Source organism: Acipenser ruthenus, chromosome 7, assembly GCF_902713425.1.
Source record: "Acipenser ruthenus chromosome 7, fAciRut3.2 maternal haplotype, whole genome shotgun sequence".
Lineage (NCBI taxonomy): Eukaryota > Metazoa > Chordata > Actinopteri > Acipenseriformes > Acipenseridae > Acipenser > Acipenser ruthenus.
Window position 1 is genome coordinate 27900681 of NC_081195.1, and position 72089 is coordinate 27972769.

At 41.2% G+C, this 72089-nt stretch overlaps 2 protein-coding genes and 1 long non-coding RNA gene across 8 annotated transcripts; 1 reads left to right on the forward strand and 2 right to left on the reverse strand.

Moving 5' to 3' along the window:
* Window positions 1–1625: 1625 nt before the first annotated feature.
* On the reverse strand, window positions 1626–17799 carry LOC117972545 (hypoxia-inducible factor 1-alpha-like). 6 transcript variants are annotated; one of them, XR_009329116.1, is made up of 4 exons: window positions 4364–5417; window positions 3435–3618; window positions 2810–2918; window positions 1626–2160 (listed from the first exon to the last, which is right to left on the reverse strand). XR_009329116.1 is itself a non-coding variant. In XM_034921849.2 (4 exons), the coding sequence occupies exons 1-4, from the start codon at window positions 17695–17697 to the stop codon at window positions 2127–2129; spliced, it is 441 nt and encodes a 146-aa protein (XP_034777740.1). In that variant the 5' UTR covers window positions 17698–17799; the 3' UTR covers window positions 1626–2126. The 6 variants fall into 6 exon arrangements, 5 of the variants coding, with proteins under 5 accessions (XP_034777740.1, XP_058882730.1, XP_058882729.1 ...); XM_034921849.2 differs by lacking the exon at window positions 2810–2918 and adding an exon at window positions 17666–17799 and having other exon boundaries at window positions 4364–4554; XM_059026747.1 differs by lacking the exon at window positions 2810–2918 and having other exon boundaries at window positions 3435–3615.
* A 927-nt stretch (window positions 17800–18726) lies between these two features.
* Window positions 18727–27566, reverse strand: LOC131737475 (uncharacterized). Its single transcript, XR_009329117.1, has 2 exons — window positions 27175–27566; window positions 18727–19115 (listed from the first exon to the last, which is right to left on the reverse strand). It is a non-coding gene; the product is annotated as an uncharacterized LOC131737475 (long non-coding RNA).
* Window positions 27567–50445: 22879 nt separating this feature from the next.
* Window positions 50446–60004, forward strand: LOC131737578 (uncharacterized). The gene is made up of 3 exons (XM_059027832.1): window positions 50446–50466; window positions 57721–57799; window positions 58720–60004. The coding sequence occupies exons 1-3, from the start codon at window positions 50446–50448 to the stop codon at window positions 59301–59303; spliced, it is 684 nt and encodes a 227-aa protein (XP_058883815.1). The 3' UTR covers window positions 59304–60004.
* The last annotated feature ends 12085 nt before the right edge of the window (window positions 60005–72089 follow it).

The following is a 72089-nucleotide window of genomic DNA, read 5'->3' on the forward strand; positions in this document are numbered from 1 at the left end:
ATGTGGGATTTTGACAATTTATGTGTGGGAAAATTAAACACGTTCAGTCCAAATGTTTATTAATCGGAGAACATGTGGATGTCAATAAATGCATTATTACAAATATTAACCATCCATCCATCATCAATAACCACTTCATCCAATACAGGGTCATGGTGAGCTGGAGCTTAACCCGGCAGACACGGTGCAAGGCAGGACTACACCCAGGATGGGACACCAGTCCATCACTGGCCAACTCTCACACTCACACAAACATGCACACAGAGGGCAATTTAGAGTGACCAATCAACCTGACCAGTATGTTTTTGGATGAGGGGAGGAAACTGGTGTGCCTGGTGAAAACCAACACGAACACGGGGAGAACATGCAAACTCCCCTGAAATGGGAATCAAACCTGGGACCCTGGAGCTGTGAGGCAGCAGCGCTAACCACCACACCAACATGCCACAAACTATAACCTAATATACATGATGAATCATAAGAGCAAAGATTGTAATCAAGTTCTTCATTAAAACCTCCAGTGGTTACAGAACTCGTTATTATTATTATTTCTTTCTTAGCAGACACCCTTAGCCAGGGCGACTTACAATTGTTACAAGATATCACATTGTATGTAAAAAATAATTACCCATTTATACAGTTGGGTTTTTACTGGAGCAATCTAGGTAAAGTACCTTGCTCAAGGGTACAGCAGCAGTGTCCCCCACCCAGGATTGAACCCACAACCCTCCGGTCAGGAGTCCAGAGCCCTAACCACTACTCTACACTGCTACCCTATGTGTATGTAATCAAATAAATCTTCCAATTTTGATAGGAACAGATAAAATCCACCCTTTCTACTAATTCATTTCTATACCAACAAACATCACAGATGTGTTCAATGATTATAATCTTTAATACGAGGCTGTAGTTGGATTTTTATTAGCATCACAGCTTGTTATTTAGGGTTTGGGGTTAGGGTTGGTTTGTCTTTAATTCCACTTTTCGCCACCAACTGTACCTATAGGCAACCACTTTCACTTCAATACAACTGCACCTTGCTAAAAGAGACCCATTTAATCACCACCTCTATGTGATTTTTTTAGCTGATGCTTTTATTTAAAGTGACTTGTATGTGTGCTCATTTATAGAGCTGGGTATTTACTGGAGCAATCTGTGAAGTACCTGCTTGCTCAAGGTACCTGCTTGCTCAGCAGCAGTGCCTCACCTGGGTTTGAACCCTCAACCCTCCGGTAAAGAGTCCAGAGCCCTAAACACGAATCCACATGCTGGTATATCTATGTGAACATGTCCAGAGGTGAATATACCCTACATCTAATTCACTTTGTGCATGCTGCAAACTAACAACCATCCATCCAGCCATTATCATTAACCACGTACTCCTTTACAGGGTCGCAGTGAGCCGGAGCCTAACCCGGCATACACAGGGCGCAAGGCGAGGACTACATGCAAACTCCACACAGACTGCAAATTAACAGTTATAGAATATATATATATATATATATATATATATATATATATATATATATATATATATATATATATATATATATTTGTTCTGTATTTTAATGTGGTAGCCAACTGGCAGCATGAGAGGTGACACCGAGGCATTTGGTGAGGTTGAAGTTAAGGCAGTTTTTATTATTTCCTTAAACAAAGTTCAAAGACTCAACAGAACATTTTTGAAAATAAACAAAACAAAAGAAAACCTGCCCACTAATCTCACTTCTTCAACCCTCTCTATTGTTTGCACGAGCTGTCCTCGTTGCAAGGAAAAATGTATTGCTTTAGCAAACAGAGACCAGTCCAAGTTCCATCCAGTCGCTGCTGGTAACAGTAAATCTGCTCTCGGAACAGAAAGTCTCGCCAGGTAAGTGTCACTTGTTCACTTTCTTTATAATCCACAAGGGCTATCGGGAAATGTAGTTTGTAATCCTTTTCCAGGTGAACAGGCAAGTCTTCCAAGTAGTATGTCCCTTGGTACCAAAAAGACCACACCCTGTGTGGTCCACACAGGAACAACATGTGAGGATGCTCCTTTAGCGCCCCCTCACAGTCTTTGCCATTGCCACAGCACCTTGCGCTCTTTTGGTTCCTTTGTCGCCCTCTGCCGGTGAACACCGACACTAACAGCCTGCAGATTGGCTGGATCCTGACAAACTAAAACAAACATAAGAACATAAGAAAGTTTACAAATGAGGAGGCCATTCAGCCCATCTTGCTCGTTTGGTTGTTAGTTTCTTGAAGGATCCCAGGGTGTCAGCTTCAACAACATTACTGGGGAGTTGGTTCCAGACCCTCACAATTCTCTGTGTAAAAACGTGCCTCCTATTTTCTGTTCTGAATGCCCCTTTATCCAATCTCCATTTGTGACCCCTGGTCCTTGTTTCTTTTTTCAGGTCAAAGAAGTCCCCTGGGTCAACATTGTCTATACCGTTTAGGATTTTGAATGTTTGAATCAGATCGCCGCATAGTCTTCTTTGTTCAAGACTGAATAGGTTAAATTCTTTTAGCCTGTCTGCATACGACATGCCTTTTAAACCCGGGATAATTCTGGTTGCTCTTCTTTGCACTCTTTCTACAGCAGCAATATCCTTTTTGTAACGACGTGACCAGAACTGAACACAAAATTCTAGGTGAGGTCTTACTAATGCATTGTATGACTAAAAATGTAATCTGACTACAGGAAGTGAAATTGTAACCAGATTGCAGGAAGTGAAATTGTAACCAGATTGCAGGAGCTTGTTACAGGTAAAGCATACCTATACCTCGGGAGGCAGGATATGTGAATTAGAATTGATTTGCTCACTTTCCAGGAAGCCGATTTGAGGTTGACTGTGCGACCCTGATTGGCCTTGCACATCTCCTCCTTGTCACAGGTTTGAATGAATCAAAATACACTGCCCAATGAGATCCATCTGAAACAAACACACCAGAGTACAGAAACTTACAAAAACACAACCTTTGTCTTTATCTGAGGCTGTGAATAATACAGTTTAGTTGCAATAGTGCTGAAGGAGGCACTAGAGGCCAAATGCTGGTCTTCCTCATTCAGTTTAGTTTCATTAACAGCAGCAGTGTGGAGTAGTGGTTAGGGATCTGGGTTCAAATCCCAGGTGGGGACACACTGCTGCTGTACCCTTGAGCAAGCAAGTACTTTACCTAGATTGCTCCACTAAAAACACCAAGCTGTATAAATACGTGACGGAATTTGTATGTTATAATAACTGATTGTAAATCGCTTTGGATACAAGCGTCGACCAAATAAATCACAATAATAACACTGATGAAAGTACTGGAGCCTCACACTCAGTTTAGATTCAATAACACTGATGAAGGCACTAGAGGCACTGGTAGATGTTACCTGGCTGGTGACTGCAGTACACTGTTAGATGTTACCTGGCTGGTGACTGCAGTACACTGGTAGATGTTACCTGGCTGGTGACTGCAGTACACTGGTAGATGTTGCCTGGCTGAGGCTCGTGTGTCTCGTCACTTCCTCTGAGGTGTAAATGATGACCCCGTCCTGGGACAGCAGCAGCAGGAATCCCTCGATCGACGTCTCCACAGGTGCAGTCCTCTCCACCTCATTGTCCACTTCACCGCAGCCTGCCTCTGCTGGAACACACACCAGCGGTCACTGCTGATCAATTCTGGTTACTGTCAGCCAAGTACTGCTCTGTCATGTTTTCCCAGCTTTAAATGGACTATTACACAAGTTCTGGTCTCGTCTCAAGACAACATCAGCCTATTTCCAGAAAGTCACAGTCACAAAAATGATTTTGCAAGTCTGATTCATGTAACGGAATCCCTTTATTCACAGTATATGCTTGAGGTTCAACAAGTGCATGCACAAGTTCAGTGGTGCAGAATGTATTCATCAGAGAAACGCTTGTGGCTCAAGACAAGCTCCATGCACACACTGTATGGTAGTGGTTCCAAACTCCGGTCCTGTAGCTCCCCCCGGTCAGCCCTTCTGGTTTTTGTTCCAACCGAGCTGCCCTCAGTTATTTAATTGTACCCTTAATTGAACTAATAATTTGCCTAATCAGAGCTTTTTAATGATTTTAAACAGTTTGGAGGTTAAGTTAAGTATAATATTGTAGAACAAGGAACTTGAAATCTCCAACTTTTGAATAAGCTGCTAAACAATTGAAAAAGTCGAATTAAGCAACTCGTCAGTTCAATTCAGGGTTCAATTAAGTAATTGAGAACTTGGTTGAAACAAAACCCAGCAGGGCAGGGGGGCTCCAGAACTGGAGTTGGGAAGCACTGCTCTATGGAGTGGTCTGCAGCTTGTACCTTGTGGCTTTTGATCTATGGCACGCGGCTCGTGCATCGAGCGCCCTTCAGTCCAGCTCACCTGTATGCAGCAGTTCTCGGAGGCACAGGTTGCTCAGGGTCAGCCTCACGATGGACGCCTTGTCCAGCTGCTGGGCAGCGCCAAGGGGTAGGGGGAGCTGCAGGGCCAGCTGTGTGAAGACCTCGCTCTCCTTCTCTCCCTGACTCCGGGCAGCTTCACGAGACTTCTCCCTGTGCTTCTCAGAGCACACCCTGCAGGGGACAGACAGGAGAGGCAGGGATGGGTGGGGAGGTGCAGGGAGAAGCCAGGAGGTGCAGAGAGGAGGAGAAGGAGGGAGGATCAGGTAGCGGTGGGGAGGAGAGTTAGTGAAGCGGACCATAATTACATTGGACAAGTTTGCACTGACTGTGATGCCCCTTTGTGTTGGTCTCTCCACCTTTAAACTGCGTCACCCTGTGTGATGACGTCGTCACTCCTTAACAATACACTTTTATACTGTTTGCAAGTTTGAGCGTGTGGTAGATATGCAGAGAGCTCTCAACTACTTAAACTAACCCTTAATTAAGTTGGAGATTTCAAGTTACATATTGATGTAACTTAAAAAAAAAAGATGGTGAGTAAGTAAATTCAAGAAAATGCACAGAGTCCTTTTCTTCACTCAGTTGTTAGGTTTAATGAAATATGCAGGGAGTCTGGTCCCAGGTACAGGACAAACAGAATACTCGTTCTTACAATTGTTGCATGACATTAAATACCCTTCTGTATAGATGGTCCACCTCCTCTTTCTCTAACACTTAACCAATAGAAAAGGTACAACACATTATCCTGTTACCATATATTTCATTTAGTGTGAGTGTGTGTGTGTGGTGTGTGTGTGTCTGTGTGTGTAGTCTAGTGTGACGACCTCTGAACTCAGTGCATTCTTCAGACCCCTGGTGCCCCAAAAAGGTCCATACATCTGGTTTTTGTCATCTTCCTTGTTCCTATCTCTCCGTTTTGCCTGAGACCCTTTGAGTCCAGTGGCATTATCTCTTATTCTCCCTGTGAACCTTTGGGTCCAACGGCAGTCCCTGGGAGCCTTTTAGCTCCTTTATGCTTTGTATTCCCAAAAGTCTTAGAGGCTGGCCCCTTCTGGTCCACAGCATTGTTATCTTGCTAGCTTGCAGTCAATGTTGGACAAGAAGCTTGTAGATGCAAGGTCTCTTATCAATTGTTAGCAGTATATGCAATTTGAACCAAAGTCTGCTATCTGCAATATTAGTCTCTTTTCAGAAAAGAACACCAGTATAGCTTTGCCAGTTCACATGCGTAGCAAACTGCTAATCAATTCTCGATCCATGTTTTCCAACACATATAAAATTGAAAATCTATTTGAACCTGCATTTCGTTCCGTCTGCTTCAGTCTAATTGCCGAATGCATTGTGCGTTTGTTTTCTCCTGTGATTTAAATAATTAAACTATGTAAAGGATTAATTTTCCTACCGCGCTGGAGAGTAGCAGGGAGGCAGCAGAGAACCACGATGGAAGACACAGAGTAAAGGACGTTAAAATACAAAAATAAATAAACAAACAATAAAACAAAAACAGAATGAGCAGAGCACGGCCCTAACGGATGCCGACTCCAGGTTGCACGCACGCTGCCGAGCTGCTCTTTTTAAACAGACACGCTCCGCTGAGACCCGCCCACCAGCTAACTCCATTCAGCTGATGGCGATCCCAGATGGAGCGTGCCCTCCCCCGCATCGAAGTCAGTGCGCAGGACATATGCCCCGTCACAACTAGTACATTTAAACTATTAATTAAGGTTTAAAGGGGTGACGAAAAACAAACACCAACAACTTAAATCCGTAAATATACTGCAAAACATCTATGAAACGCCTTGCCGTTTATTTACAATATTTGCCAGTTGGCATGGCAGATATGGGAGACCGGTGTCTATTTGTGAACTTAGATGATAAACACCGCGTCTCAAACATCTTCAAATACTTCAGATGAAATCACAAAAAAAGCTCCTTCCAAAAACAATAAATAAAATAAAATAAAATATGAAGCTGAATTTTGCTGACCTCCTCTTATGCGGCTGTATTTCATTACTTTTTCAAGGTAGGTTCCGCTTGCTTGCAAACTAAACACCATTGTCAATATAAAGGGAATACATTTCCTTAGAAATCTCACCGACGATCACATTTCCAGCTTTCGGGATTTCCAGAGATTAGTAAAATGCGGTGTGGGTTGTAGTGGCATTTGAAACCAGAACGGATACTCAGCAAAGCCCGTGATAAATATATTTAAGTGCACTGCCTTGAAGTTGAATTGGTGGGAACATCGCCGTACATTATATTATTATTTCTAATGTTTAAAATAGACTATTTGAGGTTAAATATATTTGGAATCACTATTCATTTTAGCCCCGTTTTTCTCCTAATTTGGAATATCCAATTGTTTTTAAGACCGTATCTCACTGCTGCAACCCCCCGTAGTGACTCTGGAGAGGCGAAGACAAGCGTGCTCATGCATCCTCTGAAACACTCGCAATCAAAGCAACCTCTTTTTTTCACCCTGCAAGTCCACAGCTATGTCACCAGACCTATCGTGTCGGAGGACTAACGGGGATCCAGTGCCAACAGCACAGCCAGCTTACAGGCAGGCAGGCAGGCGCCCGGCCTCCACAGGAATCGCTGGTGCGCAGTGGTGAGAGAGGGATTACGCAACCGACTTGAGACCTCCCTGCCTGGGTGGAACTTGGCCAAAAGTGCGCCGCCCAAGGGAAGCTCCAGATTCAAATGTAAGTTTTATGGTATCCAGGTATATGCAATGTACTGTTTGTATTGTTTTTAAAATAATAAAAAAAACATCATTCTTAAAAACTGAGAACCAGGTTGCACTTCCATGCGGGCTGCGCTGCTTCCTGAACTCCAGGACAGTGTCTGTCTGCAAGGAAGCTCTCTGATCCTGAACAATGACGCAAGGAGGGGAGGAAGCTGCGGGTGAAAGCTTTGCTCAGTTTTGCTCAGCTCTATTCTGTTCTGCACTGAAAAAAATTGTGTTGAAATTAAACACAATCGTTGTTTTTGCCCTTCAACACAAAATGTGTTAAATGAACCACTTTATTTGTGTTGGTGTTTTTAAACCACCACAGTTTTAGAGCAACACAACAACATTAAGAACAAATTTTAACATGAAAAATAAACGTGAACACGAGTCACCTTCTTTAAATAATGTGTGTGTGTGTATATATATATACACACACACACATATATATATATATATATATATATATATATATATATATATATATATATGTATATGTGTCTGTGTTTTGCTTTTTAAATATGAGCTTATATGTCTGTAGGCGGGAAACTAACCATTTCCGTTTGCAACGGTGAAAACTGCAGCTCCTGTTGTGTGTGCGTGCGCGCGAGGCGTCTCCTTCGAACAGCGAGTTTCAATTACCACCTTTTAATGTAAGGCCTTGTATGTATTGCAGCAATAATACATCGCATATCATTGTATTTTATGGCACATAAATTATTCAAAATATTTTGACTAGTTTTTGAAAATACGTGACTGGTTTCGATCTTGCCTCACGGTGAGGCCTCTTCGTTAGTCCTGAAACCTGCTTCTTATTGTTGAGTATTTAGTACAGACGTGCTCAAATTTGTTGGTACCCCTCCTCAAAAAACGAAGAATGCACAATTTTCTCTGAAATAACTTGAAACTGACAAAAGTAATTGGCATCCACCATTGTTTATTCCATATTTAATAGAAATCAGACTTTGCTTTTGATTTTTTATTCAACATAATATTGTAAATAAGAAAACAAATGAAAATGGCATGGACAAAAATGATGGGACCACTAACCTAATATTTTGTTGCACAACCCTTAGAGGCAATCACTGCAATCAAACATTTTCTGTAGCTCTCAATGAGACTTCTGCACCTGTTAACAGGTAGTTTGGCCCACTCTTCCTGAGCAAACTGCTCCAGCTGTCTCAGGTTTGATGGGTGCCTTCTCCAGACTGCAAGTTTCAGCTCTTTCCATAGATGTTCGATAGGATTCAGATCAGGACTCATAGAAGGCCACTTCGGAATAGTCCAATGTTTTGTTCTTATCCATTCTTGGGTGCTTTTAGCTGTGTGTTTTGGGTCATTATCCTGTTGGAGGACCCATGACCTGCGACTGAGACAGAGCTTTCTGACACTGGGCAGTACGTTTCGCTCCAGAATGCCTTGATAGTCTTGAGATTTCATTGTGCCCTGCACAGATTCAAGGCACCCTGTGCCAGGCGCAGCAAAGCAGCCCCAAAACATAACCGAGCCTCCTCCATGTTTCACTGTAGGTATGGTGTTCTTTTCTTTGAAAGCTTCATTTTTTCGTCTGTGAACATAGAGCTGATGTGACTTGCCAAAAAGCTCCAGTTTTGACTCATCGGTCCAAAGGACATTCTCCCAGAAGGATTGTGGCTTATCAATATGCATTTTAGCAAATTCCAGTCTGGCTTTTTTATGTTTTTCTTTCAAAATTGGAGTCCTCCTGGGTCTTCTTCCATGGAGCCCACTTTTGCTCAAAAAGCGACGGATGGTGCGATCAGAAACTGACGTACCTTCACCTTGGAGTTCAGCTTGTATCTCTTTGGCAGTTATCCTTGGTTCTTTTTCTACCATTTGCACTATCCTTCTGTTCAATCTGGGGTCGATTTTCCTCTTGTGGCCGCGCCCAGGGAGGTTGGCTACAGTTCCATGGACCTTAAACTTCTTAATAATATTTGCAACTGTTGTCACAGGAACATCAAGCTGCTTGGAGATGGTCTTGTAGCCTTTACCTTTACCATGCTTGTCTATTATTTTCTTTCTGATCTCCTCAGACAACTCTCTCCTTTGCTTTCTCTGGTCCATGTTCAGTGTGGTGCACACAATGATACCAAACAGCACAGTGACTACTTTTCTCCATTTAAATAGGCTGAATGACTGATTACAAGATTGGAGACATGTGTGATACTAATTAAAGAAACTAATTAGTTTGAAATATCACTATAATCCAATTATTTATTACCTTTTCTAAGGGGTACCAACAAATGTGTCCAGGCCATTTTAGAATATCTTTGTAGAATAAGCAATAATTCATCTCTTTTCACAGCTTCTTTGCTTTATTCTATGACATACCAAAGGCATGCAAGTATACATGATAAAATAGCTTTTAATTTCATCACTTTTCAGGAGGAATGAAGCATTATTTCAATGAGCTATAAGGGTACCAACAAATTTGAGCACGTCTGTAAATTTAAAATGAACAAGAAGATTTTTTTTAAATGCTGAAATAAAATTAATATGTTAGCATACATAGACACCCAGCCTTTGAAGCGTTGTACAAAAGGTCATCTTTTTCCACCTCAACATGATTTATGTTGAGGTGGAAAAAGATGATTTATGTATGATTTATGTATGAAGTATTAATTACTGTTTTAATTACTTTATTTTCAGGTGGTACTAATAAACCTTTCACTCCTGGGATGTCAGGTGAGCAAACCCATCATGAAACAAGGGGCGCAATTCTAAGATTGCAAAATATGGGCCACTGGCCTCTAACAAAGATGTCATTTTTGACATAATGAAGTACACATTTCAATCACGTCAGCAGAGGATTAAGGAAGAACATCCTGTGGTCAAGGCAATTCTAAGACAGTATCCCCACTTTCTGGATGTGCCTGGCCTTGTGAGCTACATTTTCTTCCCCCTCAGATTGCTAATTACAATTCTGAAACATGTTGTAAATAGCTTTAACATGTTATTTTTCTCAGTAAATACACTCCCCCATGTAAGCTGTGTATGAGGACTTGTGAAATATACATACTGTATTTTATTATCTTTTATAATAATATTGTATTATTGTTTTTCCCCCTTCCCATTATGCCACCCAACTAAAAAAAAAAAAAGTCTTGTCATTTTTTCGGAAGCAGTATGTGAAGCTGATGTTGACTGCTTGGTGGCCCTCTTACCAGTGATGGGGAAACACAGAACCAATGCTTTTGCAGCAAAATCCTACCTCATGGAAGAGACTCCAGTAAGTATGTGGGATCTAAACATGTTTACATTGCAGTCTTTGTTTTAAATTTATAAATCATGAAAGAGTGACGTACTGTTGTCAAATGTTCATGGCCCCTCTCCTACATTGAGTGCAGACTCAGAATACCTATTGCCTAATGTATTGCAGTTAATGTTTGCCTTTTTTCTGTAACAGTCATTACATTTGGTTTGTAAAACATGGACTCATATGTTTTAAAGGGTAAGTAAAGATGTGTTTTTTATTGTGTTACATGTTCCTCTGTGTTGCTACCAGGTGCAAAGATTAATTTTTTTTTTGACCACTTTTTTTTGCTATTTTAAATTGCATTCCACTTTTGTTCTGTCTCCAGGATGGCTTTGAATCTCCTTGCGCAGAAATACATTTCCCATCATCTTCCAGCTTATGAGCAGGAGGATGACCGCAAATGTAGTTCTGAGCAGGGAGATGAGAAGCCATGTGATTAAAACAATACACACACCTTACTTAAAAAGGGTTGTGCAACGTATGAGAACATGTAGCATACAAAAATACCTTTAGTTACCCTTTAAACTTACATATATTATTTTTATGTTTTAGTTGGGAACCTCTATTGAAGACTTCTTGAAGCTGAGTGACCAGAAAAACCATCAACTTGCCAGAACTCAACCCTATCATCTGAGTATTGGAGATTGTGCTACTGAGAAATCCTTTTATATTATATCAGATGGACATGCAGTAATTGTTGAACCCAAGAAGATAAGCTCTGCCATTGTACAGTTGTTCCAGTTTTATTGCGTGACAAATGTGCGCTATCCTCCCAAGCTCAGTAAATTCTTCAGCTTTCTAGAAGTGTTTGTCTTTGGCATAAACACTGTATTAACTGCTGCGAGCAATTCCTTATTGGGCAACACCCTTAAAGGTACAGAGATGTTCCAGAAAATGTGTCCCACACAAGCAGAACATTGCTGCAACTGTTAAAGGGTAACTGAAGGCGTTTTGTTTGATTCTTTTTATTGTTACATGTTCCTGTGTATTGCTATATGAACTGGTTAAGTAAGTTGTGTGTATTGTTATATATATTTATTTATTTTGACATTTTGACCACTTTTTTAAACGGATAAATTGCCCTCCACTCAAGATGCCTTCTCATGCACCTGCTCAAAATGACATTTCCCATCATCCTCCTGCTAACATGTGACTACAATGGATTTACCACTGAGTGGGAGGGTGATGGGAAATGTAGTTTTGAGCAGGTGCATGAGAAGGCATCTTGGAGCTATCTTGTCATGCTGGGCACGTGCGTCTGCTAATAAATAAATAATAATCTTGGAGGCAGTGCAAAAAAAAAAAAAAAAACGTCCTTTAACACCAGCAGCATTTTTTTTTAGCCTGACCTCACATAACTGCTGTCATCTTTTGTTTACTTCCCAGCTGAGGAAAAAGTTGCTCAGCAGATTATAAAAATACTGCTATGAATTAATGTAATGATTAATATCTGTTAAATATGGACTATTGTCTTGTAATTTGGACCATTTACCTTGTATTTTGGACCAGTCATACATAAAATAATTTATAGCTTATCGTTCAGAATACTAGCATGAAAAAAATAGTTTTTTTTTTTATCCTTTTTTGGTAAAAAAAAATGTATTAATGTAAATGAACTTAATAAAATCAGATGTACTTTCTTTTAATTTGTGTCGCATCCATTATTGTTTAATCCCTGAACAATCATAGTGTGTATTTAATTTAGTGCAACAATTTGCCTTTCTTTTGACAGCCCCACAAAACAACAAAATTAACACAACGTTGTATGGGATTTTTAAATACTAATTTGTGTTGTATTTAAGTCTGCACACTAATATGTGTTTTATATAACACAATATTGCGTTATACCCACAGAAAATATTGAACACCACATTTGTGTGAAGTGCAACACAAAATTGTGTAATTCAATCAGCGCACAATAATTGTGTTGATCTTAACACGAACTTGTGTTGTCCCTGTTTGAACACCAGGTTTGTGTTATTTCTAACACTAGTTGTGTTGTTTTCAACACATTTTTTTTTCAGTGTGTTCGGTTCTGCTCTGGAAGTAAACTTTTCTCAGCTTTGAAAGCGTCAGGTTCCCAGTGTTTAGCACTGCATAGTACTCTTAAGATGTGACAATTAAGTAAAGATAAGTGGCTCGTTTCCTTGTTATAGCTGAGTGACGCACTGCCCCCCTCACCCCCTGCGCACCACGTGAGAAGGAGGGGCCGCGCCAATCTGACTCTCAATGCCCACTCTGAGGGAAACACGGTGTTCTCAGACTTGCTTGCTTGTTGTTTCTGCTTATTTATGCAATAGAAGCCTACAAAAATACAGTCTTGGCAAGGTGTGCGTGCGCGCGCACGTGTGTGTGTGTGTGTGTGTGTGTGTGTGAGTCCACACAATCACCAACAAATCTACCATGTTTCCCCTTAACCTTCCTGTACCCTTGTACTTTACCTAGGTTGCTCCAGTAAAAACCTAACCGTATAAATGGATAATTGCATGTAAAAATAATGTGACAGCTGTAAGTATAATAATAACAAACACGTATATCTGCTCCTGGTACTGTATTTTTTCCAGGTTAAACGATTGTCTGTGTTCCACAGACACAAACCCAACCCACATACCCAACCATGTCAAATATACTCCTAGTATATCATTAGGTACCAACAAAATACAATTATGAAAATGCTACTTCCAGTACCAAAATGATGACTGCATGTGAACTGTATTACATAAAAAGTTAATTTATTCTGATTCCAAACGCGTTACTTTCTCAATGCAAGATGTAGGCATACACAGTGCTGTATAAAATCCCATATACTGTATAATAATATTTCCATTATGACGTTGTACTGCCGAAACGGCCAAGAGACAGCTGTGCTCTTTTAACACACTGAATTATTTCAGCTTTAAAAACTTTTTGTCATGGAAAAAGACCACAGAGCTGGAAGGGATCGGTAAATATAAAAGAAAGTATGGAATTCAACTTAGGGACAAGTTCAAGTAAGAGCAGATATTTTGATCCATTTATGTATGAGCAGGATCAGATATAGGCGTGCTAGAAGTGCAGTAGAGGAGTGAATAGAGGAACAGCAACTATACAAAATGCTGCAAATAGTATATACAGATTTAGTAAATCCAAATCGAATTGAGAGCAATAGCAGAACAGTGCAGCAAAGTGTAGAGCAGATAAGTGCAAAAGACAAGCTGCAGAAAATACAGATCCAGCTGGGAGCCATTTAGAAGAGCTTCTCTCAATGACTTCATCAAATGATTAAAAACGCCTTGAGATGCGTGCATTTAGGCACTTCAGAAAATAAATATTATTAACTAATAATTTGCTTAATTGGAACTTTTACAATTATTATGCGCTCTTAAAGAAAAGAGCTGGAGATTTCAAGTTACCTTGTTTTAAAGGTTTTATAATAGCCTTGAAATCTCCAGCTTTTTGTACAAGCTAAAAAATAATTTAAAAGCTTTGATAAGGTTCATTATTTTTTCAATTACAGGTTTAAGTTATTGACAGCAGCTCTTTCAGAACAAAAAGCAGAGAGAACTGATGCTCTATAGGACAGCGGTTCAAAGGTCCTGTCCCGGAGCCCCCGCCTGCCTGCCCTGCTGGTTTTTGTTCCAAACGAGCTGCTCTCAATTACTTCATTGAACCCTGAATTTAACTAATAATTTGCTTAATTGAAGCTTTAATTATTTGAAACAGTTGGAGATTTATAAGCAGTGGCGGCTGGTGGGTCTTTTGTAAGGTGGGGCAGAAACCTGATAACTCCCCCAAATTTTATATATATATATATATTACATTAAAACTATTTACATTGTTTCCATTTAACTTATCAACATTCACATTACATTAAAAAGTGAGTGAGAGTGAGTGAGTGAGAGTGATGGTGTGTGTAAATTCATTATTTTGCTCAGCTGACACAGAATCACACATGTGAGGATCAGAAACAGTCAGGCATTTACCTATAAAGAAACTTTGCACGTCTCTCTTTCTGGGAGGCAGACCTCTCAATGACCTTTTTTTATTGAACTCTGGGATGTCCTCAGTGAGTTTCTTCTTTCTGGAGAGCATTGCAAGCCTTGGTTTTGCGAGCCTTCACTCTCATCATGGCCACATAAAGCTAGCTCAAAGGCAAATATGCAAGTTCCTGTCTACCTCTTCGTTGTGTTTTTGAATTCTGTTTCTGTAGCCCTCATCCAGTTGGGTAGCTTTGTAACTTTGCCCAACATCGCTAGCTTTACCACATTTTGCATATGGGTTTTACCGTGTTCGTACTTTTTCGTCTTTTCCGAGATGTGCTTCATGTCGCTCACCCCTCGGTCAGTTGTCCGAAACAGCAGACATGGAAAGCAGAACACTGTGTTGCGTGTTGCACACCCACACAGCCAGGGCTTTTTCTCGTACCATGTTCTGGAGAATGCCCGGTTGTACAGTTTCCCCCTGTCGCTGATTTACTGTACTATTTGGCTGATCCAGGCCCAACTCACTGATCTGTGAGTTGCTGTAGACAGAGCACGACGTTCATTGGCCTTTCTTGTTCTGTCAACGTTCACTTTCTAACAAAAATTGTTGCGAGCTACAGACTTCTTCTTCTCTTTCTCCTTGTTTAATGTTCTTATTCTAAGGCTGCTATTTGGCTACAACATTAATCGTCTTGATAAATATAGCAATATTTTATAAACAGCCATCTAGTGTGTCTGGGTGGTAACTGCATAGACTCCCCATTGGGCCTTAAATTCACCGTCCAAATGGGATTAATAGGAGCAGTGAAAAGCTAGGCTGCAATTTCGGCCAAAATCATAAGAGCGCATGCTCATGAATGGTCATCCTCCGGGCACGACCCCCCGGAACAAGGAGAAGAGGCATATGATCAGCACAACAAGCGATTTGGCATTAATACTTTTTTCCCATAAAATGCACATTTGCTGTGGATAATAACAACTAAGAACATGAGTAAATGTCAGAATTAAGCACTTAAATGTTCACAGTTGTTTTTATGATTTTTTTTTTTTTTTTCTTGTGTTCTGCTATGGTGGGGCGGTGCCCTAGCGCCCCTGTTTATAAGTTAAACAATTAAAAAAAGTCTAATTAAGCGACTCGTTAGTTCAATTGAGGGTTTAATGAAGTAATTGAGAGTAACGGTTGGAACAAAAACCAGAAGACACAGGGAGTCCCCAGGAGGAAGACTGAAGACCAATGCTTTACCTGCACTGTCCCTCCTGTGCTTCACAATGCCTCTCTGTGCTTCTTCACAATGCTTCCCTGTGCTTTACCTGCACTGTCCCTCTCTGTGCTTCTTCACAATGCTTCTCTGTGCTTTACTTGCACTGTCCCTCTATGTGCTTCTTCACAATGCTTCCCTGTGCTTTAACTGCACTGTCCCTCTCTGTGCTTCTTCACAATGCTTCCCTGTGCTTTAACTGCACTGTCCCTCTCTCTGTGCTTCTTCACAATGCTTCCCTGTGCTTTACCTGCACTGTCCCTCTCTGTGCTTCTTCACAACGCTTCTCTGTGCTTTACCTGCACTGTCCCTCTCTCTGTGCTTCACAATGCTTCCCTGTGCTTTACCTGCACTGTCCCTCTCTCTGTGCTTCTTCACAATGCTTCCCTGTGCTTTACCTGCACTGTACCTCTCTCTGTGCTTCTTCACAATGCTTCCCTGTGCTTTACTTGCACTGTCCCTCTCTCCGTGCTTCACAATGCTTCCCTGTGCTTTACCTGCACTGTCCCTCTCTCTGTGCTTCTTCACAATGCTTCCCTGTGCTTTACTTGCACTGTCCCTCTCTCTGTGCTTCACAATGCTTCCCTGTGCTTTACCTGCACTGCCCCTCTCTGTGCTTCTTCACAATGCTTCTCTGTGCTTTACTTGCACTGTCCCTCTCTCTGTGCTTCACAATGTTTCCCAGTGCTTTACCTGCACTGCCCCTCTCTGTGCTTCTTCACAATGCTTCTCTGTGCTTTACCTGCACTGTCCCTCTCTCTGTGCTTCACAATGCTTCCCTGTGCTTTACCTGCACTGCCCCTCTCTGTGCTTCTTCACAATGCTTCTCTGTGCTTTACTTGCACTGTCCCTCTCTCTGTGCTTCACAATGCTTCCCTGTGCTTTACCTGCACTGCCCCTCTCTGTGCTTCTTCACAATGCTTCTCTGTGCTTTACTTGCACTGTCCCTCTCTCTGTGCTTCACAATGTTTCCCAGTGCTTTACCTGCACTGCCCCTCTCTGTGCTTCTTCACAATGCTTCTCTGTGCTTTACCTGCACTGTCCCTCTCTCTTTGCTTCTTCACAATGCTTCCCTGTGCTTTACCTGCACTGTCCCTCTCTCTGTGCTTCTTCACAATGCTTCCCTGTGCTTTACCTGCACTGTCCCTCTCTCTGTGCTTCTTCACAATGCTTCCCTGTGCTTTACCTGCACTGTCCCTCTCTCTGTGCTTCTTCACAACGCTTCCCTGTGCTTTACCTGCACTGTTCCTCTCTGTGATTCACAATGCTTCTCTATGCTTTACCGTCTCTCCCTGTGATTTTTTTTTTTTTTTTAGTTCACGTTGCTGGGGTTTCAGAAGTAAAATCTCCAACATATTTATTTTCTTTCTTTATGTCAAAATGACTTTAAATCTAATCGTTTGCCGCTGATTTCATAAAAGTTCTTTCATTATTTCTAAATAAGAAAGACAGGCCTATTGATGGATTCGGAATATCGTATTCATAGATAGCGTCTATTTCTCACGAAATATAAAACATATTACACACAAAATAAATGTGTAAGACAACCTCGGGTTATTTAATATCTTGATATCATATTTATTTTAAACGTGTATGAAAGCACAACATGTTCTAAATTAAATTGATGTCGATGTAATTTTTAAAATATAGGGTAACAGACGTTGTAGAAATGTATTTTTTTAAAGCTACAATTAACAATGAATGCTTTGACGAATAAACTTTTTTTTTTTAATGAAAACAAAAATAAAATATATATTCCAAGCTATTAAAAGTATTAAAGATATCCAAGACTATGCTCCGAACTGAATTATTTCCCATTTGAATCCCGGAACGTATTTTATTTACTGTATCTGCTCTTGAACTTTCCACTGAATTGAAATTACGTATTGTATTTTGTGTTTGTTGTTCGTTAATGTCAGACTTTGTTGTTTAGGTTACTGCATAAGGTACTTGATCTTAAGTGTACTGTGATGTATTTATTTTTTAATATGATATTTATCTGCAAATAATTCTTACAGCATTCTGTACTTTAATAATAATAAACGCCACTTACCGTTTCGTGGGGTTTCTTTCGCTCATTTCCATAAAAAAAGAAAATAAATATTATTTATTTATTACAATTTGTAAAAGACGGCGATTAGTTTCGAGCTGCGCTATTGAGCTCGTGCAGCGCGCCTTCTTCAGGACTCCCAGGTGAGCGCGGCTCGAGCACGGCAAGCTTGGCTGACCGCGAGATCCTGTCCTGTCACGCGCGCATGTAGACAAAAGCCGAACAGGACTCCGCTGGGTCCTAGTGCCCGCCCTTCAACACCTAACACCTTATTTTAAGTCTGTTGTAATGTCGGAAGGATCATTTTGTGCACAAATGAAAAACAAATACGTAGTCGACAAGAACGGTACATCGCCATATAGATAGATAAATAGATACATGAATAAACTGAACATTAAAATAAACATTAACAAAAACAACCAAATTAATTGAATATTTTAAAGTAGTATCTATTTATATACCTATTACAATATTTGTAGGCACAAATTAGTATAGAACTTACCAAACGAACCGAGGTAACCGCCATATAGGCCTAGTTAGACACTTACGCTATTGGCCAAACCTGCCACAGTAACTTTATTGAACGTTATTAACAGTTAATTGGTCATCATTTGTGGTTTTGAGTTTAGGACTTTTTTTTATTTATTTATTTATTTTTAAACAGGTAGAATTTTTTAATGAACATGAATGAATGAATGTTTATATATATATATATATATATATATATATATATATATATAGTGCATGCGTTTATTTATTTGTATGCCTATTCACTCCTCTACTGCACTTCTAGCACGGTTATATCTGATCTTGTTCAGAACTGGAGCTGTATATCTGCAGTAGTAGTTATAGTTGCTACTCCTCTACTGTCCTTCTAACAATTAAAATTACTTCATATATTACACATATATTTAATTACCACAAAAAGATTTAAAGATCTCCAAATTCTATTTGCTTTCTGCCAAGGGTATTAGAATAGATCATGTTCCCAGGCCTGGTTCCTAGTTACAGAAACTATATTGGAGGGTGATGGAGAAGAGAAATAATGATTTGGGCTCAAGGTATGCAGCTTATTTATCTTTTTATTGATTTCAGTACAATAAGAGTTAGATTTTTTTTTTAACACATCTCAGCATTTGTTTCCATTGGTTTCACATTCCAATCACCTTGAAAACAACAAATTAGGAACAGAGACATTATACAATAACTTTACAGCAGTGCGTTCATGTCCCTTTGATGATGTAGAAGAGATCATCCTGGTGAGCCAGGTAGAAGTCTCCTCCACGGCAGGACTGATGCAGGCTGAACACAGACAGGTCTCTTCCTTCATGGAAGTTGCTAGATCTCATGTAGCAGCCGAGGTCAGATCGGATGATGTAATAGTACTGCTTCACTCCACAGAAATCCACCCCAGGAGCCTTGTTCTTGGGAACGATTTTAGACACGGTCATCTCTGCAGACATACAAAGACACCATTAATTAAACACCATTTCTTGGTTGTAGGTTCAAATCTAAGGTGGGGAGACAGACACAGATACAATTGGGTGATAATGAAAGTTTTAGTTATTAATTATCGGCAGTAAATGATCACGATAAATCATGATTATTGTCAAAATAACTAAAATGTCTCAAATATCCTGGGATTGTTATGAAATGTAAAGCTATTTATAACTTGAGCAGCAGGATGACAAGTCACTGAGTCCATATATATATATATATATATGTAAAGTTTGATAAAAAGGAAAACTGCTGTGTACCAAAATGATCAATAAGAAAAAAGAAAAGGATATTTCAGGTACTTAAAAAGGTAGAATAATTGATTACAAATCAATTATCAGGACGTTTCAGACTACAAGTCCTTCATCGGCTGAATACGAAAAAAACAGTGCTTTAAGAAGTTGGTAAAAAAACAAACAAGTAGTCTTTTAAATAAAATTCCAGAATGTTGCTGATGTTGCTGATGAGGATGATGACCTCAGAATAGAATGTTCATTCCCAACGGCTCCAAAGTGTCTAGTTTATAAGTAAGTTCACTAAATACACACTGTTTTTTGTCACTGATCGGCCACTTTCACCTGCTTCACTTTCAAATGAAAACACAAATGCATCAGAGTCACCTCTCCTAACACAGGTCAGATCTCCAACCACACCTCAAGTCACCTCTCCAACCACACCTCAAGTCACCTCTCCAACCACACCCGAGGTCACCTCTCCAACCACACCTGAGGTCACCTCTCCAACCACACCTCAGGTCACCTCTCCAACCACACCTCAGGTCACCTCTCCAACCACACCTCAGGTCACCTCTCCAACCACACCTCAAGTCACCTCTCCAACCACACCTCAAGTCACCTCTCCAACCACACCTCAGGTCACCTCTCCAACCACACCTCAAGTCACCTCTCCAACCACACCTCAGGTCACCTCTCCAACCACACCTCAGGTCACCTCTCCTAACACAGCTCACCTCTCCAACCACACCTCAAGTCACCTCTCCAACCACACTTCAGGTCACCTCTCCAACCACATCTCAAGTCACCTCTCCAACCACACCCGAGGTCACCTCTCCAACCACACCTGAGGTCACCTCTCCAACCACACCTCAGGTCACCTCTCCAACCACACCTCAAGTCACCTCTCCAACCACACCTCAAGTCACCTCTCCAGAGGCAAGTACATCAGGCTATAATCAAGCTCTCCAAGAGAGAGACACAAAAGGAAGCATTCTCTCCAGTCGCCGTCTGCCCGTTCCAAAGCAGGCCCAAGGCAAATCAAAACAGAAGGGAGAAAGAGGAAAGTAACAGCAGTTCTCACTGACACACAGGTAAAATTAGCCATGAAAGCTGAAAAAAGAAATTTGTGGGTCAGAAGGCAAAAAGGAAAATTGATTCGGCCAATATAAAAAAGAAAACTGGAAAGAAAAAGGCAAAGACAAAACACCAGAGAAAGGAAGAGTTCGATCTTTCTGATGAGGATATATATATTGTGAGATAGCAGGGAGGGGGTTAAAGCCTCCCTGAAGGAGAAAACATGTGAATATGCACGTTTGTTTAGGTTAATTGTTTTGGTTTATTGTTGAATTGTTTTGCTTTTCTGTTAATCATTGTTTGTGAACTGTTTAATTGTTTAATTATCCCCTGCACCTGGGTGGTAATTGGAAATTGGGACCAGGTGCAGGGTATAAAGAGCAGTCAGAATGCTCAGGGCTGCTGAGTAGAAGGAGGCAGAAGAGGTGCTCTGTCTCCGATTAGCCAGAGTTGAAAAGTAAGTGCTGTGTTAAGCCTGTGGTTTTTGTGTGTGTTGGGCAGGTAAACGGCGTAGCTGTCCTGCGAGTTAGTCAGGGAATAACCTGTTTAGTTAGCGCTCCAAAACGGAGTTAGGTTTTTGTTTTGTATTTGTTTTGTGTTTATTAAAAATAGCGCAACTGCGCTGAAAAATCCAAGTCTGTGTGTTGGGTCAGTTTTTAAAGGGGCAACGAACCGTGAGCGGTGCCGGCCAGTTCACATTATATATATATATATATATATATATATATATATATATATATTATATATATATATATATATATATATATCTTATTGACTAAAGATATCCCTGTTTTTAAATGACATGCAACATGTTGGTGTTTATTTGTTATTAAATAAAATACACAAAATGTTACAACTGCCCCCGGCCATGGGGTCCATTGTAACATCGGACTCCTTACATTTGAAGCAATACTGTGGTCTTTACATTACCTCTACAAACATGAAAACGCTGGGAATTGGTAAAAGACAGGTGTAAGTTGTTTGTATCACAAAATGGGAAAACCAGCTCAAATGGTCTTGGAGTTATGATGCAAAATTAAAAACTGTTACAACTGTCCCTGGTCTCCCCTATTCTTATTAACTGGGCTTCCAATTACTGGATAACAACCGCTTTACCACAGCGCATAAGCACTTTCATACCGCTCCCTGAAAAATAACAGAGGCCAGTTTTTCAAAACTTTGGTAATTGGGTTTCCGTGTTTGATTATATTGTAAAACTGGGTTTTTCAAAACATCGAAATGCGATCGAGATTACTGTGATCCGGATCTAGTTTTGGTAATCCAATCCCACTTTTAATCACAACTAAATATTGCAATTGGGTTTATCAGAATTTAAAAGAGGAGATCACAATTACTCTGATGTCATATATCAGGATTGTTCTGATCCCACTCGGAAGGTGGATTCAAATGATACAACTTTGTGAAACAATTAAATTTGGTCTCCATTTAGATGGAAAACATAATAATATGTCTTAAATAATGTAACACATTACCCACAGTTGGTTTTATTGTATTATTCATGTTTGTATAAAACATTTTATTAACAGCATCTGTCGCATAAAGAAAAAGAAAACGGCCGTTTACTCGAGAGCACTTAACCTATAAAAGAAATGTTAGTTGTCCAGCACATACAGTGCCTTGCGAAAATATTCGGCCCCCTTGAACTTTGCGACCTTTTGCCACATTTCAGGCTTCAAACATAAAGATATGAAACTGTAATTTTTTGTGAAGAATCAACAACAAGTGGGACACAATCATGAAGTGGAACGAAATTTATTGGATATTTCAAACTTTTTTAACAAATAAAAAACTGAAAAATTGGGCGTGCAAAATTATTCAGCCCCTTTACTTTCAGTGCAGCAAACTCTCTCCAGAAGTTCAGTGAGGATCTCTGAATGATCCAATGTTGACCTAAATGACTAATGATGATAAATAGAATCCACCTGTGTGTAATCAAGTCTCCGTATAAATGCACCTGCACTGTGATAGTCTCAGAGGTCCGTTTAAAGCGCAGAGAGCATCATGAAGAACAAGGAACACACCAGGCAGGTCCGAGATACTGTTGTGGAGAAGTTTAAAGCCGGATTTGGATACAAAAAGATTTCCCAAGCTTTAAACATCCCAAGGAGTACTGTGCAAGCGATAATATTGAAATGGAAGGAGTATCAGACCACTGCAAATCTACCAAGACCTGGCCGTCCCTCTAAACTTTCAGCTCATACAAGGAGAAGACTGATCAGAGATGCAGCCAAGAGGCCCATGATCACTCTGGATGAACTGCAGAGATCTACAGCTGAGGTGGGAGACTCTGTCCATAGGACAACAATCAGTCGTATACTGCACAAATCTGGCCTTTATGGAAGAGTGGCAAGAAGAAAGCCATTTCTTAAAGATATCCATAAAAAGTGTTGTTTACAGTTTGCCACAAGCCACCTGGGAGACACACCAAACATGTGGAAGAAGGTGCTCTGGTCAGATGAAACCAAAATCGAACTTTTTGGCAACAATGCAAAACGTTATGTTTGGCGTAAAAGCAACACAGCTCATCACCCTGAACACGCCATCCCCACTGTCAAACATGGTGGTGGCAGCATCATGGTTTGGGCCTGCTTTTCTTCAGCAGGGACAGGGAAGATGGTTAAAATTGATGGGAAGATGGATGGAGCCAAATACAGGACCATTCTGGAAGAAAACCTGATGGAGTCTGCAAAAGACCTGAGACTGGGACGGAGATTTGTCTTCCAACAAGACAATGATCCAAAACATAAAGCAAAATCTACAATGGAATGGTTCACAAATAAACATATCCAGGTGTTAGAATGGCCAAGTCAAAGTCCAGACCTGAATCCAATCGAGAATCTGTGGAAAGAACTGAAAACTGCTGTTCACAAATGCTCTCCATCCAAAATTTCAGTCTCTCGATGTGCAAAACTGATAGAGACATACCCCAAGCGACTTACACCTGTAATCGCAGCAAAAGGTGGCGCTACAAAGTATTAACTTAAGGGGGCTGAATAATTTTGCACGCCCAATTTTTCAGTTTTTTATTTGTTAAAAAAGTTTGAAATATCCAATAAATTTCGTTCCACTTCATGATTGTGTCCCACTTGTTGTTGATTCTTCACAAAAAATTACAGTTTCATATCTTTATGTTTGAAGCCTGAAATGTGGCAAAAGGTCGCAAAGTTCAAGGGGGCCGAATACTTTCGCAAGGCACTGTATATGCTATAGATCAAGGGGGGGGGGGGGGGGGGAATACTTATGCAAGGCACTCTATGCTGTACATCCGCATGTGAGTGTGTGTTATTTAGAAATTAAAAAAAAGGAAACTGCAGCCTACATACCTTTTCGTCAAAGTTTAAATTAAAGTTTAAACCATGACCCTTTTAAAAGTAGTTTCTTACAAAAGAATCTCTCATTGCACATCCAGCAAGTCGATCCTGCTGTTTTTTTTTTTTATTATTTAATTGTTGCCAATTATTTTTATTATTTTCTCCCAATTTGGAATGGCCAATTATTTCACTAGGCTCAGCTCACTGCTACCACCTCTGCACTGACTCGGGAGGGCAAAGACGAACACACGCTGTCCTCCGAAGCGTGTGCCGTCAGACCGACCGCTTTTTTCACACTGTGGACTCACTATGCAGCCACCCAAACGCTACAGTGTTGGAGGACAACGCAGCTCTCGGGCAGCTTACAGGCAAGCCCGCAGGCGCCCGGCCAGACTACAGGGGTTGCGGTGAGCCGAGGACCCCCCGGCAGACCTAACCCTCCACCCCCCCGGGCGACGCTCGGCCAATTGAGCGCCGCCCCCTGGGAGCTCCCATCCACGGTCGGCTGTGGAACAGCCTGGACTCGAACCGGCGACGTCCAGGCTATACGGCGCCTCCGGCTCTCTACGCAAGTGCTTTTACTGGATGCTCCACTCGGGAACCCATCCTGCTGTGATTTTAAAGGTGTATCACGCTGTTGTTCTTAAGGCTCCGGAAAGTCATTCAAGTCCTCCCCAGTAAATGGCACCTTGCGCATGACAGCAATATTGTGCAATACGATGCATGCTAGAATGATGTTGCATGCACTGGGCGGATCCACACGCAGGTAATCCAAACAAGCGAATCGTCTCTTAAGCACCCCATTTATACATTCTATTGTGCGGCGGAGGATGTTTAAATCTGTTTAAAGTCTTTGCAGTCAGTTTACATTCCGTGCTAATTATGTAAACAAATACTTTTTTTAGTTTAATAACTTGATAGAGTATTTTCTTGACATACTTATTTGTTTGTCTCATAACCAAGTAAACGTGCGCACTCTTAGGCAGTGGTGTAACCACGGCCCACCCAGTTCACATAGATGCCTACCCAAATCTGCGCCTATGTGAATAAAAAAAAATAAAAAACATCAACTGTGCGCCCCGAAGGCAGGTGTTTAAGTTTAAGTCAAATAAGCTATTTTTTTAATATGCAGCAGGCTTTAGCCAATCAAAGCAAAGTAGTCATTGTGATGCAATTTTGGGTGAGATCGTCCTCTCACACAACGAATCATGTGCAAACCACGTTTGATTGACAGCTTGTGAGGCAGTTGGCGCGGATCTTTTCACAACCTGTTGAAAAAGTCCCAGACGTTTTAATGTGCATTTTTAAAATAAGTTAGTCGTAGTGCGGCAGTCAACATGGCAAAACAAATCTGCACACTCTTTTAAGAGTTTAGTTTAATAGAAGGGCTCGAGTGAACAGGGTTATGACAGCTGGCCGAATGCTGACAGATATCTTAAAATTGCTGTTGTTTGAAGAGATACGTGCGATTGTCTGGAGCGTCCTGACTATATAACTGCAAGCCCTGACGCTTAAACTGTGTGGAGCGGAGACGAGAGGATACTAACTAGGCAACGGTAAGTAATTGACTGACTTTCACTGTATTTAATAATTGCTTAAAATCTAACACTGTGTTCTCGCTGGTTTGGTGACGCTGCCTGTTTGACTCTAAAGTGCATTCACCGCGAATATATGTAAGTACATTTATTTTTTGTCTACAAATATTTTAAATAGTTTACATAGTAGTTGGGAGTGTTCCGTCTATAAACAGTTTTCCGTCTTAAAAATATTTTGGGAAATTAAAAATTAGTGTGTATTTGAAATGTGTACAACGGCAGGCATTGGGGAATTGACAGCTGATTTCGTAAGCAAAAAATAATTTACCGCGAAAAACAGGCATTTTATTTTCCTGACAGTATTCCACATTGTGAAGTCATACTTATCAGCGCTGTGCATTTGTTTACTATGGCAACGGTGTCAAAAAAATACCGAATTCATGATTGGTGTTTGAGTCATACTACATACAATGACCTAGCGAGTCAGTGGCATGTATGATGTTACAATTTATTAATTATTTGAATGTATCTGTGGTTTTAAAACGTAATCATTATTTCTACTTGGTTGGTATCAGAAACGTAAATAAATGCAAAAACGTGGGTTTTGTCATTTAAGGTTTGTCGTTAACTTTTCTTCCGTGTATAATATTTATTTTAAAGGCAGCAAAACATGGGAATTGCACGTTCCTTTTCATTAGCGTGTCAAATTCATTTTAAAAGGTTTACAAAACTTGAACATGTTGCTGAATTTGTCACTCAAGGCTGTTTTTTTTAAAAAAAATCTATTTTTGTCTGCTTGTTCCGTTTTTTGCAGGCAACGCAGTATCTTTGTTTAGCTGTACAGCTAAGATTTGAGTTTTGGTTTGAAGGCAGCAGCAGTAGCTTAGCATGATTTTTAATTTCTGCTTGACAGACGCCCTTATGCAGGTTCACTTACAGAGGTAACACGTTATTACAACATAGCTAAGAGATTACAATACAGCTAAGAACAAAAAAGCAATACAGCTTTTTCTGTTTGGGGATTTTTTTAGTTTCTGTTAGCACTTTGTCAAATGAAGTGGTTTTTGCAGTTATTGTGCACAGTGTGTTTGTTTCTGTAGGTTGTATGTATGCTTATGTGTTTTGTATTTGTAGTGTAAACGTGCAACTACTGTTATAAACTGCAAAAACATTATCGCCTTGCTTCACTCAGCACCATACATGTTCAGACTTGGCTACGTTGCGCTGCTCAAACCCCGCGGAGATATTTGATGTATTCAGAGTTTTAATTGAAGTTGGGGCCCACGCCTTGAAAAAACAGGATTTCCTAATCGTGATTATTTCTGATCTGGACACATGTAATCCAACACTATCTTTCTCTGAAAAACGGAATACAAATTATCCAGATAAAAACAAACAAACAATCTGGCTTACAAAAAGCAGGATTCCAAAATCCAGACAAAATTGATCCGGATTTAAAGTTTTGAAAAAACGGTCCCAGAACTATCTACTAAAAAAAAAAAAAAAACCCTGTAGCCACTCACATAAATAATTCGAGTTTGTTGCCTGCACACGGAGATCCTGAACGTCAAGCAATGTATTAAATATGCAATCAGTCGGTGTATCCACAAATACAAGTAGGGTCTGAACAGTTTACATGACACACAGAATATTACCCAAAAAAAAAAAGTTACATAATTAATATTACATGCAAAAAACTTTGCGTCAAATAAGAGCCAATGTTTTCTTTTAAATGTTACGCTACTCAAATTACCCTTAGCAAAAGTCTAAACAAGGAAAGCATGCCTTACACCAGCCCGGGGGGGTGGGGGGTTATAATATTATCCAGAAACACTTACTTAATCTCTGTAGAAAAACGATCTTCCGTTCGTAGAGCAGCCTCTGTTGTCCTTCACGACGTGAGGAGTAACCAGCAAGAATTTTGGTCGCTAGAGTTCTTTGTACTGCTGTTCCGTGTTCAGCACGATCCCCGACACATGTATTTACGTACAGGAGCACTAAGGTAAAGGTAGAGACAGGTACAAAACCCCACCCGCTTCCACACGCCTTGAACTAGTAGAAGCAAGCATCACGTGACACAAGCGCCAGCAGCTCTGCGGATCCTGTGCAGCTGCAGACGCTCAGGGTATTCAGTCACGATCACGGGGTAAGGTCTTGCTGACGGTGTCGTAGGTGCACTATCGAAACGTTTTGATGGTATATTTACAAAACAAGACGCACGAACCACGAATACAACGCTTAACAAATCAGGGTTACCCGCCATATAGGCCTAGTTAGACACTTATGCTATTTCCCAAACCTGCCACAGTAACCTTATTGAACGGTATTAACAGTTAATTTTGCGATTTTGATTTTAAAAGATTTTCTTTTTTAATTCGTGAGTGATTAAAAAAACGGTAAAACTATTTATTGAACACCAAAAAAATCGAATGAATTTATATATATATACACAGTACTGTGCAAAAGTTTTAGGCAGTTGTGAAAAAATGCTGTAAAGTAAGAATGCTTTCAAAAATAGATATGTTAATAGTTTATATTTATCAATCTATTGCCCACATTGTGAAAACATTGTTGAAAAAAATGTTTCATTTGTTTTTAGCACTTAAAATGGTCCAACTTAGCCTTACCAAAACTTAAATTCCTCCCCCAAAATTTGGGAGGGTACTTTGGGGTTCGTTACCTTGAGGCAACATTGAACCACTATAGAACAAATGAGAGTAACACAGTTTTTTTTAAAATCAAACTTTTTATTTTAATTTCATGCATGACATTACATTTTCTTCTTGGAACAAAATGATAATTTTGACTCAGATTTGAAAACAATGAATCGTAATGCAACATTTTGAGTTAAAAATAAATTAAAAATAAACAAAAACTACATTTGTCCAGTGATCCTGCGCAAATGTGTTCTGTCCATCTCACTGCTTGTGAAAGTCCACAAAGCAGTTCTTCTCAGCAGTGAAACAGAGGAAAACCCCACACTTCACACACTGCACCTTGATGATCCCTTTGCAGCCTGGGTATTTACACCTACCTCTGGTTTCTGCCCAAACAGGCTAGTGGTCTGTGTTGTCCTGGCAGACTGGACCCACACGCCCTCTCTTCCTTTTTTCAGCCAGACTTGCCTCAACACAGTGGGATGGTCTTCCCTTCCGCTTCAGGTTGATTTTGTTCTGCTTGCAGAGACAGCTTGCTACCTCAGTTTTAAACTCCAGTAAACAGAGCTGCTCTTTCTTTTGGATGACACACTCTCTGCAATCTCACCGGTACAGGAGCCAAGCCTGCACAAGTGTGAAATCCATCATGTGGAAGCCAATGCGATGGTACCACTTCTTGGATCTTATCTTGGTTCGGTACACTGTGATGAGCATCCAGGAGGTCCACCCCACCCATGCTCTGGTTGTACAATTTGACAATATTGGGGCGTGCCACTTGAACAGCTTCCTTTCTCCTCTTGTCCCATCTCTCCACTGTGGAAGTTGGGTTGGCCACTGCATAGGTGCTCAGGATAGTCACCGGACGGTTTTCAAACCATTTGACTGCCCTGAGGTACACACCATTGTGTTTTGCCTCTTTCTCTTCAAAGGTTCCCCTTCTTTTCTTCGTCATTCATGAAGGTGCATCCAGCCAGACGATTCTGTCTAACTGTCCCCACACTGTGGATCTTTTTTTTTTTTTTGTAGAGCCACTTGCAGGTCAGTGCTACAGAACCAATTGATAATGTAATGCTGAAAAACTTTGATATAATATTCAATATTAGTATAATAAAATATATGGTAGAACAATATTCATTATATTACAGTAATAATGATGATAATCATAATCATGATGGTAATAATAGGCTGGTTACGTTAGAATATGACCACATGTAAACAAAAATAAGTTGGAAATTGAGGTTCCATTGTGGTTCAATGTTGCTTTGAGGCAACATACCTATTTCATTAATTTATCATAATATATATTATGTGAAAATTAGATAAAGTGATGAAAAATAATTCTTAACTTACCCAAGATTGTGAATCCATTTTTTATTGAAGAAAAAGCTGTAAAAATTGTTATTTTAGAGCAATTTTTAGGAGCAATCTAATGGCCGTCGCACACGTGCTATATCCTGATTTTAAAAGGTGTTGAAGAAAGGAAATACTCGTCATGTGACCAAATGTAAGTCTAATATTAGTTTATTTAGCTTCCTCCCTTAAAAAGAGAGAATTGCATTATGGTTGATGTTGTTTTTGTGTGTGTAAGGGAGCAAAAACTGGTATGTTACTTTGAGGTAACATTTGGCCATAGAGGGTTAACAAAATGCAAAGTGAGTGAACAGAAGAAAAATCTACATCAAATCAATTTTTTTTGTGTGACCACCCTTTGCCTTCAAAACAGCATCAATTCTTCTAGGTACACTTGCACACAGTTTTTGAAGGAACTCGGCAGGTAGGTTGGCCCAAACATCTTGGAGCACTAACCACAGTTCTTCTGTGGATTTAGGCAGCCCCAGTTGCTTCTTTCTCTTCATGTAATCCCAGACAGACTCGATGATGTTGAGATCAGGGCTCTGTGGGGGCCATACCATCACTTCCAGGACTACTTGTTCTTCTTTACACTGAAGATAGTTCTTAATGACTTTCGCTGTATGTTTGGGGTCGTTGTCATGCTGCAGAATAAATTTGGGGCCAATCAGATGCCTCCCTGATGGTATTGCATGATGGATAAGTATCTGCCTGTACTTCTCAGCATTGAGGAGACCATTAATTCTGACCAAATCCCCAACTCCATTTGCAGAAATGCAGCCCCAAACTTTCAAGGAACCTCCACCATGCTTCACTGTTGCCTGCAGACACTCATTCGTGTACCGCTCTCCAGCCCTTCGGTGAACTAACTGCCTTCTGCTACAGCCAAATATTTCAAATTTTGACTCCTCAGTCCAGAGCACCTGCTGCCATTTTTCTGCACCCCAGTTCCTGTGTTTTCGTGCATAGTTGAGTCGCTTGGCCTTGTTTCTACATCGGAGGTATGGCTTTTTGGCCGCAAGTCTTCCATGAAGGCCACTTCTGACCAGACTTCTCCGGACAGTAGATGGGTATACCAGGGTCCCACTGTTTTCTGCCAATTCTGAGCTGATGGCACTGCTGGACATCTTCCGATTACGAAGGGAAGTAAGCATGATGTGTTTTTCATCTGCTGCAGTAAGTTTCCTTGGCCGACCACTGCGTCTACGGTCCTCAACGTTGCCCGTTTCTTTGTGCTTCTTCAAAAGAGCTTGGACAGCACATCCGGAAACCCCTGTCTGCCTTGAAATTTCTGCCTAGGAGAGACCTTGCTGATGCAGTATAACTACCTTGTGTCTTGTTGCTGTGCTCAGTCTTGCCATGGTGTATGACTTTTGACAGTAAACTGTCTACAGCAACCTCACCTTGTTAGCTGAGTTTGGCTGTTCCTCACCCAGTTTTATTCCTCCTACACAGCTGTTTCTGTTTCAGTTAATGATTGTGTTTCAACCTACATATTGAATTGATGATCATTAGCACCTGTTTGGTATAATTGTTTAATCATACACCTGACTATATGCCTACAAAATCCCTGACTTTGTGCAAGTGTACCTAGAAGAATTGATGCTGTTTTGAAGGCAAAGGGTGGTCACTCCAAATATGGATTTGATTTAGATTTTTCTTCTGTTCACTCACTTTGCATTTAGTTAATTGATAAATATAATCTATTAACATGTCTATTTTTGAAAGCATTCTTACTCTCACAGTACTGTATGTATCTATCTATATATATATATATATAAGTATATAAGTATGGAGAGTACTTCACGAAAGAGTAGTTCAATGAATGGATGAGATGGGAGAGTGTGGAACAACGCAGGATTGGCTGGCAAGACCTATGGTCAATGGAACAGAGCAGGATCAGTTTCCTCATCAGGTCAACATATGATGTTCTCCCATCACCACAGAACCTAAACCTCTGGGTAGGAGAGGATCCCTCATGTCCTTTGTGTTCATCACCTGCAACATTAAGGCACATTTTGACAGGATGTAAGGTGGCTCTTAGCCAAGGACGGTTTACTTGGCGCCATGACCAGGTGCTGCGATGTTTGGCCTTAGCATTGGAAGACAAGCGTAACATGACCAATAAGTTGCCACCTGTTCCATCAAAACATTACACACAAAAGACAACATTCCTCCGCCCAGGAGAGCAACCACCAAGAAAAGGTGTTAAAACCAATCCTCGCCCAGGACAACTGGAAGCTGCCTAGAGACTGGAATATGCTGGCAGATGTTGGTCAACGGCTTATTTTTCCACCTGAGATTGCCACCACTAACCTTCGACCAGATATTGTCTTGTGGTCTGGATCAGCACGCCTTGTTCACCTGGTAGAGTTAACAGTGCCATGGGAGGATGCTGTAGATGAGGCGTATGAGAGGAAGAAACTGCGGTATGCTCAACTAGCCACTGAAGCAGAACAGCGAGGATGGAGAGTTCGGGTTTACCCAGTGGAAGTGGATTGTCGAGGATTTGTGGCACACTCTACAACCCGGTTTCTCAGAGACGTCGGATTCAGTGGCCAAGAGTTGCGTCGCACAGTGAAGAACTTATCTGAAGCAGCAGAGAGGAGCAGCAACTGGCTGTGGTTGAGACGGAAAGATTCTGGCTGGGGACAGGTAAGTAAGCTGGGCTGAGTTGAGTGGGGGACGGAGGGGGGTGATGCTGGGACGCCTGAAGTGCCGGCACAGACGCGCAGGATTTATTAACACAAACAGAAAAGAAAGTAAAGGTGGTCATGTGACGTTACCAGCGATGGTAACGCACAAAGGACATATACAGCAAGCTGTACAAAAGGCAAAATTAAACACAGTACAAAAACTACAAATAAAAGGTGCCCCAGAGGGCGAGCGCTATCCTTAAAACGAGGCGTCCCGCTCCAGGAACCAGCTACACTATGTAACCCTCGCTATACATCACATGGGATCACAATCAGGGGTTTCGCTGTCGCTCGTCACTCTCGTAATTTGAAATGTTTTTTTAAAGTGACGACAAAAAAAAAGTGGAATTGTCACTAGTGACGATCGTTTGTGTTTGTACAAAAAGAAAAATCCCTTTTGTTAAAGTCACACACAACGTCTCGTTCTTCAAAAGAAGGGATCTCTAAACCATAGAGTCACTGCTGCTGATCAGAGCAGCGCCTCAGCCTCATCGATTGATTGGGTGCGTTCATGACACACAGACTTTCGTCATTCTGCGCAGAATCTGCACAGAATCGGAGCAAGTAGCCAATGAATTTTCAGAATCTTTGCAGAATCTGCGCAGACTTAGTAAAGTCTGCCTCTCGTGAACGCACCCATTTACTCTGCAACGTTCTCATCCCGTGGTAGATGATGTAAATGCAGTCAGCCATTCAGCGCCTCAGTTTCATGTTGCGTGTCAGTTACAATGGTAACCCAGACCGCTTTGTGAGGCTGTACTCGGTGCTGCTGTATTGTTCAGCCTCACATCATTCTTTGCAACCTGACAGCTTCTGCTGCTGCGCTTTCACGACTACAGAAAGCTCTGCTCAAACCTTTGCATCCGCAGGAGGTATGACACAGGCCCGGTTTTTGGGATGGAACCGCATAACAGTCTCGCGTTTTGATTGGTCCATGTCTGTCACATGAATATGTTGTCACACGAGTGGAAAAGCTTGCAGACATTTTTAACATTGTGATCAGAGAGAGAGAGAGAGAGGGTTCTTTTCTGACCTATGACGGAAGTCTGCGTGAGATGGCGGCTGCAAGGTTTGTGAGTGGTGGCGTTTTGGTGAAACGATACAGATGCAAAGTAAACATGGACGGCATGGGACTGAGAGGACTTTGGATGGATTAAGAAAGGAAAAGGAGTGTTTGCGGAAGAAAATCGAGGAGGGACAGGTTAGGAGGGGAGGGGGTTGACTTTGGATTAAGAAAAATGACGGAGAAAAGGAGTAAAGGAGAGGAAGAAATGGAAAGTATAAATATGGGAAGTAAAAGAAAAAATGCTTTAGGTGGTGAAAGGGAAGAAGGTTGGCATGAGTCAGGAAAGATAAACAAAAGGGAAAGTAAGGAAGGTGAAGACAACAAAGAAGAGTTAGGGGTGATTATAAAATCAAAAATAAAAGAGAAAAATTTTAGCAATGTTAACCCGTTAAAAATAGCTGAATGGATTCAGGTGGCTGTAGGGAGAGTAAAGGCTGTGAAAAGAGTAAATGGTGGAGGTTTATTAATTGAGTGTATGAGTAAGACTCAGAGGAAAAAAATGCTGGGGTTAGAGGAGCTAGGCCAAATCCCGATTGAGAGTTACATGAGGCAGGAAAAGAAAATATGTAAAGGAGTGATATATGGGTGATGATGGATATTACTGTAGAGGAGTTAGAGGAGGAGCTGGAAAAGGATCAGGTGGTAGAGGTAAGGCGTATTGGGAAAAGGGATGAAAAGGGGGAGGTTCAATCTACAACAGTAGTATTAACGTTTGAGCTAGAGAATATGCCAGAGCAAGTTATTATAGGATTTCAAAGATTTAGAGTGAATGAGTATAGGCCATCGCCTATACGATGTTATAAGTGTCAACTATTTGGTCATATGGCAGGCTCCTGCAGGGGTAAAAGAAGAAGATGCTAAATGTGGTAAGGATCATGAGTTCAGGGATTGTGATGTAAAAGGACAGGGTAAGTGTAACTGTGGTGGGGAGCATAGTACAGCATTTAAAGGATGTGTGGAACAGATAAAAGCCAGGGAGATTCAAAGAATTAAATTTGAGGAAAAAACTTCTTATGTAAGTGCAGTAAAGAGATATAAAGAACAAATGGAAAAAAAAATACAAAGAGAAAAGATACAGATGAATTCAAGGCAGGAAAAGGCAATCAAAAGTAATACTAATGTGAATGAGAAGGTAACCGAAGAAACGTTATTGGTGAATAAAAAACAATTCTTGCTGTTTATTATTGAGGTGATCAACTGTACTGTGCAAACTAAGAGTAGGACAGAGAAGATGCAAATTGTGAGTAAAGCTGGAGAAAGATACTTGGGAATAGAGGTAATGTCTGTTGAACAGATAAATGAATTACTGGAAAGGGGGGGCAGTCGGAAGTGAATAGATAATGGGGATAAGAATTTTTCAATGGAATGCGCGAAGTTTAATAGCAAATGGGCAAGAATTTAAAAAATGTATAGTTGATTTTAAGCTAACAGATATTTTCTGTATTCAAGAGACGTGGTTGATTCCAAAACTAAATTTTAAAGTACCAGGATATATAATTATAAGGAAAGATCAAAAGGAAGGTAGAGGTGGAGGAGTATGCATAGGAATAAAGGAGAATATTGTGTTTTCTGAAATTATTATTGTTTCCGAGTTGGAGATAGTGGGGGTACAAATTAATGTGGAGGATGGTGTGATAAGCGTTATGAATATGTATAACCCTCGTAAGGAATTAGATAAGGAAGAAATAGTTAATATTACTGAACATATGAGGGGTGGGAAGATTATTTGTGGAGATTTTCATAGCCATAATACATTATGGGGAAGTAAGATAAATGATCGAAATGGAATGGTGATTGAAGAAATAATAGAAGATTTAAATTTGGTGGTTTTAAATTCTGGGGAAGGAACAAGGTATGATGTAAATACTGGGAAAAGCTCAGCTCTAGATTTATCTATTGTATCAGCGCAGTTGGGAGTAAGAGTGGATTGGAAGATGTTAGTGGATGAAGAAATGGGAATTAATCATTTCCCTATAATTCTTACGATAGATGGGAAGACTAAGATTGACGAGCAGGTGCAAGAAGAGAGATGGGACTATAAAAAAGCAAACTGGGAAAAATTTCAAAACATATGTAATAATAATATAGAGGGAAATATAATACATGATGATGTAAATATTTTTAATGAGGGGATAGTAAAGGCTATTATGCAAGCAGCAAAGGGAGCTATTCCAATGAGGAAAACTAAGAAGGGGGCTAAACCAGCGGTACCTTGGTGGAATGAAGAGTGTTCCAGATTGATTAAAGAAAGGAAAGCTTGTCTGAGAAAAAAAAACTATGTTAGCTGATGACTTAATTAAGTTTAAAAAATCAAAAGCAATGGCTCAAAGGGTTATTAGGAATAGGAAAAAAGAATATTGGCAGGATTATTGCACTAAAATAAGTTATGATTCTAGTATAAAAGATGTGTGGAATAAAATTAAGGCAATGGCAATTATTTCCGTTAAAGCAGGATGGAATAATTATAACGGATGATGAGAAGAAAGCCTCTATGCTGGGGTTAGCATTTGCTAAGGTGGGGCAAGATGAGAATTATAATAAAGAATTTTTAGAAAAGAGGGGACCATTTTGTATAAATAATTCAGTAATATTGGAAGATAGGGAAGATGTCAAAACAAAAATAAATGTTCCATTTTCAATAGGTGAAGTGAAAGCAGCGATTGAAAAAGGCAAGAATACCTCACCAGGTGAAGATAAGATTTCTAATATTATGTATAAAATGTTACCAGATAGAAGTTTAGAAATATTATTAAAACTTTATAATAAAGTGTGGGAGTTGGGGGTGTTACCCTTTAGAATGGAAGAATGCTGTCATCATTCCTATAAGTAAGACAGGAAAGGACCCGGGTGAAGTGGGATCTTATCGACCAATAGCATTGACGGCTACTATATGTAAAATTATGGAAAGGATGGTGTGTGAGAGAATGTGGTATTTTCTGGAATCTAAAAAATTATTGAGTGATTATCAAGGTGGCTTTCATAAAAATAGGCTGACGACTGATCAGTTGGTTAGATTGTCTACTGAAGTCAAGGAGGCATTAAGTGAGAATGAGGTGGTTGGGGCAGTTTTTATTGACATAGAAAAAAAAAGCGTATGATATGGTCTGGAAAGAAGGTTTAATATACAAAATAGCATCATTGGGGATAAAAGGGAGGACTTTATGGTGGATCAGAGAGTTTTTGAAGGAAAGAGGATTCAAAGTTAAAATTAAGGGGAAGTTCTCTGAAAGATTTGAGATGCAAAATGGAGCTCCTCAAGGAAGTGTTATTAGCCCTTTGCTATTTAATATAATGATAAATGATCTAGCTGATGATATTTTAGTAGGATCAAAAGTAGCTGTAGGTCTGTTTGCTGATGATGGGGTTATTTATAAAAGGAATAAACATATTGAAACAGTTAGGAGGGAATTGCAGGAGGCATTGAATAATCTGGAAAAATGGTCAAATAAATGGGGCTTTAAAATATCAGTAACAAAAACAGAGGTGCTATTATTTTCACGAAGAAGAGAGCAGGGGAAGTTAAATTTATTATACCAAGATAAGATTCTTAAAGAGGTGGAGGAATTTAAATACTTGGGAGTGTGGTTTGATAAAAAAATTAACTTGGGGAAAACAAATAAATTCTATAATAGATAAATGTAAAGGAAGGATGAATATTCTAAGAAGTATTTCAGGGACGAGTTGGGGAGCAAATAAAACTTGTATAATGATGATATACAGAGGGTTAATTAGGAGTGTAATAGATTATGGAAGTCAGATTCTAGTGGGAACTTGTAAAAGTAAGATGGAAAAATTGGATAATTTGCAAGCTAAAGCAATAATGGTATGTATAGGAGCTGTGAAATCTGCTCCAATAAATGCTATGCAGGTTTTAGTAAATGAGATGCCATTGGAACTAAGGAGGAAATGGTTAAGTATAAAATATTGGATAAAGGCTAACTCTATGCATCCAGAATTTCCTCCTCAAAAAAGCATGGAAGATATAAAAAGGAGAGGTGGGAAACAAATGGAGGCACGTTGGGGTATTGGATGCAAAAATGGATAAAGGAATTGGGAATGGAAAATTTAAAATTGGTAAAGAATGTTAATATAAATGTGTTTCCGGAATGGATGATGGAAAAACCAAACTGTTGTATAAAATTGAGTGAGCAAGTGAAGAAAGGAGGAGAAAAAATGGAACTGAAAAGAAAGTCAAGCTTTTGTAGAGGAGAAGAGTGTGGAGGCATTATGTATACAGTGTCTTGCGAAAGTATTCGGCCCCCTTGAACTTTGCGACCTTTTGCCACATTTCAGGCTTCAAACATAAAGATATGAAACTGTAATTTTTTGTGAAGAATCAACAACAAGTGGGACACAATCATGAAGTGGAACGAAATTTATTGGATATTTCAAACTTTTTTAACAAATAAAAAACTGAAAATTGGGCGTGCAAAATTATTCAGCCCCCTTAAGTTAATACTTTGTAGCGCCACCTTTTGCTGCGATTACAGGTGTAAGTCGCTTGGGGTATGTCTCTATCAGTTTTGCACATCGAGAGACTGAAATTTTTGCCCATTCCTCCTTGCAAAACAGCTCGAGCTCAGTGAGGTTGGATGGAGAGCATTTGTGAACAGCAGTTTTCAGTTCTTTCCACAGATTCTCGATTGGATTCAGGTCTGGACTTTGACTTGGCCATTCTAACACCTGGATATGTTTATTTGTGAACCATTCCATTGTAGATTTTGCTTTATGTTTTGGATCATTGTCTTGTTGGAAGACAAATCTCCGTCCCAGTCTCAGGTCTTTTGCAGACTCCATCAGGTTTTCTTCCAGAATGGTCCTGTATTTGGCTCCATCCATCTTCCCATCAATTTTAACCATCTTCCCTGTCCCTGCTGAAGAAAAGCAGGCCCAAACCATGATGCTGCCACCACCATGTTTGACAGTGGGGATGGTGTGTTCAGGGTGATGAGCTGTGTTGCTTTTACGCCAAACATAACGTTTTGCATTGTTGCCAAAAAGTTCGATTTTGGTTTCATCTGACCAGAGCACCTTCTTCCACATGTTTGGTGTGTCTCCCAGGTGGCTTGTGGCAAACTGTAAACGACACTTTTTATGGATATCTTTAAGAAATGGCTTTCTTCTTGCCACTCTTCCATAAAGGCCAGATTTGTGCAGTATACGACTGATTGTTGTCCTATGGACAGAGTCTCCCACCTCAGCTGTAGATCTCTGCAGTTCATCCAGAGTGATCATGGGCCTCTTGGCTGCATCTCTGATCAGTCTTCTCCTTGTATGAGCTGAAAGTTTAGAGGGACGGCCAGGTCTTGGTAGATTTGCAGTGGTCTGATACTCCTTCCATTTCAATATTATCGCTTGCACAGTGCTCCTTGGGATGTTTAAAGCTTGGGAAATCTTTTTGTATCCAAATCCGGCTTTAAACTTCTCCACAACAGTATCTCGGACCTGCCTGGTGTGTTCCTTGTTCTTCATGATGCTCTCTGCGCTTTAAACGGACCTCTGAGACTATCACAGTGCAGGTGCATTTATACGGAGACTTGATTACACACAGGTGGATTCTATTTATCATCATTAGTCATTTAGGTCAACATTGGATCATTCAGAGATCCTCACTGAACTTCTGGAGAGAGTTTGCTGCACTGAAAGTAAAGGGGCTGAATAATTTTGCACGCCCAATTTTTCAGTTTTTTATTTGTTAAAGTTTGAAATATCCAATAAATTTCGTTCCACTTCATGATTGTGTCCCACTTGTTGTTGATTCTTCACAAAAAATTACAGTTTCATATCTTTATGTTTGAAGCCTGAAATGTGGCAAAAGGTCGCAAAGTTCAAGGGGGCCGAATACTTTCGCAAGGCACTGTATATACAGATGGATCCAAGGATCCAAAAACAGGAAGATTGGCAATAGCATATTATATCCCAGAATTAGATATCTGTAAAATAGCGAGGATATCTGACCATTTATCGGTATTTGTTGCAGAAATGGTAGCTATACTATTTGCAATAGTTAAAATAGCTGAAATAAAGCCTAAAAAAGCGGTCATATTTTCAGATTCATTAAGTGGTCTTATTGCATTAAAAGGGGAGTTTAGTGATAGAAGAGATATCATGGTTGAAATAATGCAACAATATAAGGAATGCACAATTATGGGGATCGAAGTGATTTTAGTTTGGATTCCTGGTCACTCTGGCATTCTGGGCAACGTGATGGTAGATCTGGCAGCAAAAAATTGGTTAAAAAGAGAGGAAATTGATGTGGTGATTCCTTTGGGATCACAGGAAATGGTAGATTTTGTGAAAAAAAATGATAGTAAAAGAATGGCAGGAGAGATGGGATGAAAGCATAAAAGGAAGGTTTTATTATAATATCCAGAAAGAGGTGAACAACAGTTGGGTAAATAAAGAGTTGGGAAGGAAAGAGGAAAAAGCATTGGATAGGTTAAGGATTGGGCATAGTTCTTTTAAATGAACATCTTTTAAGACTGGGGAAGCATGAAGATGGAAAGTGTGAAAAATGTAAAGTAGTAGAAACAGTAGAACATTATTTGTTAAAGTGTGAGAAATATGAGGAGCAGAGAAGGAAAATGGAGAGGAGGCTGAGAGAAATGGAGGTATATGAAGTCAATATAAAGAACTTGCTGGGAAAAGGGAAAGAGGAAGGGAGACTGAATAGAGAAAGGATACTGACGAAATATATAAAGGAAACAGGAAAAGAAGGGAAGTTATAATAAATAAAGATGACAGAATGATAAAGTAAAACAGACAGACAAAGGACTACAGATAGAGGGCGCTAATCATCTAAAATAATAGATGGAATGTGCCCTATATATTAACCAGAAGAAGAAGAGAGAGAGAGAGAGAGAGTGTGTCATCTGCTTTCCACAACCTTACCATTAAAATATAATGTGGTATTACGCTGTACTGATATAACAAACTATGGGTAATTACTTTATATGAATTATCATGTTATGCACGAATGTAAGAATTGGCTTTCTGTGGTGGTGTACTTTTTTCTTTCAAGTAGCATATATCTATAATCGTCTTTGCGATATATTTTAATATAAAATGTATACACTGTTGCAGTTTTGTTACAGGATACATTAGTTTATCTCTAATGTAATCACAGTTTTACATATAGACTGCCCGTTTTCATTTACGTCGCAAATTCTGGGCCGCTTTGCTTTTCAGATAATGTCCCAAATTCTGGGCCGATTTGGTTTTTAGATAACGTCCCAAATTCTGGGCCACTTTGGTTTTTAGATAACGTCCCAAATTCTGGGCCGATTTGGTTTTCAGATAACGTCCCGAATTCTGCATTTTCGAATTCAGGCCAGTTTTTGAGATATTCTGCTCAGCTGACAGCCCAGTTTCTAAGTCATGCATGCACAGTTTACCATAAACTGGACCGTTAATTCATTTAAGAGTAACCCTTAGTACATGAATCAAAGTTAATGTATTTTTTAATCTCCCAGAAAACATTTAGGAACATGGTATACCAAAAAAAAAAAAAAGTACATCTCATTTGCTTATGTAATGTCCATCAATATATAGTGATGCGTAGGGGTTTATCAGAACTTCTGGGTTTAAGAGACCAGTGCCCTTCAATCAAATAAATCCTATTGTATTGTATTAGTCAACATTTCCCTTATCTATTCCTGATAGTTTATACTGTAGGTCAGGGGTTTTCAACCTTTTTTTGAAACTGTACCCCTTCTATCTGGAGGTTTCAGCTCAAGTACCCCTTTACAATTTTCGCTCAACTGAATGGTACCTCAGTTACAATAAAATGGAGACTAATCTGATGAACCCCCCCCCCCCCCCCCCCGTTTATTTAATAAATTTGGGTGACAAACTGCTGGTTTAGGACAGAACAACAAACAGTAGGCTTAATTCTTAAAACTTTTAACTAGAAGTATTTGGATGCACAGAATTAAAAAGACAAGTATTGGGTTAGGAGCACAGCTATTTGTTTGTAACTTTGACGGCCTTTTTTAAATTCTGACAGCCTTTTGTAAAAGTGAAGGCCTTTTGATACCCAGCATACACTGCAATACCCAGCAAAGTTATACACTGATATTCTGATAGCACAGCAATTCAAATGAAGTTTGTAATTGGTTATGTTCCTCAAATACACAATAAAAAGTGATATTTATAGGGTATACAGTTATACAGCGATACAGTGGTTTCGGCCATCTAAGAACAGGTACTGCGAGCATCTGGATTCATACCCAGAGGTACTCTGTAGCCTCCTGGGACACATTCACAGCTTGTTTGACACCCTCTTGTAGTTGCCCGTTTCTGCATATAAAGCAAAATGCTGTTTGTCAATCTCTCTTTTTTCTTATAAATCAGTCTTCGCAGGAATCATTCCAAAAACACTTGAATCAGTTAGGGACTACCAGTCTGACACTACAGGCCTTTAAATTGCAGTACCAATTTGCAAGTTGCTAAGTGGTTGCGTTCCTCAAATTTGCACTGCAAAGTGATATTTTAAAGAATAGGGTATATAGTGCTTTTTTTCGCCTCTGCTCGCTTTTGGTGCAAAACTATGCTCCAATACACTCAAGCTGATAATGTGATCACAAAACACTTGGACTTAAATTGGTGCTTCTGTTGCATAAATACACTACAAAATGTGCACATTTCAGGTCTTATATATAATAGACATTTTTTGTATGTATTTTGCTATAGGAAATCGTGGTCGGGGAGGGGGGGGGGGGGTCCTACTGTCGTACCCCATGAGTCCACAAATCCTGGGCCAACAAACTCGCTAGTACTCTCTTTAGATGCACAACAGTCTTAGCTAAAGAAAATTGGCTTCTTCGAGTATGTACGACCCACGACCGCCATTGGCCGAGCCTTACCCCGATGGTGTTTTTATAATGGGATTTGCCATAGGGAAGGGGGTGGTCTCTTATTGTACCCATATCTCCACGACCCCATGGCCAACGAACTCAGAAGGGCACTCTTTGCGTGCAGAAGAGTCTTAGCTAAAGAAAGACACCGGCTACGGGTTCATACGCCACCCCACCGCCAGATGGTGGCCGTTGCCCCAAAGGGGTTTTATAATGGGATTTCCCATAGACATTTTTCAGGGTGCTATATCTCGGGTTCCGGGGGTCCCCGAGACTTGAAAATCGGTACGGAGGTCCACCTCGGGGCCCCTGTCGATCCCTCCAAGTGAAGTGTCCCCAGCTAGAAAGGACACCAGTTTAGACTTTTTTTGCCAAACTGGAGCTCAAAAGCTATTGGAAATGCAACCTTGACATGCCATCATGCTGAAAATGTACCATTTGAAAACGGGTAGCTCCCTGTGAAAGAGGGCCCCCATACATGACCCTAGGAAGTTCAACCCGGTTTCTAGGCCCCAGGGTCATGGAGATATGACCCCGAAAAGGGTAGTTTTTGGACATTTTTGACAGGGCGTATCTCGGGTTCTGTGGGGGTTAGGAACTTGATTTTTTTTTTTGCGGCGGGGCCCCATGGGGCCCCACACAATGAGTCACCATTTTCATGGTTCAGATGCCAGGACGGCTTGGCAAAGTGAATTTTTTCATCATGACATGAGTTTTTGGGTGAACCATCACACCGTTTTGTGGTTTGGGGTGCTCCCCTGAGTCTATATCACTTTGAATGGTGGTTCTATGTGCTCGGGTTTGAGAGATATGCCTGAAATGTGTTTTTCAACCCTGCTATAGACATGAATGAGGCTGAACACCCTGAACGCCCTGAAAATATTTTTTGCAAAGAATTGCTACGAAACTGAGCATATTACATTCAGGCTGGTCTAGAACCCTTCGAACGGTGGTTATAGATGCTCTGGTTCGAGAGATATGACTGAAAATGTGTTTTTTAACACTGCCATAGACATGAATGGGGCTGAATACCCGAAAATATATTTTGCAAAGAATTGCAACGGTGGGTGTATGCGTGCAGGGGTTGCATGGTGGTGTGTGCGTGCAGGGGTTGCATGGTGGTGTGTACGTGCAGGGGTTGCATGGTGGTGTGTGCGTGCAGAGGTTGCATGGTGGTGTGTACGTGCAGGGGTTGCATGGTGGGGTGTGCATGTAGGGGTTGCATGGTGGTGTGTACGTGCAGGGGTTGCATGGTGGGGTGTGCATGCAGGGGTCTTATGGTGGTGTGTGCGTGCAGGGGTTGCATGGTGGTGTGCATGCAGGGGTTGCATATTGGTGTGTGCATGCAGGGGTTGCATATTGGTGTGTGCATGTAGGGGTTGCATGGTGGTGTGTGCATGTAGGGGTTGCATGGTGATGTGTGCGTGTAGGGGTTGCATGGTGGTGTGTGTGTGCAGGGGTCTTATGGTGGTGTGTGCGTGCAGGGGTTGCATGATGGGTGTATGCGTGCAGGGATTGCATGGTGGTGTGTGCGTGCCAGAGTTGCATGGTGGTACACGTGTGTGGAGGGGAATTGGAGTGCAGGTTTTGCGTAAAAGAAAAATTACTACAATCATTTATTTTCACTTTCGACTCCCAGTCTCCTTTCCCTCACTTTATGATTTTATTTTGTGATTATTTAATTATTGTCAAAATAAACGTCCTTCATCTACTCACAGTTGCAGTCTCATTTCTGTCCAAAAAGAACCTGAAACACTACAATATATTGATGGACTTTACATAAGAAAATGAGATGTTCTTTTTTTGGAATACCATGTTCCTTCCCAAAAATGTCTTTTAATATTAGCCTTTAATAAAGGCAAACGACTGCTTTAATTAATTTTCATGTATCTATTTCAGTGCAATGTAGTTCACGTAATAAGAAATACGTTTTTTTTAACATTTACATTTTATTTCTGTTTTTCATTAAAAAAAAAAAAGATTTCTGGGGAGAGTAAAAAATACATTAACTTTGATTCATGTACTAAGGGTTACTCTCTAATGAATTCACAATCCAGTTTATGGTAAACTGTGCATGGATGACTTAGAAACTCGTCAGCTGAGTCCCCAAAAGTGGGCTGAATTCGAAAATGCAAAGCGGCCCAGAATTTGGGACGTTATCTAAAAACCAAAGCGGCCCAGAATTTGGCACGTTATCTAAAAACCAAAGCGGCTCAGAATTTGCGACGTAAATGAAAACAGGGGCAGTCTATATGTACAACTGTGATTACATTAGAGATAAACTAATGTATCCTCTAACAAAACTGCAATAGTGTATACATTTTATATTAAAATATATCGCAAAAACAATTATAGATATATGCTACTTGAAAGAAAAAAGTACACCACCACAGAAAGCCAATTCTTACATACGTGCATAACATGATAATTCATATAAAGTAATTACCCATAGTTTGTTATATCAGTACAGCGTAATACCACGTTATATTTTAATGGTAAGGTTGTGGAAAGCAGATCACTCTCTCTCTCATCACAATGTTAAAAATGCCTGCAAGCTTTTCCACTCGTGTGACAGACATGGACCAATCAAAACGCGAGACTGTTATGCGGTTCCATCCCAAAAACCGGGCCTGTGTCATACCTCATCTGCAGTGTTCGCGCTATGCCGCGCCATTGCGCCAAGGCCCCCCTGAAATAAAAAAGGCCTGCTGAAATTCTCTTAACGCACTCGTGTGTCCCTCTTCCCAGACCAGACGCAATACCAATACGCAGTATATTAATGCATTTTGTATTACAATGACATGTCCATTAAGATGCGCTCACACCCTCCCTGGTTACAGTCAATTTCACAGTAAAGCCTGGACGACAACATCAGGCTTGTTAACAACATGGCCCAGCGCAAATATAACCTCGTATCCCTGTTACACCCGACCATTACTTCTGGAAGAATAAGTAATAAGCTTCGACAGTAACTGTTGAAATATAGGTTTTTATAGGTGTGCCTAAAAATACTGTGTGCAGAAGATTTGTGAAACGAAAACGCATCATTAGCTAAAAAAAAAAAAAAAAAAAAAGTAGCCTACGGTAACGTTATAAAATATGTGAAATGTGTCTTTTCTATGACCAAAAATGCTAAAATTCACAGCAAAAATGATTCAGTATGTGTTAAGCACCAACTGACTCTTGACCATTTTGCCAGTAGGCCTATAACGAGCATGATAAAATTATATACAGACAGTGTATGTGGTTTTATACGGCACTGTATATATGCCTACAATACATCTTGCATTGAGAAAACACCACTGGAATCGGAATAAACGAAATTATTATGTAATACAGTTCACGTGCAGCATGGTTTTGGTAAGTAGCATTTTCTAAACTATATAATTATGTGCAGTATTAAAATAAGTTAAAAACATAGCAAATCCACAAAACCAACGAAATACACAGTGTATATTTGACATTTTATTTGTAGTGTTCTGTGTAACACGGGCCATCGTTTAAGCTGAAGCAGATATACGCGTTTATCATATTATCAACAACACCAACGTGTGTTGTAAAAATAAAGCAACAATTGTTTTGAAAACTGTCCAAATATTTACTTGGTGGCTAAGAATGAAAAATGTCAAGATAAAAATGCCATTATTATATGGAAATTGTCAAAATAAAAGGGGAAGCTAGAAGAATTTACCAGTCAGGACAACGGCTTTTAAATACTACTATTAAACTGTATCTGTTGGTAATGTGGTTTCTTCTAGCGGTTTTCAAACTGGGGTACTCGAGAAAAATTCTGAACTGGCAGACAACGCATTTTATTCAGTACCACTTGCCTATCTATTGCAAACTTTTGTCATGTAATCAACATTTAATTGCTAACACCAGACTGATGTGCTGTGACAGAGCGTTCAGCGCACACACAACTAATTTACATATTAAATATGTACATTTTAAATAAGCCCTGTTGTTTAAATGTAATATAAACAGTTGGGCGGTTACTGCAGTCTGTCTGGGATACAAAAAAAGACATTTTAAAAAACTAAAAGCCTAGTCTTTAACTCGTTTTATTTCCTGTGTGCGTTCATGCCTGCAAGTCGATATTTATTTGTTTCAATGACCCGATTAAAGTTTATTGTAACTTAAGTACTATTGGTTCATTTCAAAATACAGAATGTATGGCCAGTCAGAAACCGCAGTATTGCCATGCGGTCTAGTATTGCCAAGCCGTTACTTCTGGTGTGAGAGTAGCAAGAGTTTTTAGCTTTCAATTCAGTGAAAAAATGTGGGTTGTTTGCTCATTACAAGTACATTACTAGCAAAGGGCAATCAAGACGAAATACCATCAAAGATTAAAAACGCCAAAAATGTCTTGTGACTGAAGCTCTCTCCAATTTCCCTGCCATCATCAGTGATTTGCGTGGTAACAAGCAGGGACATCCATCACACTGATACTTGGTAAGCGTTTTATTATTTTTTAATTAGCATCAGTGCTGTAGGTTTTAGTCACCAATAATTTAAAAATGCCACACTGTAAACCCCGATAAGTTCTGCTAACTCAAAAAAATTGAGGCAACTGATTGCCTTTGATTTTTTGAGTAATGAAACTTAAAATGAAAATGTATACAGTACTTACTATTCTTAGTTAATATAATTTTCAAGTTTAATTAAACTATACTTTAAAATAGTATGATGATGAACTCAGTTATTTTGCTAATTAAAACTCAATACATTGAATTAACAACAACTTCCCATTTGAAGTGCACTTAATGTATACATATTATGTCGCCATAACTTAATGTGTTTGTGTTCTGCTTACTGATTTATTTTCTTACACTTATTCTTATTTTCTTTACTTAACATTTTTAAGTTGTGGTAACTTCAATGTAAATTAAAAAATATAACTTAGTGGAACTCAAAAGGCAATTGTACGGTTAATCAATTTTTTTTAGGCAACTGATTACCTGAGGTTAATTGAGTAGCACTAACTCAAACTAAATAATACGTGCAATATATAAAGTTAACCCAAATAAAAAAAACATGTTCAAATGCATAATTAAAACATGAAGAATGTTTTATCGTAACGATAACAATTTGAAAATTGTGTTTAACAAAAGGTGCAATAATGGTGTCATTACCACATAAAGTATTTGAGAGGTCTGTTACTTTACACAGTGCAACTTTGCTTTGTAGTGTGAAAAGAGGTTAAATGATCCTGTCTCTCTGAATCCCAAATCATCGCCAAGCCCCTACTAGATACTCCCATTGAGATGCTAGGAGAAGAGTAAACATGGTAAAATAAAAAAAAAAATCCATCCAGCCTGTCAGAAGTCAGGGTGGGGTTGTTACTCCTAGGAGCTAGGGGTCTATTTGGGATTCAGAAAATGACTATGACCATTTTGAGGGAGCCTCTGCTTCCAGATGTTGATAGTCTCTGAGAAAAAATAAAAAAAACATTTACCATGAGCTTAGTGCTTTTCAACAATAGAAATTCTCTAGAGAAAGCTCACCAGAAGCATGTTGGCAGAGTATGTGAGCAACCTAAAAATTAATGTTAAGTAGAATCAACTGCATCAAATGATTATCAACAAACTAAAGCTGGGCTCATAGGTGCTGCCCACAACTGTATTACAACAATTCTGTTACGTCACCTTCACCTTCCACTCACCTGCCTTAGGCCATATGACTAAAGTAAAACACTTCTGTGGCCTGTAAAGTTTGCTTTCCCTGTTAGAAAACAAAAACTCAGGATTTGTTCTGTATTCCAGCTACCATAACAGGTCTTTCAGTGCCCTAACTAAGATCACAAGAAAATAAGAGAAATGAAACTCATACACTGGCTGCAAACTCAAAATGTCTTCCACAGTATAAAAATAATGCATCCACCAGAACCCAGGCAGATCGTGTCTTTGGTCAATCACTACACATGTATCAGCAAGTCATTCTTGAAAGCCTGTAGTCTTGGCTTAAGTTTCCCATCTTCTAGGCCCAGCAGGATTTTCTGAACGAACTCAAACGTGTTGGCCAGTTCTTTTGGATAACTCAGATGTAGAGCATAGATCAGACCGAACATTACCAGGAAAGCGTCAGCCAGTCTGGGTAGGTTGGTCACCATAACTTCACTCTCCAGGACAATGGAAATCTTGATTTGGTTGAAGTGGATCGGCTTTTCAGCGTCATCACTGACGACTGTAAGGATGGCGACTGGTGCATCACCAACATCTGGCTCATCAGAATCCTCCACCTGAAATGCACAAATGACAGGAAAAGTAGCATTTAGAAGACCAAGGTTAAGACTTCAGTGACTGAAATAGCTTTAAAAACTTACTGTATAACAACCACAGATTGATATAATGTTGAATTTGAAATGCGCACAATCAACACACACACACCAGAGGGGCAAAAAACTAACCGTGCATGTCTTAAAATCCTGAGACCTTCTTGCGCAGCAACACAGGAAGGGCACGGAGCACAGTGGTACGCCTTGTGTGGACATCATGTTGGTCCTGAAGAGACAATAATCCCAAGTCCATTTTGAGACATAGATCTGATCTCAACATCAAGCCCAAGCCTTCACGCCCTATGCACTCTGGAGATCTGACAAGATTTGGCAGGTGACAGCAATATGCCATACATTCCAACTAGCCTATCAGAGGTCTATGTGGAGCTGCTAGCATATTGCCTACACCTGTCATATCTTTTCAGATCTCCAAAGTGCACAGGGCAGGAGGGCTTAGGGTTGACCTTCATATTGGATCATACTTGTCTACCTGGCACACAAATCTTGTGAATAGTTAGAATGGATACATCATGCATCACACAAGTACCAGTACATGAACCCTCAGATCACTAAAGTGATAACAATGTACAAGTATTCCAACCAGACCCGAGTCAAATAGATTATGCTTGATTTACTTTGAACCAGGTCTGATTCCCATCTTTAGATATGCAGTGACCTAATGACATATGCATTGACCATCTTACCTGTAGATCATGAATCCTCAGAATGTCAGCCAAAGCATCAGATGTCTTTCCTGTCTTTGCCCTCTGTCGGTATAAGGTCATCAAGCGAAGAGTGTGGCGGTCAAGCTCTTCATAAAAGATGTTCGGCAAGTTCTGGTTTGTGATCCGTTGGAACTCGGCATACACCTACACACAGAAACGACAGACAAGTGACAGTATTCAAGACAAGTTATTTAATTAAAATTATATGGAAAAACAAAATATTGCTGAAAAAACAAAGCTGTGCAATTTTACCTGCGACTCCAAATGTAGAGCCGGCTATCGCTCAAGGATATCTCACAGGTGGTCTGTTGGTGACTACCTCCTGCCGCCGCAGGACAAATGTCGTCTGCATCATCCTATCGATGAGGGGTAGGGTTTTCTCAGTCTTCTGAACTTCTTGGATTATCTCCAGCCTCTGTCTTTCAAGACTTGCCATGTCCTGTCCTTTGGGGAAGTCAGGCAAAAAGTTCACTTCAGGACACTTGGGTCTCTTTATGTTTGAGTGCGATGGTTCAATCTCTGGATTACTTCTGCTTCATTTTCCTGCGTTTATACTGACCTCTTGACATCCTGGTCTCCTCAACTTGGTTCTGTAGTTACCCAATTTGTATTTTATGCTGTTCTTCCGTCCATACCAGCCAGTCTCAGATCCAAGCTCTTTCAGGCAGGGGTGTTTGGAAACAAGTGCTTCAGCTGCTTTGAAACTGTATATAGTAGCTGCAAGTTTCACTAGGATGTCATGCTTTTGATCTCTAGATAACTGAAGACACTTTCCGTTTCTTTCAAAGACAGTGTTTCCTTCTCTGAGCTTCAATTCTACCTCATAAGCAAAAGTGGGCATGGGAAAAATACCTGGCAGCCATCTACTAAGTCGCTCTGGAGAGGACACATCTGACAGCAACTCTGTGTCTGTAGTTGAAATAGAACTGTTTCCACCTCTGCCATGAAAAGTTTCAGTGTAGCTTTCTGTGGCAACTCGTCAATGTCCACTAGGGAGATAAGTTCTCCATCAAAATCAGGGTCTTCGTACTGCAAGCTAAAGTCTGCATCCAACTTGAGCTTGTCCTTCAAAATGCTTTTCAGGTCATCAACAGACTCAGGGAGGGCTTACCTCTGTCCCTCCCTAACAGTTTCAAAACAAAAAATAAAATACCTTTACTTGATAACTATCATGGAGCAAAATACTCAGCTACACCATGTTAAAGGCTGCTAACGTTAGACCTATCTTGTCATAGCCACCTGGTCTACTCTAACCCACCATTTTGTGCACCTGGCGCCACCATGCGATTTCATCAAAAACGTGCACGGCCATCCAACATTACAAGTTTCTTCTGGCTTTTTGCAGGCTAGCTAGCTACTAAAGTTAACAGGCTAGCAGGAATGGCTTCCATAGCTACATGCAACCTATTTGAAACGAATGGAAGCTTGAATTATTTTGCTAGCTACCCAGGTTGATAAGTAAACGACAGGGCCGCCGAGAGCCGTCATGGGCCCCGGGGAAGGACTGGTATGTCTCGCTACCGCGTGTATAATAGTCATTAATCTGAAGCTTACTTAACATCAAATAACATACGTTTTTAGCATAAACTACATTAATGGTGTTGCTATACACTTTTATTTATCCTGTGCCAAAAATAAACCACTCATCTCTGCTCTTAACTAATAGCCTGTATTGGTGAATATATTTGTATTTTAAGCGATACCGATTATTCTCTAATTGTGTTTACCACCAGCTGAAGAAAGTACTTTATTTATTTTATACGACACCATTTTTCTAACAAACTGCTGCACCACGTTGTTTTGAGGAAATTATAGATCTTAATAATAGAATAATTCATACTGTGGTGTGTGTGTGTATATATATATATATATATATATATATATAAGTTCTCCCTTCATCAGACCCCCCTTCGGGGCGTTGGGCCCCGGGGAAATTTCCCCATCTTTCCCGTCCTCTCGGTGGGCCTGGTAAACGTTACATAGTCCAAAGCTGAAGACATGTTAGAAAGCTGCCAGTTAGTTGCGTTAGATAGCTAGCCATTTAACGTGTTAGCATAGGTTTGCACAGAATTCTTGCCCCTCTCAGACTCTGACCTCTCCTCCCTGCTCCAGGGTCACAAACCCACCACGTGTGCCTTGGACCCCCTCCCCACTCACCTCTTTCAAGCTGCTGCTCCTGCTCTACTCCCCTTCATCTCCTCAATCCTCAACACCTCTCTACTTTCTGGCATCTTTCCCTCTGCCTTCAAAAAAGCCTCTATCACTCCCCTCCTCAAAAAACCTACCCTCGACCCCACCTCCCTCCAGAGCTACCGTCCTGTCTCCCTCCTACCCTTCCTCTCCAAAACCCTCGAGCGGACTGTACACCGCCAGCTCTCTGCTTTCCTGTCCAACCACTCTTTGCTTGACCCTCTCCAATCTGGCTTCCGCTCTGCTCACTCCACTGAAACCGCCCTCCTGTCTGTCACCAACTCACTTAAGTGTGCCCGAGCTGCCTCTCTCTCCTCTGTCCTAATTCTCCTCGACCTCTCTGCTGCCTTTGACACTGTTGATCACTCTATTCTACTATCATCTCTTGCTGACCTGGGGATCTCTGGCACTGCTCTGGCCTGGTTCTCCTCCTACCTCTCCAACCGCACTTACCAGGTAACCTGGCGTGGAGCAACCTCCACACCTCACCCTCTCTTAACTGGAGTCCCCCAAGGGTCAGTCTTGGGTCCTCTCCTGTTCTCTCTCTACACCCGCTCCCTGGGCCCCCTCATCGCATCCTATGGTTTCTCATACCATTTCTATGCTGATGATGCTCAGATTTTCCTCTCCTTCCCCACCTCTGACTCCACCATCTCCTCCCGTATCTCTACCTGTCTGTCTGCTGTTTCCTCCTGGATGCACTCGCATCACCTCAAACTCAACCTCTCTAAATCTGACCTCCTTTTCTTTCCCTCCTCCTCCCCCTCCTCTGATCTCTCTATCTCTGTTCCTCTGGAATCTACCACACTCTCTCCCTCTTCCTCCGCTAAGAACCTTGGAGTCACCCTGGACCCCTGCCTCTCTTATTCCCAGCACATCTCCACTCTGGCACGCACTTGCAGATTCTTCCTGAGCAACATCCGAAGAATCCGACCCTTCCTCACCAACTATGCTACCCAGCTCCTGGTCCAGGCCCTGGTACTCTCCCGCCTAGACTACTGCAACTCCCTCCTGGCTGGCCTCCCTGCATCCGCCACCCGTCCGCTCCAGCTCATCCAGAACTCTGCTGCTCGCCTGGTGTTCTCTCTACCTCGCTTCGCCCACGCTACTCCACTACTCTGCTCGCTCCACTGGCTCCCGATCACCGCTCGCATCCAGTTCAAGACTCTTGTACTAGCCTACAGATGCCTTGATCAGACTGCACCCAGCTACCTCCAGACCCTCATCTCTCCCTACACCCCCACTCGACCTCTCCGCTCTGCCTGCACTAGAAGACTGGCTCTACCTCCGCTACGCTCCCCTGCCTCCCGAGCCCGCTCCTTCTCCACCCTTGCTCCGCAGTGGTGGAACGACCTTCCTACAGATGTCAGGACTGCCCAGTCCCTGACCACATTCCGGCGCCTCCTTAAGACTCACCTCTTCAAACAGCACCTGTAGAACTCCTCTGTTGTATCCTGGGACACTATCACCCTTCATTTAAATGTGCTTTATTTTGCTCTTATCTGCCCCCTATTTTACTGCATTTAATACTGTACTTCAGAATATTGTAATCTGCCAAGTGTTTAACCTGTAGTACTTTGTATTTAATCATATCCTGATGTAACTATCACTATTTAATCATATCCTGATGTAACTATCACTATTATCTGCTGTATTATTGAATTGTGGTTTGTCACACTTGAACAAAAGTTATTGTATTTCTTGCTCTTATTGTATTACTTGTATTGTAACACTTGAATGTATTTGTATTTGCTTGCGATTGTAAGTCGCCCTGGATAAGGGCGTCTGCTAAGAAATAAATAATAATAATAATAATAATAATAATAATAACCAGGAGGTCCCCGGTTCAAATCCCACCTCAGCCACTGACTCATTGTGTGACCCTGAGCAAGTCACTTAACCTCCTTGTGCTCCGTCTTTTGGGTGAGACATAATTGTAAGTGACTCTGCAGCTGATGCATAGTTCACACACCCTAGTCTCTGTAAGTCGCTTTGGATAAAGGCGTCTGCTAAATAAACAAATAATAATAATAATAATAATAATAATAAAGCTCTTGACAAAGCTGAAGGCGTCTAAAACATAGCAAATATATGTAAACAGTGCTTACATCATTGAATCATTAGTCGGTTGAGAAGCGAATGCAATCGACATTCGTACTCCCCGAGACCTTATCCGCGGGTACACTGCTCGTCAAGTGTGGAAAACAAGTGTCCAGGATTGCAGTGAGACAAACAGGCAAACCAGCCAATCGCACCGACGCGTTTGTCCAACGTCATGCAAAAAATACACCCAATTGGCTAGCCTGCATTTGAAAATTGCCTTTCGTAAATTTCAAACATAGATTAGTTTAAAATAAAAACAGAAATATTTTAGATTTTTAGCATCTGCATCACAACACAACTATCCTGGTACTTATTCAATTCATTCTCAACTCAACTGTGATAGCTAGCTAGCTTTCCGGCTAGTAAGCTGATTTAGCGGGCTGACAGCTGAGCAGAAATGAACTGTTAAATTCGTAAAATTATAACAAACGATACAGACTTGATCGTAATTCGAAAGTTTACCGTATACAATTTCTCCACCGCCGCAGACAGAAGAGATTAAATGTTTAGTTAACCTACAATATTAGTCACTCCAGGAAGAGCCGCCATGTTTTAGATGATTTTTCTCGACCGTGCCAATGACGTTTGTGACGTCACACGTTAATAAACTCAAACTGAAAAGATTTGTGTGTCAGCAAATCTAATATCAGAAGTTCTCTTTACATAAAATCCCACATATAGTTAATTTGAATCAAAAACATAATTGCTACAAAATCAAAACTGAGTTGCAAGTTAAGGGAACCCAAAACGTTTGTGTCAGTACTACTATTTTATACCTTTTGTGTTTCCAATGCTTAATTTATTCAATGAGTTTAACTATTCGGGTTTACAGTGCAGTAATATGTTTTCATATTGAGGTGAGCTGTAGAGATGCGTGGATAGTGAACTTTTCTTTGCCTTCTTTTCTATAACTTTATCATCAATATAAATACATGATCGCAGTAAACTTGTGCGCGCGAATTAAAAAACAAAACTGTTAGCCAATACTGTAAAATGTCGCAGAAGAAAATCCACTCGTTTTTTCAGCAAGAGTGAAATAGAACAAACAGAACAACAAGTTGTAGAAAATGAAGACTTGAATTTGGAACACCAGAAAAAAAAGAACAAACAAAGCTCACAAGCGTCAGATAAAAGAAAAAGAAAACAAGCAGCAAAGTTTCAGCCTTATTGCAAAACTCTGTTTCCATGGGTTGTATATAGTATTCTAACAATGTTTTTTTTTTCTTTTTATTGTAAAAAGACATACATGTTATAAGTAATTCATAATGCATTCTGTGTCTGTATGTAGCTTTTCAGGGCAAATAAATCTGGTTCTTGAGTTTTAATGTTCTAAAACTTTACAACTGTAAATTACCAATGTATTTAAACTGTAGAGCATTATTAAAATGGTTTAATTAAATAATTGTTTTGGTCAATACAGTGATTTAAGGTATAAAATAAAAACAGGATTCATAACACCCTTGAAGACTTGAGCTGTGCGCCAGTAGTGACTACTGAATATCTGGAGTGACTAATGTTTTTAGAAAGTATTAGTCACTAGTGAAACCCAGGGGAAACCCTGATCACAATCCCCTAACTAACCTACTCATGAGCCGGTATTCATACAATGACTCCTGCTGCTTCATACGGCCTTGGCTGGGAATTGCCTTCACAAGCACCGCTTGCAGTCTCAAGGTTGCGTAGCTGTTGTTCCTGCAGAGCGGACCCTCTCCTCCCGAGTATACGCCGCTCCCCTCTGGCATGGTGTTACAGTCGCTTCGAACCATCTCCCGCGGATGTTTTTACACTGACGGGCACTCGGTCAAGACCTGCCCACCTGCTGATTGAGGTCCAGCACAGCCAATCACTTGCTGCACTTCCCCTCAACCAAGCCTAGCAGGCAGCAAGTCTAAATCGAGCGCCCGTCTGTAAACAATAAATGTAATAAAACAAATCAACTCCAAAACACACAATAAACCCATTTCCCCATAGAAATTATACCAACACTAAACACACGTGCAGGGCAATCACCCTGCTACAGACACAGTAAACACAGATCTCTGCTTTGCATTGGAAAGGTTAAGTGGAACAGTTGAAAAGAAGCTGGATAAATTTGGGGACATCATCTACGCATATGGAAGCGAGAGGTTTGGAGTTGAAAAAAGGAAGGAAAAATTACAAACTATTCCTGGAAAGTCTAGACGGCAGCAGGAGATTGAACACTTAGAGAAAGGAGACAGCTGAGGAAGCAATGGAGAAGAGCAGAACAAAGTCAGAAGGAGGGACTCAATCTCTTACAAAGGGTCATAAAAGATAAGCTTGCAACATTGCGCAGAGCTGAGCGCCTACGGAAACGCTACAAAAAGAAGGAGCGTATGAGAACTAACTTTTATAAAGACCCATTCAAATTTGTAAAGTTATTCACCAGTGAGAAGAATGGCACACTAAAAGCATCTAAGGTTGAGCTGGAGAGATATTTGGAGGAAACCCATACAGATTCAAAAAGGCAGGAGCCTATGTCAATTCCTTCAGACATCCCACCTATCATTCCACCAGAATACCAAATGGAGGACTGTGCACCTAAGTGGAAAGAAGTAGAGCAAGCTGTGAAAAAAGCAAGGGCTTCATCACCACCAGTTTCACCCTATTTCCCTATTAAACGTAGAAGGCAAGATTTTCTTCAGCATTATTGCTCAGAGATTGTCAACTTACCTATTAAAGAACTGCTTCATTGGCAGAAAAAGCAGGCATTCCATGTTTCACAGGATGCTTAGAACACATCAATGTGATCTGGCAACAAATTCAATCAGCTAAAAAGGAGAGGAAGGAGCTCCATGTGACATTCCTGGTTTTGGCTAATGCATATGGTTCAGTGCCACATGAACTTCTTTGGGCAGCATTTGATTTTTTCAGTGTACCAAAGACAATAACAAATTTAGTGAAAGCCTACTTTGGAGATTTGCAATTTAGTTTATCAACTTCAGAATTCAGCACTACATGGCAATGCCTAGAAGTTGGAATAATGGCAGGAATAATGTGCTGAAAACTGGAAGAAAGTGGGTGGCAAAGAAAGCTGTGGAGGATGCAAAGGCTGCCCTTCGAATTGGTGATATCATGGGGCAAGTTCAGCATGGAAGAGGGGGTCTTGGTCTCAGTTCAGCTCCTCCTACACGGCACAAGGCAGCCCCAGCTCAATGGAGGAAGATGGTAGTCAACAAGGTGCAAAAGCAGGAGGAGAGGTTGAGTTGTATAAAGGCCATTTCCCAGGCCAAGCAGGGAGAATGGATGAGATGGGAGAGTGTGGAACAACGCAAGATTGGCTGGCAAGACCTATGGTCAATGGAACAGAGCAGGATCAGTTTCCTCATCAGGTCAACATATGATGTTCTCCCATCACCACAGAACCTAAACCTCTGGGTAGGAGAGGATCCCTCATGTCCTTTGTGTTCATCACCTGCAACATTAAGGCACATTTTGACAGGATGTAAGGTGGCTCTTAGCCAAGGACGGTTTACTTGGCGCCATGACCAGGTGCTGCGATGTTTGGCCTTAGCATTGGAAGACAAGCGTAACATGACCAATAAGTTGCCACCTGTTCCATCAAAACATTACACACAAAAGACAATATTCCTCCGCCCAGGAGAGCAACCACCAAGAAAAGGTGTTAAAACCAATCCTCGCTCAGGACAACTGGAAGCTGCTAGAGACTGGAAAATGCTGGCAGATGTTGGTCAACGACTTATTCTTCTACCTGAGATTGCCACCACTAACCTTTGACCAGATATTGTCTTGTGGTCTGGATCAGCACGCCTTGTTCATCTGGTAGAGTTAACAGTGCCATGGGAGGATGCTGTAGATGAGGCGTATGACAGGAAGAAACTGCGGTATGCTCAACTAGTGTTATAGAAATGTTACAGAAAATAGGACTGACTCGACATAATGTACTGGCATTTTGTTCTCCCATAACCTTGCTCACATAACCTTGTATGCTTTGCTAAAGATAAGGAACCGCAAGATGCCTACACTGCAGCTGCGGCTGTGAGAAAAAAGGATGAGCCAGACGTGTCTTTTTGCACGTATACCCAAACCACCCATCCTTTTTATCTGCTTGCTTAGTTTTATGCCAAGTATGCATAGTTATAAGTTTTCTCTTATATGCTAATACCTGAATCATCATTGGCTAACCCTCTGCCTTGCTGACAATTTTAAGGTATATAAGAAACAGATCTAACTCTGTATGTTGGAACACTGCTCGATGATTATCTAGCACCCTGTGTGCTGAGAGTGTTCTCAGTTTGTAAACTTAAGAAATAAAGGCCTGTGTGTTTGGAACTCGCAGTCTCTCTTCCTTTATTAGAATTTCCACGACAATTCTTGGCGACCCAGGTGGGACGGCTAGCTCCGTTTTCCGATTGTTCCCGGGGACTTTGAGGTTAACCGTGCACGGGGGCTGCTTAGGAGTGGCTCAGGGAACCACACTCTGAAATAGTTTCGGAGGAGAAGGACCCGCCTTGAACCCGGCTGGGAGCATCGGTGGACGGATACGCCGTACCGAACAAAGACAAAGGGTGAGACTGGTTTTCCTCATACATAAAATAGACCAATTGGTAAGGTTCTGGGAACCTGATAAAACCCGTTCTGGGAACGGGCTGCGCAGAAAGAGTTCTGGGAACTCTATTGTCTAGAGGACAAAAAAAAAGAGACCACGTGGTTCCTGATCCGGAAACAGGTAAATTAAGTGATTCGACTGATCTATGAATAATACTAATAAGTAATTACAAATGAAACTAGTTAAAAAGATATCGTATGAAATACCAAATATTGAACTAAAAATAATAATTGAAAAAATTAAATGCACAGTTTAAAAAAAAAAAAAGTCATACTACTAGTGTAGTTGATCAATATACCAAGCGCACTGTTGGATGGTCAATTAAGAAAAGTTATTTTTCTGTGCAGGTGGTGCAAATAAAAATAGGCAGTGATATAGTGTGGACGACAGATAACCATGTGAATGAGTGAGTGAATGAGTGTTATCTGATAATTGTGTGTGTGTGCGCGTGTGGGTTTGATTACAATGAGGTCAAGTAATAGTAAAAAGGAGGTCTGTCTCCCGGACACACTGGTTGGACCGGGACGAACGATGGCTGATAAATGGGGTCGCGGTGTTGTAGACCAGGTTGTTCTGTGGCATAAAATAGCTGATTTTCCACTAAAAGCAACCCAGAGTGAAAGGAAGTTACAAGAATGTAGAGAAAAGTTCGAGTTTGAGAAGACAAAGAAAGAGAAAAAGACTGGGATGGTTATAGGAAATGGGAACGAGAAGCAGAAAGACAAACAGCATTGCAGGCTAAAAGCATAACGGTAAAAGCAAGTCAGAAAGATAGTACTGAGGAAGTGAAAAAAAGAAAAAAAAGACAGAGAAACAGAGATTACGATGAGGAAAGGGACTGCCCCCCCCCCCCCCCGTATTGTGTTCCTGTTTCCACAGCCCCTGCTCCTGCTCCTCGGCCCGACCGGCCCGTCCAGGTCCATCAACAGCCTCCGCCCACAGCAGAGAGTCCGCTGCCCGCACTTCCGCCTCTGATATCCACCCCAAGCAACCCGACAGGTTTCCAAGGCGGTTCCCGGTGGACTTGGTCCCCTTGGTCGCCCCCTGGACTGAGCTTCTTATCATCGCCAGAATCCCCTGAGACATCAGGATCTTCCAGCACGCTCACTACACGGTTGGGACCAAAAGGCAATCTGAACAACGCCATTATCATGGCCCCCCTGACAGCGTACTGGCTGCCAGAGGTCCTGATTCAGCGCACCTGGAGACAAGATGAGATTAAAGACATTGCTAAAGACTTGCCCGACCCAACTAAGGATGCAGTTCAGTTCAGCGAGCAGATGACCCGTCTTGTGCGTCAATACAAACCCTCTGCCGCTGAAATACGGCACATTATGCGATGCAAATTAAAGCTTCGCTGGGAGGACATCGAAGATACTTTTGACGAAAATCTGACGTGGAAACCGGCAGGGGATGGAGAATATCAACCGCAGTTTGAACAGTTGCTGGACAGATTGAAATGACAATACCCTGCTAAGACCGATTGGGATGCTATACATAGAGCACACAGCACTCCAAAGAGTCTCTAGAGGAATATAGACAAAGATTGGAGACGTGCTTTCGCAAACACAGCGGACTCCGACCAGGCACCGATGAATACAACAGTCTTTTAAAAGCAGCCATAATAAACTGACTCGTACCTGCCCTGAATAAACAGGTAAGGATGACATGCATTGGATGGGAGACGGCTCCCCTCATTACATTGCAAGCACGCTGAAAGACAACAACAGAAGCAAGAGAGCAATCAAAAGACAAAAGCTGAAAAAGAAGGAGTTAAATTGCAAGCAGCTCAGCTGGCTTATTATCAGGGCAAAGGACCAACCCGAGGCGGATACCAACGCGGACGGGGCGGACATGGGACGGGGGGTAGGGGGAAGCGGAGGCGGTGGCAACAGAAACTTCCACAACCAGGATAAAGACACTAGTTGCTATAATTGTGGCCAGGAAGGACATTTTGCTAGAGAGTGTCAGAGACAGCAGCAGCAACAACAACAAACCAACGAGAGTAACTGGCAGAGCGCTCCCCCACCGCAAGTATCACTATACAAACCGAAACCAGAATGAAACGAGGCAGGGACAGCTGACACCAAAACAGCGAACAAGCAGTACGTGCTAACTTTTTCTAAACCACAAGAAGCCCCCACCGTTGATCACTTCGTGAATGGTGAGTCATTTGAATTCTTAATTGATACTAGTGCTGCAATGTTTGTCATAAATGCTAGAACTATGCATAACCCAATGATATCAAATGAATCAGTAAAAACAGTGGGAGCCTCGGGAGTAGTATTGATGGAGAAAATGATGATGCCTTTACCCGTACAATATGAAGGGAAAATGTTTATGCATCGGTTTATTTTCTCAGAATGCTGCCCTTGCAACCTAGCGGGACGAGATCTACTATGTAAATTCAATTGTGAAATGAAATGTGAACAAAGCAGAGTTACCGTCTCGTGTCCCTTGGTGATGGCCCAAATGATTGAGACCCGTAGTTGGTTCTATTCATGGGATATACAAAACGGAGGTGAATAAATTGAGGAATTATTTAAATTGGCTCGACAACATTGGGGTCATGAAACTGGGTTTATATCACCTTATGCCTTACATTGCACTGCCCTGTACTCACCTTTATCAAGAGATTATGAATTTGAGAGAGAGTGGTTAGCACAACCTCCATCTAACGAAACAATCACGTGCAGCGCCTTGTATATCGGTTTACGCTTTTGTGTTGCAGCCATTAAACTAAATAGCGATCAGTTTTTACTTTACCACACAACTGACTCTGTGCCACATATAAGCATAGCAAAAACCGATGATGTAGAGTGGAAAGATACTGGTGTCTGGCTTAATTCTGTGTTGCAGGTGACTGACTGGCAAAGTGAAGATGGGTTCAAATTCTCCCCCAGTGCTCGCGCTGTTTGCGCTCCTTTCTTTTGGGTCACGCCTGTCCAACGGGGAATCCATGGGGCAGAGAACCGAGATGCGCCCCTTGAGGAGGCACTGGGAGGCACGTTTTCACCCTTGCTGATCGGCCTCCCCGATTCTCTATGGGCAAAAGATAAGTATGATATTGGCCTTATGAAAGGGGCAGAGCCCCTAACAGTCACACCAAAAAGCACACACCGGCCTAGCTGCGCCCAGTATCCTCTCAGCAAGGAAGCACAGGAAGGCATTGCTCCTGTGCATGCATCTTTGGTCTCTAAAGGAGCTATCGTGCCCTGCCCAGACTCGCCTTGCAGCACCCCGATTCTCCCGGTCCGCAAAGCCTCGGGAGAATGGCGATTTGTCCAAGACCTCAGGTTAGTAAATGACGCGATACATGCAAGGGCCCCTATTGTGCCAAACCCAGTTACTGTTTTGTCAGCTGTTCCCCCTGGTGGAAGCAAACTCATCCAGTATGTGGATGATTTGCTTTTATGTTCTGAAACTCAGCACGCGTGCGAAACTGATACAAGAGCTCTTTTAGAGTACCTAGCTTGTAATGGCCATAAGGTATAAAAAAAAAAAGCTGCAGCTCGTGTCACCATCTGTAAAATACTTGGGACACGATATTACACCGGAAGGCAGGAAATTGGGCCTGGAGCATGTCACTGCAATTCTGACACTGCCCCAGCCTGCCACAAAAAAAAAAAAAAAACACATGATGACGTTGCTAGGTATGGCTGGCTACTGTAGAGCTTGGATTCCAGATTACGCTGCAGTAACTCAGCCCCTAGCTGACTTGATACATGGCCATAAGATGACTATGAAAGACACAATTGACTGGACTCCTGACGGACTAACTGCCCTCAAAAAAAAACTCAAACAACTCTTGTCCTCTCCGCCCTGTCTTGGGTTACCCGATCACTCTAAACCTTTTAACCTGTTTGTTTGTGAAAAGGGAGGATTCATGTCGGCAGTACTGACACAAGAGCATGGGGGAAAACAACGTCCTGTGGCTTTTTACTCTAAGCGCCTTCATAACGTAGCCCGAGGGCTAGTCTGTTGCTTGAGAGCGGTGGCCGCCGCCACTGAAGCTGTGCTGGCTAGTGCTGACCTAGTTGCAATGTGCCCTTGTGACAGGAGTGAAAGGAGTCCCTCTTGTAATTCACCCTCCCGACTACTGGCAGCGCTGTGCACAGAGGGCCGAGACAGAGGAGAAAGGCTGAGTAATGGTTGGGGCAGAAGCCGCAGTGGGGGCGGCCATCTTAACTTGGGGCAGGACCTCATGGTTGAGCCCCATTATTGCAATCAGCTGTGCTGCGTTTGATTGTTGGGGTGGGACTCGGCACTATTTAGGCTGTGGGGTTCTGCCATTTGTTTTTTTGACTGTGCTGGATTAACACCTGCAAGAGACGTGCTGGTTTGTTTGTTTTTCATTTATTTCTTTTCAACCACTGAAGTCCTGTGTTTGCAGATCCTTGAAGAGCTGTGCATTTGTTTTCCCTTGCTTTCCCTACCCCTTTGGATACCTGGGCGGATTTGCAGCACAGCTCCTTCTGTGCCTTTGTGTTTGTGAAGCCTCAGGAGGGAGCTGGGGCAGCAGCTGGAGGACACCGGTTGCCTCCGCGTGGATGAACCAAGTGAATGTTTTGTTTTAACTTTTGCGTCTCTGTGTAGTGCGGGACTGTTCTATTTACTGTTTTTATTTCAACCCTTGATTACTATTGCTAGTATTCAAGGGGGTTTCTTATTTTTGTTTGTGCAATACGGAATATTAATAAAACCCTGCCCAGCCCTGCCTTGCTGGTGCGCAGGTTGTACCTCACTGGCTGCCTGTCTCCGTCACTTCCTTCCATAACCCACCACAGCCCTCTAACTGTACATGTTCCTCATGCAGTACATGCTCTCATTTCACAGGCCAAGATAGCACATCTGACTCCAGCTCGTCTATTACATTACCAGAATGTATTAATGACCATGTCACATGTTGTGCTAAAATGCTGTACTGTGCTTAACCCTTCTACACTTCTTCCTACAGAAGCCGATGGAGAGCCTCACGATGGAGAGCCTCAGAATGGAGAGCCTCACGATTGCACCACCTTAGTAGAACAGGTCTGCAAGCCACGACCCAATCTTACTGATGTGCCCCTATTGAACGCTGCTGTATGTAAATGCCAGGCACACACTAACGCTTCTGATCCTGTCTCTCAAGGGAATGCTGTTGCAGATGCTGCTGCTAAAGCAGCGGCCGCATCAACTTAGGCCCCTGTGCTCCAAATGATGTCATTACCTGCCTTAACTGAATCTGTATTTTCTTTACAGGACGTAGCTGACTTACAACACAGTGTGGGACCTGCCGAGATAGCTCTGTGGAAAAACAAATGCTCTTATGATTCTACTCATAAGATTTGGCGAGGACCCACTGGGTTGCCTGCCCTTCCCCGTTCATGTTTCCTTTATGTAGCTAAGTTGGCACACGGCCAAGACCATGTGTCAAAGGGAGGGGTGGTGAATGTTGTTAACAATTTTTGGTTTGCTCCAGGTTTTTCTACATATGCTAACCAATTTTGTGCTAAATGTGTGATTTGTATGACCAACAATGTAGGCCGCAGCACGCCCATGTCCGTATCAGCTCATCCGAGGCCGGAGGGCCCCTTGAACATGTCATGATGGATTTTATTGAATTAACACCTTGCCAAGGTTACAAGTACTGCCTTGTAATAATTGATGCTTTTTCTAAATGGATTGAAGCATTCCCCTGCAGACATGCCACAGCTATGGCAGTAGTAAAAAGCCTGATGAGAGAGATTATACCCCGATGGGGTCTGCCATCTAAATTGACATCTGACAATGGTTCTCATTTTGTGAACAGTGTGGTACAGAACATTTCTGAAAGCCTACAAATTGATTTACGCACACACTGTAGCTACCACCCCGCAAGCGGAGGCTTGGTGGAGAGAGCGAACCAAACAATAAAAACTAAACTAACTAAGCTCATGGCTGAAACAGGGCTCTCCTGGGTTACAGTATTGCCATTGGCCCTGATGTACATGCGTGGACGCACGCACAGTACTACAGGGCTAGCACCTCATGAAGTATTAACGGGACGCCCAATGCGGATGCTGAACACACCTTTTCCTCAAAATAGGCTCACCCTAATGGGATGTGAGGATGAAATGGTAAAATATTGTGCTGCTCTTAACAATGTTCTGAAGTCTATTTTTCCCAGGGTAAAAGCTGCCCTACCCGAACCGAAGGAACCGAAGGCTCCACAAGCTCCTGCCAGGGGACTGGGTGATCATCAAAGACCTCCGCCGGAAGCATTGGCATCAACAACTCTGGACAGGTCCGTTCCAGGTGCTCCTGACAACGCAGACAGCGGTGAAAGTCGCTGAACGATCAACCTGTATCCACGCCAGCCATTGCAGAAAAGTGCCCTATAGCCCGAAGGGAGATGTATCGCCCCCTGGAACAACGTAGACAGCTCGGATGGCCTTGGGACAGTCAGCTTTGGACCCCCAGAGTCCTGACTGTTATTTTTCTTGGCAGCATATTAACTGTTTCTCATCTGGCTCTTAACTGAACTAAAAGATAATAAAAAAGAGCCAGATACTACAAACCACAGCTACGCTGAAAATCGCACAGAACTCAGAACAAAAACAACATTGCACACATGGAGTGTAGAACATGATCGAAAACATGCGGACAATGGTTGGTGGGCAATGCTCAACCATACTGTACGGAACACTTTGAACATTACTGACACTGGTTTATATATGATGTAGTGATATTGTTGTTGTTTTTGCTTATCATAACCTGCGTGAAAAAGTTATGTACTAAAACTGTTGACACTGTTTTAAACATGCCCCTGCTTACTAATGATGACCAGGGTAATGATTCAAATGATGACCCTTTCAACAAAATGGCAGATGACCTGATGAGTTAAGATAGTGGGGAAAATCTGCAAGCGGGATACGTTGGGTCGTCACTTTGTTCATAGGTAAACTAAAACTCTGGTGCTTTCAGTTTGGTCTACTGCCGAGGTTGCTGTGGCCACTGACTGTGTACGAGGTTTCTTTGACAACAGTAGAGAAGCTGGAAGCTTTAATCAGTTCATACATCAGGAAATGGTTGGGAGTTCCACGCTGCCTCAGCAGAGTGGGACTTTATGGTAAAGGAATACTGCAGCTACCAGTCTCTGCTCTAACCGAGGAGTTTAAGTGCGCCAAGGTCAGACTGGAAATGACATTAGTAGAGTCACGCGATAAATGCGTAAGGGAGGCAGCACCTGTATTGAAAACTGGAAGAAAGTGGGCGGCAAAGAAAGCTGTGGAAGATGCAAAGGCTGCCCTTCGAATTGGTGATATCATGGGGCAAGTTCAGCATGGAAGAGGGGGTCTTGGTTTCAGTTCAACTCCTCCTACATGGCACAAGGCGGCCCCAGCTCAAAGAAGGAAGCTGGTAGTCAACGAGGTGCAAAAGCAGGAGGAGAGGATGAGGTGTATAAAGGCCATTTCCCAGGCCAAACAGGGAGAATGGATGAGATGGGAGAGTGTGGAACAACGCAAGATTGGCTGGCAAGACCTATGGTCAATGGAACAGAGCAGGATCAGTTTCCTCATCAGGTCAACATATGATGTTCTCCCATCACCACAGAACCTAAACCTCTGGGTAGGAGAGGATCCCTCATGTCCTTTGTGTTCATCACCTGCAACATTAAGGCACATTTTGACAGGATGTAAGGTGGCTCTTAGCCAAGGACGGTTTACTTGGCGCCATGACCAGGTGCTGCGATGTTTGGCCTTAGCATTGGAAGACAAGCGTAACATGACCAATAAGTTGCCACCTGTTCCATCAAAACATTACACACAAAAGACAACATTCCTCCGCCCAGGAGAGCAACCACCAAGAAAAGGTGTTAAAACCAATCCTCGCCCAGGACAACTGGAAGCTGCTAGAGACTGGAATATGCTGGCAGATGTTGGTCAACGGCTTATTTTTCCACCTGAGATTGCCACCACTAACCTTCGACCAGATATTGTCTTGTGGTCTGGATCAGCACGCCTTGTTCACCTGGTAGAGTTAACAGTGCCATGGGAGGACGCTGTAGATGAGGCGTATGAGAGGAAGAAACTGCGGTATGCTCAACTAGCCACTGAAGCGGAACAGCGAGGATGGAGAGTTCGGGTTTACCCAGTGGAAGTGGGTTGTCGAGGATTTGTGGCACACTCTACAACCCGGTTTCTCAGAGACGTCGGATTCAGTGGCCAAGAGTTGCGTCGCACAGTGAAGAACTTATCTGAAGCAGCAGAGAGGAGCAGCAACTGGCTGTGGTTGAGACGGAAAGATTCTGGCTGGGGACAGGTAAGTAAGCTGGGCTGAGTTGAGTGGGGGACGGAGGGGGGTGATGCTGGGACGCCAGAATCACCGTCAAGCCCTCTTGAGGTGTCGTGGGCTAGTCGACGAAACACTGAGGATGGAAGGTGCCCACTTGAAAACCCCAGAGATGTACCCTACTTAGCTCAATACAGACGGTTGTCATGCTGATGCGCTGGGGAGGCCGCACTTTGGTTGATCCCCGGAGCCAGCATCGCAGCCGTTGTGTGTGCTGATGCGCCAGGGAGGCAAAATAAGCTGATCCCTGGAGCCAGCATTACACTTCAGCCATTAACACCAGACAGAAGGATATCTACATCATCATATGGAAGGAAACGTAAATGGATGGAGACGCATATGGATCACATTAGTTTACTGTAAAGTTACGTCTTAGTTGGTGCTTATCTTGGCGAGAGCCGAGTTCAAATCAGCATGAAGTTTTAACATCTACTCTCGTGTAATGGAAATCATTATTATACCACATGTTAAACTTTGTAAATCTCGTTTTAACTTGTACTATTGTGTGTGTTTGAATCCATTTTCTGAATAAGGTTGAGACAAAGTCTCAAAAGGGAGGGACTGTTATAGAAATGTTACAGAAAATAGAACTGACTCGACATAATGTACTGGCATTTTGTTCTCCCATAACCTTGCTCACATAACCTTGTATGCTTTGCTAAAGATAAGGAACCGCAAGATGCCTACACTGCAGCTGCGGCTGTGAGAAAAAAGGATGAGCCAGACGTGTCTTTTTGCACGTATACCCAAACCACCCATCCTTTTTATCTGCTTGCTTAGTTTTATGCCAAGTATGCATAGTTATAAGTTTTCTCTTATATGCTAATACCTGAATCATCATTGGCTAACCCTCTGCCTTGCTGACAATTTTAAGGTATATAAGAAACTGATCTAACTCTGTATGTTGGAACACTGCTCGATGATTATCTAGCACCCTGTGTGCTGAGAGTGTTCTCAGTTTGCAAACTTAAGAAATAAAGGCCTGTGTGTTTGGAACTCGCAGTCTCTCTTCCTTTATTAGAATTTCCACGACACTAGCCACTGAAGCGGAACAGCGAGGATGGAGAGTCCGGGTTTACCCAGTGGAAGTGGGTTATCGAGGATTTGTGGCACACTCTACAACCCGGTTTCTCAGAGACGTTGGATTCAGTGGCCAAGAGTTGCGTCGCACAGTGAAGAACTTATCTGAAGCAGCAGAGAGGAGCAGCAACTGGCTGTGGTTGAGATGGAAAGATTCTGGCTGGGGATCTCAAGCACAATAGAAAGAAAGAAACGCTGATGTACGGGTAAGTAAACTGGTCTGAGTTGAGTGGGGGACGGAGGGGGGTGATGCAGGGACACCAGAATCACCGTCAAGCCCTCTTGAGGTGTCGTGGGCTAGTCGATGAAACACAGAGGATGGAAGGTGCCCACTTGAAAACCCCAGAGATGTACCCTACTTAGCTCAATCCTGACGGTTGTCATGCTGATGCGCTGGGGAGACCGCACTGGGGTTGATCCCTGGAGCCAGCATCACGACTGTTGTGTTTGCTGATGCGCCAGGGAGGCAAATAAGCTGATCCCTGGTGCCAGCATTACACTTCAGCCATCAACACCAGACAGAAGGATATCTACATCATTATATGGAAGGAAGCGCAAATGGATGGTGACACACATGGATCACATTAGTTTACTGTAAAGCTATGTCTTAGTTGGTGCTTATCTTGGCGAGAGCCGAGTTCAAATCAACATGAAGTTTTAACATCTACTCTCGTTTAATGGAAATCATTATAGTATTACTAAGGGATAAGATTTGTACTATGTTAAAAAAGGACCCTGTCAAATCCTCATGATAGGACAAATACAGAAACGAAAAACGTTGCTCGTTATGACTTACATGGTTGTTGCATTACAGGAATGTACCATTTTTAAAATCATGCTGATCTACAGTAGCCTACATATACTGTATGATCTCTCTTTCTTACAATAGCTATCTTGGTTGGTATTGAACTACACGTATTTACCACGGTTTAGCAAAGATGTTAACGCTTTAGTTTTTAACTAATTAATGTACTGTTTCTTCCCAAACTTGTAATTGAAACACATGCATGATGATAACCAGTCTCCTGTTCGTTTTCTGTCCTAATTATAAAAAGTACTGTATGTAAAAATAAATGAAACAACAAAGCACATAATACTAAATAATAATACTGTATAAGCAACACTTTCCAAGTACATCATGTGATTGATGTGAACCATCGCAGCAGCGAGCTCAATTTTTTCCATGACTGAAACTCATGCTTTAACATTTGGAAAATCGCTTGTATACCTGCTGTCCATACAGTAGTGCTTCCCAAAACAAGAACACCTCCTGAAATGCAAAATAATGTTAAATATGTAACATTTTTAAATTACGTATTTGTCATACGTGCCACACAGTTGGAGCCGCAGGGCAGTTTGTGTACCACAAGTGAGTGTGTGTGTCACAACTGAGTGTGTTAGTTTGGTTTTGATGGAAGTGTTTTGATCCTCACTGTGTGTGTGTGTGCGTGTGCGTGTGTGTGTGTCTCTCCCTATGTGTGTGTCTCTCCCTATATGGTCGGGACAATCCCGATTTCCTAGCAAATGCGTCCCGATGCATAGGAAGAAAGTCATGATATTTGATACTGATCACTAACTTATATAAAGGTAAGAACGCTTCATTATGTCTATTTTTACTGTCATGATGGTCGTGTTGTGTTGAGTTGGTGGGAGGGGATAATATTTGTTAAACAATCTCCAAACATTCAAATGCACATTTGGAAGCACTCTTTTGAAGCAAGGTATTTAAAACAATATTGTCCAATTTTTCCATTGATCTGCAGTAAACCCTGCAAACCCTCAGTATATTTTATGAGGAATATTACCAAAATCTATTGGTCATTGCTGGATGTTAAATCAAAATCAGTCAATACACCCTGTTCTTTTCAAATGTCCATGACACGTTTGACTGTTCCAAGGAATAAATTGTGCATTGGGTCAACTATATGCATTTTTACTATGTCTATATTAGGAAGTTCTAACAATGCTTAATATCTCACACCATACTGTCTTTCCAAACATTCTTCATCTGCCACTGTTGTTGCATTCAGTATTTCTTCAGCCCACTTCATGTGAGTGCTCTGTGTCCTTTCAGGCCATTCATTTTTATTAAAACCACTGTAGACTTTCTTACCAGTCTGTCCAGAAAAAGCTTTTTCCAGCATTTGGAACATCCACGGTTTGCTGCGTGACCCAGAAACCCACACAAGTTTTGGCAAGTTGAAATATCACAAGCTATCAGCAACAGTGCAAGGTGAAATGTTGTGACAGACACCAATTTATTTGACTTCAGATGAAATCCTGGCATCCGTCCTTCCTGCAATTCTTCTATCAAAGCAGCAATACATGTATTTGTCAGATGCTTTTATCCAAGATGAATTACAGGGTTTATCAAATATTAAAATAATATTAATACTAACAGGGCGGCACGGTGGCGTAGTGGTTAGCGATTGATTCCCAGGTCAGGGAACACTTCTGTTTTTAATTTTGCTTGTATTCTGTTGGAGGGTTTTCTGTACAGGGCGGCACGGTGGCGTAGTGGTTAGTGCTGCTGCCTCACAGTGCCAGGGTCCTAGGTTCAAATCTGGTCTAGGGGGTCTGTCTGTGTGGAGTTTGCATGTTCTCCCCATGTTTGTGTGTGTTTTCTCTCACAGTTTAAAGCCATGCTGTTCAGGTTGATTGGTCACTTTAAATTGCCGAGTGAGTGAGGTGGCCTGCAATGGACTGGCGTCCTGTCCAGGGTGTAGTCCTGCCCTGTGTCTGCTGGGTTAGGCTCCGTCTCACCGCAACCCTGTAAAGGATTAAGCGGTTAATGATAATGGATGGATGGATTAATTCTAATAATAAGCTAATACTGCTTCTGCTTTTGAATTTTGTTTTTCTCTCAGAATCTTGTACATAGAGCTTATAATCACTATACCACAGATAATGAATGTCTGGATCCCTGGAACACAATGAAGAGTATGTTGTTTTTTACAGAAATTTTAGCAGTATTTTAAAATAATATTTAAGCGTTATCATTGTGATCACCTGACACTAGGATTTATTTTTTTCTCATAATAACTAACATGTACAGCATCTGGATTTCCAAATGTTAAGTGATCTATATTTCTGCACATTTTGGGCAGTCATGCTGATTTGTTCTTAACAGTTGTAAACCATACTTACTATATAAGCATTGCTAAGAGATTTAATTTTTTGTCACTATGCATACAGTTGCAAACATAAGAACATAAGAACATAAGAAAGTTTACAAACGAGAGGAGGCCATACAGCCCATCTTGTTCGTTTGGTTGTTAGTAGCTTATTGATCCCAGAATCTCATCAAGCAGTTTCTTGAAGGATCCCATGGTGTCAGCTTCAACAACATTATATTCTCTGTGTAAAAAAACTGTCTCCTATTTTCTGTATGCCCCTTTATCTAATCTCCATTTGTGACCCCTGGTCCTTGTTTCTTTTTTCAGGTCAAAAAAGTCCCCTGGGTCTACTATACCTTTTAGGATTTTTGAATGTTTGAATCAGATCACCGCGTAGTCTTCTTTGTTCAAACGTATGTGTTGGCACCCCTTATCTGAAATAATGTTATTCCATAATTTATTAAGTGTAATACAAATTGATTTTTCTTTTGAATTAACTATACGGGGTGCCAATACCTATGTCTGCAAATATATTGTATACTTTGATTTGTATCTGAAATAAAATGATTGTTGTGAAACTGCAGAATCACAAGCACACTAGCCAATTTACATTGCGCTTCACTGTTTAATTCAGTAGGTCTAAAATTATGTTTGTTTTGTTTTTTTAAAAAAAGTATTTTAGGTCAAAAGAATATAAACCTCACTCAAAATCAGGGATTATATCCTTGGAGGAAAGTCAGATGCCTCAATGGATGAAATTAATGGTAAATGTTTAGTAACGTTTTGTCATATTAGTTTAGTGAGGTAACATTTTTTATAGTTAATCCAAAATTAAGTGCTCTTAATGACCATTGTACTAATTATTAAGGTAACGTGTTGCTTTTCCTTAATGCTTTCGCTTTTTATTGTAATCAAAATTCCTGGACTGGAACCCCCATAATGCCCTTTTGAGTCCACTGAAGGTATTGTTGTTAAATGTGATCATTAATAACAGGGCTCACTCCACCTTTTTCCACTTATGCCCCATTTTCCTTTTTGTTATTCAACATGTTGAAACATAATCTGATGTTTAAAACTTAGTTGGTTAAAACTTAAAAATGATTTTTTTAAGTTCAACAGTAACAGAGGCATCATTGTGGAATTGCATAATTGTCAATACATGTAGATTAAATTTACTGCCTACATATGTTTTGTAAAATACTAAATGCATATGTAAATATACGTTGTAAATATACATTCCTACTTTCTATCTGCAATGAAAACCTACAGAAGACAGCTTGAGGCACGGAGGAGAAAGGGAAAAAGAGATGCAAGTGGTGTACCATATATAGCTGCAATGAAGAAAATGTGTTGGTGAAACTGTGATTGACTTTTGAAAAGATAAGAATATAGTTTTATTTTTTGTCTGATTTGAATTCAAACAGTTTAGTCAAATTATGAGGTAAAATGTTATGAAGTAAACAAATTAGTTTCATAGTTGTAAAATTGTTGATGTAGATCTTTAAAGTTTTGCTGAATGTATCAAGGACTATTCCTAATATTCCACATTGTGTGAGACAAATTGTATTAATTTGCCTGATCGATAGTTGAAATGCTTTGATTAAGTTTGTCTGGAGAAGAGGATGACCCCTTTGGTCCTGGAGAGAAGATTCCTGTTAAGGTCATAAGGCCAAGGCGATGTGAGTCTAACGCATTCAAAGAGGCTAAGAAACTTCTTGATAAAGAATACCGCACAAAGCT

What these genes read in the sequence shown, in the direction of transcription:
- LOC117972545 (XM_059026746.1), bottom strand. Translation starts at nt 4,682, where the DNA reads ATGGTCCGCTTCACTAACTCTCCTCCCCACCGCTACCTGATCCTCCCT. An exon ending in CCGAGAACTGCTGCATACAG is followed by an intron (nt 3,619 to 4,363) that starts GTGAGCTGGACT and finishes TGTGTGTTCCAG; the next exon opens with CAGAGGCAGGCTGCGGTGAA. An exon ending in GTACTGCAGTCACCAGCCAG is followed by an intron (nt 2,161 to 3,434) that starts GTAACATCTACC and finishes TGTTTGTTTTAG; the next exon opens with TTTGTCAGGATCCAGCCAAT.
- LOC131737578 (XM_059027832.1), top strand. Translation starts at nt 50,446, where the DNA reads ATGGGCCCCGGGGAAGGACTG. An exon ending in TGGGCCCCGGGGAAGGACTG is followed by an intron (nt 50,467 to 57,720) that starts GTATGTCTCGCT and finishes ACTCTGAAATAG; the next exon opens with TTTCGGAGGAGAAGGACCCG. An exon ending in GTACCGAACAAAGACAAAGG is followed by an intron (nt 57,800 to 58,719) that starts GTGAGACTGGTT and finishes CTGTTTCCACAG; the next exon opens with CCCCTGCTCCTGCTCCTCGG.